Source organism: Pinus tabuliformis, chromosome 4_2 (genome assembly GCF_031772625.1).
Source record: "Pinus tabuliformis cultivar Carrire ecotype Pingquan chromosome 4_2, CPIR1, whole genome shotgun sequence".
Classification (NCBI taxonomy): Eukaryota; Viridiplantae; Streptophyta; class Pinopsida; order Pinales; family Pinaceae; genus Pinus; species Pinus tabuliformis.
This window is the reverse complement of record NC_142304.1, coordinates 643245942-643318030: the sequence shown is the minus strand read 5'-3', so window position 1 is coordinate 643318030 and position 72089 is coordinate 643245942. Positions and strand designations below refer to the sequence as shown.

Sequence of the window (72089 nt, the reverse complement as noted above, 5' to 3'; positions counted from 1 at the left end):
AGATATATTTTGTCAATAAGATCCTAGAAAAAGGATTCCATAGGGTCCATTATAGAATGAGACCCCCATTCTTCAACTCCGGGAATAGTGAAGTTCAAATCCCCATCCACAATAGGAGATCTTATCTTAAATAACCTATGGGCATCCAACTTGTTCCAAAATTCCTTTCTAGATTCATATGGCACATAAGCATTGATGATGTGAAATATTTCCATGGATCCTCTAATAAAACTCGTTAACAGAATCCCTTCAAAGAGTTTAAAATCCATAAATTCAACCAGTCGAGGATCCCACCAAGTAACCAGGCCCCCTAAGAGCCCTGAAGAAAATGTCGAGACAATAGTCAATCGAGGGCACATTTTTAAGAAATATATCTGAGCTATTTTGCCCACCATAATTTCTTCTTGCATCAAAATAATCTCAACATAGATAGTTTTGATTAATAGTTTAAGAGGATTTATCTTTGGACATTCCCCAGTCCTCAAATATTAAGGGGAAATACTTTCATGAACGAAGATTATAGACAGACACATTTTCTCCGAGGGCTCATGTGTTAGAGTCATTAAGTATAGATACATCATCAAGGTCCAACGTATCTAAGAAAATGTGGTATATATCTGAAGGATTCTTCTTCCCTGGAGGACTCAACTTAATATGTCCCCTCAGCTTCTTGTGAATTGTGATATTCATGAAAGAAATAGGGCTAATAGGAGGGAATGACAAAGATCCAATGTTGGAGTGGATCGTGAGTGACACCTATCCACGTCCTGGTTTTGACACATAAATTCATGGTCACTACCCACTGAATTAGTGGGGGAGAGGGCACCAAAAAATGACCCAAATCAAATCTTCAGGGATTTACCAGCCAGAGGGGAATTGTGTATCAGGAGGGTAACATCAAGTCCACCTCCTCCCAATAGATTCTTGGGAGCCTCAAAGGTTGGCTCAAATGTACAAGGCTCTAAAAGAGGATGATATTTGTAAAGAGTAGATATACACGTATAATCAGTTTAAACCATTGGGTTTTTAAAGGGGGGGGGCTACAGTGAAATATTTGTGCACATCTACATTTATATTTTCTAGAACAACATCATCAGAAATAGGAAGAGGCATGCAAGGGAAAGATTAATGTGTACTACTTAGAGATGTGAGAGGAGACACTGCACATAAGCAATCCTTTTCCGACTTATCCAAACAGGGAAAAACCCCACGCATTGGGTGTAATGTGTTCATAAGTCCATGTCTAGAAGAATATCACCTCAGGCATCAAGAACATTTCGCTAGAAGTTGTCTCATCTATTGGTATCCCAGGAAACAAAGCAAGATTCCCTAATAGTTGAGACATTATAAAAACTTAGAAACACCCCATCACACATCCACCTCCACTGGTAACCTACTCGAGAAATCCAATTCCAACAGGTCCCAAAAAATGTGGTTGTCCATACCATAAAGAGAACTTTCATCCAAATAAATAAATTGTCTAATTAGGTTACTAATCACAACCATGTCTTAGCACATCCATGTTTCTAGCAAGAGGGATGATAGTTTGACCCAAATGAAGCGTCAACAAGGAATCTCAATAAGTGGGTTAAAGTTGATGTGCTAATGGTGTAGATTCAGAAAACTTTGACTGCAAACCCATGGAGTGTTCATGATATTTTTTACGTCCTCCTCATGAAGAAAATGAAAGAAAAACCAATTATTCATAAACACACTAACCATAGACTTATACTATAATATCGGAAACCAAGTGGTTTCCACCCATTTCTCCATCCTATCCCCATCCATCTACGAAAATTCCCTGCATCATATAAGAGCCCTCTTTTGGAGTCCTGAATTTTTGTCCCAGTATATATCTCTTCTGAAAATCAGTTCTTTAGCCTTGATGGAATCTTTTATAGCATTTGTTTTAATTCCTCGATGCGTAGAAGCCTTTCTCACATACAACACCTATTTCTTGTAACCATTTCTTGATAGATTGATTAGAAATGAGTGAAAATGACATTTTTACCAACACAAAAAGCTATATTGAAAATAATTGCACCAATTCTTGATAGATTAGCTTGAAATGAATGACTGAAAATTACATTTTTATAGAGACAAAAAGTTATATTGAAAATAATCAGAGTAATATAATTCTGATACCTTACCATTTTTGGTTGCGATAGAGTTGAACTATATTGCTTTCTTTTTTGTCAGATAACTACCTTCAAACGTATTTCCCAATTATTATAAAAAATTATATATAACAATGATGATAAAATTCCACCAGAAAACCAAGATTAATTTGAAATTCCAGGCCTATCTAACTCAACTGTGTTGCACTTTCTATATGCTTTTTCAATGAAAACTATGGATTGATAATAGTTAAATCTGCTATTGCGTTAAATTGTTATCAATATTTCTAGAGCTATCCATCCATTAAGGCATGGGGGCAGTATATGCCACTTGTTGGATTTTGAATCCAACAGGTGGCATATAATGCCCCCCCTCAATGCATTAATGGATGGATAACTCAAGAAATATTGGTTGTCACGTTAAACAAATTAGCAGTCAAAAGAATATGAATCTAGCTTCATTTCAATGCGATAAATTATTTTCCTGAACATTGTGAATTGTTAAAGATAGCTAAGTACTCTCACATTGAGATTTGTATAAAATTAGAGAGTTAGTTAACTGAGTCAAGTTGAGTCAAGTCAAGTCTTATTTTTGGGTAAAGTCGAATTTAGTGTGTGGTTGCATGTCAAAGTTATTTTTAGCAAGTCGCTAGTCGAAAAAGTTTAAATACCCCTCATGCATTCATTGTAATCATCAAGTTTTGTGTGATCAATAGAAGAACCGCAACTCATGTTATTGTGTGCATGTTAAATTTTGTGTCTTTCCTCCTTTTCCTTTCCAACAAATTGGTATCAGAGCGAGGTTACACAAGCCAAGGGAGAGAGGATTAGCAAATATCCATGAGAGGATATTTTTCTCTTGTTTGAAGCTACAATGCACCTTACAAGTGGTTGTAAAGGCATTATAACGCGGGAGGGATCAACACCTAGCCGCGTTACAAGTCACAAACTTCTCGCACATTGTGAGAATGCGCGTTCATTTTCTATTTGGGTGCATTAATGCACTAACGCGGGGATTACATATCGTAGGGAGAATTAATACACAACATCAATACATCACAAGCCACGTCAATAAAGTGGAGATCATTATTTCTTAAAGGATCTGAAGTCAAACTTAAAAAAAAAAAAGGCTTCAATTAACTTTTTCAAGATTTCATATCACATCAAGGATTATGAGTGCTTTCACAAGGATCATTCGAGACCTTTGAAACGATATTAAAGTGTTTTAAGATAAATTTTATATAAAGTTTATTTTGAATTGAATATTTTATGTTATATAAAATTTAAAAAAAAATGAAGAAAATCTTTTAAAGGAGGGATTTTTTCTTAAGAGTACTTTTTTTAAGAAGGCCTCATCGAGCTTCCATCTCCAGTTTACACCATTTACACTGAAGGATTATTACGTGTGGGCCATTAAGATGGAGACCAGATTGAAGGCTTGTGATGTTTGGGAGTATGTCCAGTTCAGATTTCCAGAACCTAAGAATGAAGCAGAAGGACGATCCCTCACTAATGCATAGAGGGAACAATGGAAGAAAGAAAGAAAGAAAAATGTGCAAGTGTTGCATCTTATCCAGTAAGGGGTGAACCGAGTAGTGTTACAAAAATTATGATCACATCTTCTATAAAGACAACATGGAAGAATTTTATGACGAGCTATAAAGGTATGGCCACAATCAATATTCTTAAGTTGTAGAGTACTAGAAGATATTTTGAGAATTTGTAGATGAAGGAAACAAAGGACATCAATTCATTCATGAATTGGATCTTGATTGTTGTAAGTCAGTTAAAAATTGATGGTGACGATATTAAAGATCAAAGAATGGTTGGGAAGGTCCTTGGATCTTTGTCTACCAAAATTGATGTTGTGGTAGCAGCCATAAAAGAAGCAAAGGATTTGGAAATGATAACATTTGATGAGTTGATGGGATCACTTCTATGACATGAGGCAAGGATAAATAGAAATAAGGATTCCACCTTGGAGACCGCTTTTAAAATCTAGGTTTCTATTTCAAGAGACAAAGGTCGAGGCAGAGGTAGATTGAAAGGAAAAGGACGAGGCACAATACATGGTGCTCCAAGTGATGGCAGAGAAAGCATATTGGGAAAAAACACCGTGAATTTTTTCCAAAGGGAGCTACATACAGAGAAAAGTAACCACTAGAGCTAGTTCATACATACTTATGTGGACCTGTGAGGACACAGTCTATTGGTGGAAGTTGTTACTTCCTCACTTTCATTGATGATTTTAGTAGAAAGACAGGTTTACTTCCTAAGAAAAAGTCTGAAACTTTTGCGAAGTTCAAAGAATTCAAAGCCTTATCATAGAACCAAAGTAATCAATAGATCTAGGTATTGAGGTCAGATCCTGGAGGAGAATATGATTCGAAAACATTCCATGCTTACTGCAAACAACATGGAATTAGAAGGAAATTTACAACTAAATACACACCGCAACAGAATGGTGTACCAGAGAGGAAGAACAGGACAATTATGAACATGGCAAAGAGCATGCTGAAAGAAAGAGACTTTTCTAATGAATATTGGGCATAGGCGACTGCATGTGTCGTTTATGTGATAAACAGATCCCCCTCAAAGAGCGTGATGAACAAAGTACCAGAAGAATCATGGTTAGGTATGTCTTGCAGTGTATCTCATCTCATAGTGTTTGGATGTGTAGCGTATGCAAATGTGCCTAAAGAGCTAAGAGGTAAGTTGGATGATAAAAGTGAAAAAATCATATTTACTAGTTATAGTGACCAATCAAAAGCTTACAAGTTGTATAACCCTATCACCAAGAAGACCATAATCAATTGAGATGTTTTGTTCAAAGAACAAGAGTCATGGAATGGGACCGTAGAAAAAATTAATTGATGCAAGAGTGCTACTCATGGAAGAAGAGGATGTAGCAGACAAAGAACAACAAGAATCACAAGAGAGGACACCAAATAGAGTCATGCCAATAAGGACTCCAAAAATTTTTAAACAACATGGATCTTCAAGTATATCAATAGATTAGGAATCTCCCAACAATCAATCAGGTGATGAATCTAGCAATGGTAAGAGAAAAATAAGAAGTTTGAAAGATATTTATGATGATTTGGATGTTAGTTCAAATTTTGCATTGTTGTCTTTCAACCTTCTTCATTTGAAGAAGTTATCAGAGATGAAAATTGAATGTAAGCCATGGATGAACAAATTGAAGCTATTGAAAAGAATGATACTTGGGATTTGATTGATATGCCAAAAGATAAAAATCTCATTGTTGTGAAATGGGTTTATAGGACAAAGTTGAATGAGAAAGGTGAAATTGACAGATTTAAAGCAAGACTTGTAGCAAAAGGGTTCTCACAACAACCAAGAATAGATTTTGGAGAAACATTTTCTACGATAGCCAGATAGATATCGTAAGAGACGTTTTAGGCACAACAACTCAGAACAGGTGGAAAATGTAGAAAATGGATGTGAAATCAACCTTCTTGAATGGAATTCTAGGAGAAGAGATCTATGTGCAGCAGCCTCCAAGATATGAAGTTGAAGGATAAGAAGATAAATTTTACAGGTTGAAGAAAGTGCTCTATGGACTCAAACAGTCGCCTAGAGTGTGGTATAGCAGAATTGGTAGCTACATGATCAAGAATGGATTTTGTAGAAGTAACATTGAGCCTACCTTGTACACAAAGGTAAATGAGCATGGACATATTTAGATTGTTTGCTTGTATGTGGATGAAATTATTTATATTGGTGATCTTGAGTTAGATTATTTAAAAGTAGCCATGAAGAAAGAATTTGAGATGATAGATCTTGGTCTTATGAGATATTTTCTTGGCATAGAAGTTGAGCAATCTAAAAATGGAATTTTTATTTGTCAAAATAAATATGCCAAATATTGCAGAAAAGATTCAAGATGGCAAGTTGTAAACCACCAGTTGCAACAGGTACAAAATTAAGTAAGGATGATGAAGGATGAGATGTCAATCTAACTCTATTCAAAAGATTGGTTGGCAGTCTAATGTATCTCACAACTACCACACCCGATATTATGCAAGGAGTGAGTTTGATTTCTAGATTTATGGATACTCCAAAAGACCCATATTGGAGAGCAGGAAAAAGAATTCTAAGATACATAGCATATAGACTGTGGCATAATGTATGCAAACACAGAGAAGAAGGATTTGATTAGATACAGTGACAATGATTTTGAAGGCAGTTTGGGTGATAGGAAGATCACTTTTGGTTATGTGTTCCATCTTGGTTCAAGTGTGATTTCATGGGCATCTAAGAAGCAACATGTTGTGAAACTTTAGTGAGCAGAAGCAAAATATGTAGCAGTGACATCAACACTATGCCAAGTAGTATGGACAAGAAGAGTATTGGATAGACTCGAGCATAAACAACAAGAATCAACATCAATATATTGTGAAAACACCTCTCATTGCACTATCCAAGAATAGTGTGTTTGATCAAAAGAGCAAGCATATTGATACTAGATATCACTTTATTAGAGAACTTGTGAGCAATGGAGAAGTATACTTGAAGCCTTGTAAATCGAGCAATCAATTGGCTGATATATTCACTAATCCATTAGCAAAAGATGTATTTGAGTTTCATAGAGGAAACTTGGGTGTTGTAAGCCTAGCTGAGACTTAGATGAGCATACATGTTTGAGTTGTCATTAATAATGTCTTATTTTAACAGTTGTAATTAAGGGGGAGTGTTAAAGATAAATTACTCGTGCATGGACAGTGGTCTAAAATTAGAGAGTGAGTTAATTGAGTCAAGTTGAGTCAAGTCAAGTCTTATTTTTGGGTAAACTTGAATTTAGTATAATAATCAAATGTTATGTTATCAATAGAAAAGCCACAACTCATGTTATTGTGTGTGATAAAAATTTTATCTTTCCTCCTATAAATTTCCAACATGAATATGTCCATAATCTTGAACATAAAATTATCAAATCAAAGTTCAATGTCGCACTAAGCAACACCCTGCTACCTTGCTAACTGCACACTCAAATTTCAGCTAGTAAAGACCACCTTGCTACATACCATGAGCGCCACAATCATCCAATGCTAGAAGTTAAGAAGCCAATTTGGAGTGTTTATTATAATTTTGTCTTCTTGTGTAAAAGTCAGTTTACGTTAAGATCATTTATTGTTTATCATGAAAGGTATTGGGATGAGTTATGACCAGGCCTGGAATTTCAAATATCTTTTGCCTGTCAAATGAAAATTTGGAGACGGGTGTTTGTTTTCCATGCCTGTCAATTTACGTTTTCATTAAATTTATGACTGTCAATTTTTTTGGTGTTACATATTAAAAAAATTAGCAAGAATTCTTGCAGTTTGACATTCTCGTAGTGAAGAAATCTTCCATCATGGCCACCAGAACACCAAATTTCTTCCTGTTTGGCAGTTTGTGTCTCATGCTCATCGTTACAGTCTCGAGCCCAGTGTTAAGTTGCAACAGCTACATCCATCAATCTAAACTCACCAACACTATTTTAACAGTGGTAATAAAATTATCCTTTCAGTGGCGTAATTACTTTGTTCAGTTTTATTATTGCAGTTAAATTGGAATACTATTTTAACAGTGGTAATAAAATTATCCTGTCTGTGGCGTAATTACTTTGTTTGGTATTATTATTGCAGTTGGGGCGTGTGCACACTGGTCATTTGCAGCAAAACTCTATGCTGGGAATGTGGGAGCTGCTAGTTCCGATCTCTACCGGAATGGCGTTGGGTGTAGCATATTGGGTGCTTTGGCATATTTGCAGTCTGGATGGTTTGAGATGTACACAAAAACCATAGAGAGAACATTTTCGTATATTAAAAATAAAATTGTTTAAAATTTGAGTTGCTATGATCTTGTTACAGAGTTAGTAGTAATAATATTTTATAATCAATTAATTTTCAATTCAATAAAAATCCCATAATTGTGATGGCTCATATTGAATATTATTTCTTTTTTTAAATCTGCTATTTACGAAAATACTAGTCTCAAAAAAATCATATACTTCTCTAGATTGAGTCATTTAATAGGATAGTCGATCAGAGTCGAGGAAACTTATTTCTTCCAGTCACATTATCTTCTTATACAGAGTGACAGGTTGAGAGTCAGGCCTGCAGTTGGGCAGAGTTAAAGAAGAGTCTGTGTGGAATAAGAATTAATGAAAGACTATTGTTTTGTTTTCTAACACTATTACTTAATACTATTCTAAGCATACAGAAAAAACCAGCCTAGACCGCATCCAGAGTTCCACGGATTCATTCAAACCCTTTATTTATTTGAATTCCCATAATACCAGGGGGAAATACCACGAAAAAGCCACTACCCTTTCACCAATTCATGAGCAATTAGAATTTTAATCCCCTCATTAGATTCCCTCCCTTCCATTTAAAGTTTTCACCCTCATTATTTAATGTTACCCCTACGTTTTTCCCGGCTTTGTTTTTCAAAATATTTATCCCAATCACATCTAAACTTTACCCCTTCCAAAAATTACAACTATCACTAAAGACAGGTGTGCCACATGCCGGAATGCAACTTAATACTCATGAGTCAAAATATGCAATTCATGACAGATGTATTCGAGGAATTTTACAGGAAAAAACTAGTGTGCAACCATAAAAATTTAAATGAGAGTCATGAATGCGCATGCATGTTGTCAAAGATAAAGCAAAATTGCGGTTTTCAGTTTACGTCAAAGATGAAGGGCATGGTTGAAAGTATCTGTTATGAAGAAATCAAACAGGTGTATGTGGAAAGTACCAGATTATATTAAACGAGCCGGTGACTCAAATCCAGGCTTGCTCGCAAGTTCCAATCCAACACTTTCAATCCGCCAAGGAGGACAAAGTCGCATGTCCAGAACTCAGATTACACTTGATTTGTTGCAAGGCTACAATAGTTCAGTTTTGCACTAAGTTAATGAACATCAGATACAACGAAATTCCAATACAAACCCACGAGCACCAACTTAGTATTTAACATATAATAGTGACGTTCAGTGCGATTCGTGAATCTGGATCTAGAATAGGTAAACCGTAAGATTTCAATTTCCATATCTCATCATTGGAATAGGTAAACTGTAAGATTTTAATTTACACGTCTCATCATATTAAATTTGCATATCTGATGATAGCCAGAGAGTTACTTCCGTTAATGGTAAGTATTAAGGTAGTAAGCAATGGGACACTGGAAAATTTAAATAGCTTTTAAGTTCAAACTGTGTTATGCACCGGTTTCTAAGTCCTGACTCTTACGAAATAGGGTATTATATATTTTTACGTTTTACCTCTGGAATTAGACGTCGTTTTGACGGGTTGGAGAGGTATGCCCTGCGTGAGGTTTGACATGGAACATTTTTCCCCTGCTGTCAAATATGTTCTGAAATCAAAAATACGTCTTGTGGGACGTCAAATTCCAAGCCTGGATGCGACTCAAGTTACAAGTATCTCCTATCCAAAGTATATACCCTCTTTATTGTTGTACAAGATTTGATCATCCAAACATTTCAATTACCTTTCCTATAAACAATAAGTCGTCTTAACCTCAAGGAACATAATAAACACACCAGATAGGATTCTTGTTAACTTCCTGTATTGGAATTTATTTTTTATTTTTATTTTATTTTATTTATAATAAAGAAAAAAACAACAAGCCATTTACATATGACATAAAACTCATTTATCACCATGTCTAACATTATGACTAAAATACTAAAGAAGAAAACATGTGTTTTTATATATGTCTTTATGGGATTTACAAAATTGAGTATGAAAATAACTAGCACCAAGTTAATGGGTGCTTAGCTTGAGTGGTAGGATGGTGGTTTGCCATCCCATCCATTAGGGTTCAAGTCCTCGAAGACATGGCCTGTCATAGTAAGGCTAGAGGGATAAGTGTCTCGTTGGAGTTTAGGATCCCTGCTTCAGACCTTGTGGTCTCCTAATGTCTAAGTCCTAGGTTGAACTATGAGTTCGTGATATATGTGGCTTGCAGGTTGTTGCATACATCTAGGGAGGTGTTAGTGCCTTATCAAAATTTTAGGCTTTTAAGAAAATAACCAGCACCAAAAGTATATGACTAAAAATAAACAAGGGAAACATGTAGGGCAACATCTTCACGTGGAAAACTCATGTAAACAAGAATTTTATGGTCATTTCCACTTTACCATTACTATATGCATAAGAATTGATCTCCTATAGCTCATGGCTATGCCACATATTTGAGAGAGCATTTGAAATACAATTTTGTTCCCTGTATATATGAGTGAAGTTCACCCTACTAAAATGTCCTATCAACATCTTAATCTTGTTCATCCAGTTAAAAATCATTCAAGGATCGAATGAAGACCTTTCATTTACCCAATATATAGCCACTTTTGAATCCCCAAATACATCCAATGTCTCAATGGATAACCATTTTGCACAAAATAAAAAACCCCAAAGGGCAATGATCTCAGCTTGGGTGTTTGTGCCTGTATCGTTGTTCCAATAGAAATGATAAAAGTGACGATGACATATGACAATACGTGCCTAACTATCGCATGTGTTTTGATTAGCAACCTTGTCAAAGAAACCCATGATATTTGTCCCACATCTCTACAAATTCCCTCACTAAACCCAAATATCTAGAACATATCCAAATTGGATAATGAAAAGTAGGATCATTGACAACCTAAATTTGATTTAAAAAATAAATACCCTTGTGAGATGTACCTGATGAGAGATAATGGCAATGTGTGATTATCTTGGAAACCCCTTATAGGGTCGAGGCCAATCTCCCACCGCATGTTCCCAAACAACCAATGTTTGACCTCCATGAAATTATTTCATACATCTAGACAATGTTAGGAGCACGAGCCCCAAACTTAATCCACTCCTGTATTGATTGTTTTCTTATATATTTTTCCTTTATCATCTATTGCCAAATACTTGTACCAAATAAAGTGCACCAAAAACTCTTAACCGCCAAAGGTCATCCAAATTTTTCAATATTCTTTAATCCCCAACCTCCATCATCCTTCTCCATAGAATATCCTCCAATTCAAATCTTGTTTTCACATTTGAACCCAATCAAATAAAGTTTGATATGGAGTTTATCTACTTGATGATAGTTTTGGGCATCAAATAGAGGTGCATTCAATATTCTGAAATATTCTGCAAGGCTGACTGAGCTAAAATCAACCTTCCCCTAAGAGTGAGCCACTTTAATGACCAAATAGCTAGTCTTCTTTCAAAATTTTGAATCAACAAACACCAATTTCTAAAACCATAGTTGATTGGTTTCAAGTGGAAACCAATATATTTGAAGTGTCTGTCCATCTCAACCACCTCTACGACAAATATACCAATAATATTGAAATAGTAACCTGGTCAATAGACACCTCAATAAGCATTGATTTTGTTTTTCTCATAAAAAGACTTGTTGCATCGACAAATTTGGAGATGATTGAATGAATATATCTCCATTCCAATGTGGATATCTTACCAAAAAAGGAACATCATCCGCAAACATAAGGTGAGTTACGAAAATATTTTTTGAAATCTCAAAGCCCAGAAAAGATCCCCTATTATGTGCCTCCATAATCAATCTTCTTAGACCATCAATAACCAACATAAATAATAAGGGGGATAAGAATCATCCCTACTACAACCCCCTTGATGCCTTAAAGAAATCTCAAGAAACACCATTTATCAAGACCACATAGTTGAATGATGTAATATAATCCATAATCCAATCAACCATCCCAACAAAAAGCCCAATTTTGTGTAATACCATCATGAGAGAGACCCAATCCACATAGCTTTATGCTTTAATCAAGTCTAGTTTCAACATCAATGCCTCCTTTTTAACCTTAATGCAATGTGTGCATTCTTGTGTAATAACAACAACATCTTGGATTTGTTGATGCTTTAAAAAACAAATTTTTTCGAAGGTAATGACTTTAGATGGCTTATCCTTCAAACTTGTTGCAATGACCTTCAAAACCATCTTATAAACAATATTTCATAGAGAAATAGGTTTATAATCCTTGAAAAAATAAGCCTTTGAAAATTTTGGAATGAAAGTAATAAAAGAAAAATTTATAGCACTTGTGATTTTACAAGAAACCCTTGATTATTTAGCTAAGAGTAACAGATCTGGCTCCATAATATTCTTAAAATGAAGGAATAATTCCACGGTCCACCAATCTAGATCCAAGCTTTTGTCCCTAGTAAAATACTTTAGCATATATATATCACTTCAGCAAATGTGATCTGCAGCCTAATAACCTCATCATCCTTTGCATTAAACATCTATGGATATGAAGAAATGACCCCAATTAAGTGTCAATGTCCACCCCTTCCCTAAATTAAAATAGATTCCTAAAATATCTTACAACCTCCTTATGAAGATTCTGTAGTTTAAATATTTTCCTATCTGCTTCGTCCTCCAAGTCCCAGATTGTATTGTCTTTCCTTCTTTGAGAGGAAAAATTATGAAAATAAAATGTATTTTTATCCCCCCTGCAATCCAAATAATGCGACTCTTGAGCCTCCATTCATTTTCTTTCTTTTTTTAATATCAATCTCTCTCAAGCTCCCATATTCAAGACCATTTGTTCCTGAGCATCAGACAAATATCTGGGATGAGATGGGTGAGATATCAACTCTAGTTCTCAATCTATCTCTCTTAGTTCATTTTTATTCTTGCACCTTTTATCTATTTCCCATCATTTGACCACCTTCTTTAGATCCTCCAATTTCAAGAAAACAACTCCCATCTAAGAAGTCTCATTATGAAATCCATTTTTTTTCCAAATATCCCTTACGAGGTTCTCGAAGTCATGGTCTTTTAACCATGAATGATTAAATTTAAAATGGAGACCCTTCCAAATACAATCACCAAACCATTGTAAAAATATGGGAGAATGATCAAACATCATCGATGAGTTGACACAAGTATGCATCGAACCAAACTACTCCAATAAGTTCTCATGAAAAATGAATTTGTCTAATCTCTTACAATCCCATCTAGAGCAGTGTATCCATTCCTCCAAGTAGGAATAGGAGGAACTAGAAGAATATCCACTAAGTGGTTTTTCCCAATAAGCTCCTTAAAATAACCACCTAATTGATCTAATTTACATTGTGACCTCCATATCTCTTCTACAGAGACTGTAAAATTTAAGTCCTTTGCCACTATAAGAGATTCAAACTTTAGCAACCCACAATTATCCATCCTATTCCAAAAATCCAATTTAGATTCATAGGGACCATGTGAATTTAGAATGTGAAAGCTAACCTTTGACCCCCATGAAAATCCCATTAGTAATACGCTTGCAAAATATTTGAAAGTAAAAAAAATTACTATACGAGGATCAGGGAAAAATTTAAGGACAAAAAACTATCTTGAAGTTTAAAAACATTGGCGGATCTCACTAGTCCCTAATATGCAAACTATAAAATGTTTATTGATAAATTTCAAAAATTATTCAATTTTATAATCATTTTATATATTGTCTCTATATAATGTTGGTGATTTTTAAGATAAAATAATTTTATATTGTAAAATTTGGGCGAATCATTTTTAGAAAAAATGAAAATTGGTGAATCTTTTTTTTGGAAAAGTCATGGAAAACTAATCAACCTACAAATATTAGCCCCTAAAATTTTCCATAACGAAGATCCCATAAAGTAGCTAGACCCCTTGAGATACTAAGGGCATCAATCGAACATAACTGCCACCTTGGACATAATTTCAAAAAGTATTTGTAAGTCTTATCGGTAATAATCATAGTTTCCTAGATTAAAATAATAGATGGCTTATGCTCCATAATCATGTGACACATGGAATTCCATTTATGGGCATTCCCCAAGCCTTGAGTATTAGGGACATAATCTTCATGTAGGAATATTAACTAGCATATCCTTGAAACTAGGGAAAGAAAATGCTGGAAGAAGAAAGTGAAGAGAAAAATGTGCAAAATATATCAGGTAAAATATGTTTAATAGTTAATTTGTAATAATTTAGTTTTTTCTGTTTTCTATAAAATAGATAATAGAGTAAATTTCATTTTTTTAGTCACATCACCAAATGCTATTATATATGGAATAATAAACAAGGGAAAGTATTTCATGTATAGAATTAAAATTACAACATAGAAGAATCTAGGATATTGTGTCCATGCATGGTAGGGGTGAGGTTGGGTATTGTAATTATGAGAGCAGCAAAGCATGTAAGCTTGCCTCTTTTTTATTTCATAGTGAGACATAAGCAATATCCTTCATCTTTTCATAGTGTTCGAAGGAGAACGATGGTGTTATCCACATTCCTTCTAGAGCAATAGTGTGTGCCATTGTTGTGAAGGTCAAGCCTTGATGTTCAGTGTTACCAATGTCAATGGTAGATCTTGTCAAGGTCACTCCTTGAGATTTGTGTATAGTGAACGCCTTAGCCATCCATTAGGAGAATTTTGAGGTCTAAAACGGGCCTCCTAAGAAAAATGTACAACCAAAATAAACTTTATAAGAACCAATCAGAGTCAAGATGATGATGTCAACCATGGGGGATGATTCACCATTTTTAGAGTAAAAAAGTAAAATCATTAAAAAATAATAAAATAATAAAACTATTTTTTCACTCGTATTTTGAACTTATCTCCCTAAGGTTTTACTCAAATTTTGAGCGGCAGTACTCGTTGGATGAAAAATTTAATTCCTCATCCAATGAGTACCCATGTTGCATCCTTTCAGTTGATCCTGCTACATGAAAAATGAGAAATACATGAGAAGACATGATTGCAATCACATTTTTCATGTATTTCTCATTTTCATGTAGTAGGGTTCATCAAAAGCATGCAACATGGGTACTCTTTGGATGAGGAATCAAATTTTGCATCCAACCAGTATTTCCGCTCGAAATTTGAGTAAACACATATGAAGATAAGTTGAATATACGAGTTGAAAAAATAGTTTTTTCTTTTTGCCCCTAAAATTTGATGATGTAATCTAATATTATTTTATTATTTCCACTATTATTTTATAATTTCCATAGGAGACCCATTTTAGACCTCAAATGTGATGTCAAAAAAGAACAAGTTTTCCGATGGTAAAATGTGATTTCAAAGTTTGACCATCGTTGAGCTTGTTCAACCATGCTTGATTATGATCAACATATAGTTGACTAACGGTGGATATAGTTGAAAAGGGTTGTTAGTGTATAGTTGAATACAAACCATGTATAGTATTACATCCAATTTAAACTAAAGTTGTCTATGATAGACTTTCATTAACTATGGTTTTCTGTGGTTAAACATCTTTCCTATTGTTGAATGTAGTTCACCATGTTAAGCACAGTGGAAAATCACAAACCATGGCTAGACATGGTTTACTATAGTTGGTCGTGTTTAGCATAGTTGATCACGATACGCTGTTGCTGACCAACTTGAACATGTTTGAACAAGATGATGATGACTGGTCATTTTTCCCAAGGTTGACATTAGTTGACTATGGTTGAATATAGTTATATATGGTCAATATGTGGTTAAATGTAGTTATATACGGTCAAGATGTGGTTGAATGATAGTAATGTTTGACAATCATAAAAAATCGAGGAAAGAAGGATAGACATCAACCAGTCTCGTTGTCGTGTTTTACTCACTGCTTTTCTTTGCAGTGATGACTGCCGCTTCACGAGTTTGTCCTAAGAAGCGAGCAAGAGATGACCGTTGGGATGATGCGAAAAGAAACAAAAGTGGAGGGTTATTGCATGATAGTTATCGCATGGCGTTGCCAGAGAAGATCGATAATATGGATGCTACTCCTAAAGAACCTCATGCTGTGATTCAGCTCAAGGACGAGAGGCTCAACGGAGTTGTGAAATTTTCTGAAGGTGAAAGCGGATTGATCGGGCGAGCCGCTGTTGTTAATGAGAAGAGCGGTACTGAGTTGGGTTCAATGAAACACGGTGAATTAACAGACAGTTATTCTGAAGCGATCTCGGTTTCTGACACACTAGGAGACATGCATTCAGAAGGAAATTTGACATATTACGACGATGTTCTGGCAGAGCTCGGTTTCTTAGTGGATAATACCATTGGCGAACTTGGCGTCACCTTGAATTTTTTCGATGGGTATTCAACAACCAATACGTCTTCTGATACCGTGTATGGTTCTGTTGAGACTCCCGCAGTTTTCTATGGATCTCTGTGGGAAGATGACATTTGGCAGTTGAATGAAACTCCAGTATATCAAAATGGTTTTGAACAGCCGCGGCAAGAAGGATTTGGAATCAATGGATCGGAGTTTCAAGACATTTGGAACGATTTTAAATAAATTCATACAACTGTGAGTTCCACTCTGGAGGAAAGCCTGCGATTACATACTGAGAAGAAAATTTGCCTTCGTTTGTAAGAGGAAACATGATCCCGTTGAAGCTTTATTCAGTCTTTCCACCGAAGAATCATAGCTGTGAGGAGTGTCGTGTAACACGGCACTCGAAACTTTAATTTAAGAGTCGAAGGCCTCGTTCATTTTTCAAATACTAATTTTATGTTATTAAAGGTTGAACCTTCATTTTCCTTTACTTCTAGTTTTATTATTCAATGATTTCTCTGTATATATATGTTTTCTCTGTATATATATGTTTTTTATTTTTTAATAGTTAAACTGATATCAAATTAGATAATATCAAATTTTGATTCGTTGTAATATGTTCAATTGAAAATGAATACTAAAAGCAGCCACGGTTAATGTGTTTTTAATTTTATTTTTTTTAAGTTTATGGCATCAGCTAGGTTGGAATGCTGAATCCAATCAATTTTCGATTCAGCTTTCCAATTTATTTTATCTTAAATGTTTAATAGCTTTCCAATTTATTTATCTTAAATGTTTAATAATAAAATATTCTTATGCAATATATTAGGTCACAGTTATGCTAAATTTTAAAGTGAAATATAAAAATTATAAATCAATAGAAACAATTAAAAATATATATAAAAAATATCAATAGTGCAGAGCTGAGGAGTCAATATTGCATATATGCTTCTCATAATTACTCGTTCTTCCACCCTATCTTAATAATGATTTCCATATTTGCATAAAAATATTAAATTTAAAAAAATATATATATTTTATATATTAAATTAATTAAATGTTTAATTTTTTGAGTTTTTTAATTAACTTAAAAATATTTCGTTAATAATTAATAAGTAGTAAACATGAATTTTACCATGTTTAGTTAGTAAATTTAATATTAATAATTAACATAAAATAACAATAATTAAATTAACTTTATAAATTATTTTATGTATTTAAGCTTATGTGATCTATAATGAATTAAACAAAGTTTTTCAATAGAAATTACATGAGAAAATTTTTTGGCCGATGTGTTTCGAACCAACAAGTGTGGTTTATCATTAGGTCCTAATGATGAACCACACTTGTTGGTTCGAAACGCGTCAGCCAAAAAATTCTCTCATGCGATTTTTACCAAAAGACTTTGTCTAATTTATAAATTATATTAAAAATACTTATATTTTTCATTAAAAATAATAATTATCACAATTATATTTATTATAAATAATAAATGTGATTAATATAGATCGATTGGCTTATATCAATCACAAATAATTATTAAGTATATTTTGTAATTATTTTTCATTATCAAAGAATATATAAATAATAACAACTATATTATTGTATATTTATATATTTGTAATTATTATATTATTATTATTATATGATATATTAATATAATATTATGTTATTATATAATATTATATTGATATATTAATAGTTATATTTTAAACTACAATATAATTAACATATAATATAATAATAGCATTTAGATATTATTAATAATAATTATTTATCTATCACCACTATATTATGGTCAATAATTATTATATGTGTTAATATAATTGTCGGTATATATATATATATATAATTAATGTTATAAATGTAATGAATTAATATTATAAACCAAAAGACATTAATATTAAAAACCTTTTCGAAAATGTTTGTCACACTGCAATGTTGTACCATTCCAACGTCACATTAATAAACCTTATTATTAAACAAGTATAATAAAACTTAACCGTTTGAAACCCAACATTATAAACCCTAAGATTAATATTATAATCCCTAAGATTATAAAGCCCAATATTAAACCTTAATATTAAAAAAATAGTTTATAAATAATTATTAGTGAAGTTAGTTTGGTGTTAACATTAATAATTATTATTTTTAAAATCAAATATTAAACCCCAATATTAAGAACCCAACATTATAAATCCCACTATTATAAAACCAACTTTATAAATCCTAATATTAAACCCAATATTATAAAAGACTAGTAAACTGAATATTATCAACCCCAATATTAAACTTAATCCTAAATTAAAAATAGCAATATTATAAACTTAAAATTAAACTCAAATATTAAACCCTTTATTATTATTATTATTAATTAATTAATTATTGTTGTCAATTAATCATATTAATTATGTTACAATATTAATATAGCAACCATGTATATATAATTGATGTGATTGTTATTAATAATTAATTAATAAGTATTATTGAAGTTCGCTTGGTTTTAAGATGTGTAAAGATGGATTTAAGGTTAAATCCCTACCATACACCTATTTACTATTTGCTAGTATTAATAGTTATACAATAACAGCCCCACGCAAACATATCATGTTATTATATTAATATTATACCTCCAATATTATAAACCTTAATATTTAACCCTATGTTATAAGCCCTAATATTATAAACCCAATACTATGACCATAATGGGTTGACCAATATGTTTGACCATATTCATTGACCATTTATGATAATAATGGTTGACTATGATTGAACATGTTCAACTAGGTTTGACCATGGTTCACTATGGTTTACAATGGTTGATAACAATTTACCATGGTTAACCATGATTCAACATGGTTCACTATTATGGCCAACCATGACTAACCATTATTGTTGACCATGGTTGAGTTCTCATCATAGTTTGATCATGGTTGACCATGGTTGATCATGCGTGTGGTTAATGTTGATCATGGTTGTGATCTTGATTGTGACTGACCAAGAATGACATTAGATCACCTTAGCTCATTTAAGAGATTAATAAACCTAAAGGATTATAAACCCAAAAAATGAGTACTAAACACTAGGATTAATATTAAACCTTAAGAATATAAACCCTAATATATTATTATACATATTAGAGATTAATATTATAAGCTCGAGGAATTAATGAACCTAAGGGATTATTGATATTTTAAACTTAAAGGATTAATAAATCTAAGGGATAAAAAATCATAGGATTAATATTATGACCATAATGGGTTCACGAGTATGTTTGACCATATTCATTTACTATTTATGACCATAATGTTTGACTATGAATAAGCATGTTCAACCATAATTATTATGTTTCACACTGATTAATAATGGTTAAAAATGGTTGGCCATGGTTGACCATAGTTTACCATAGTTACTATTGTCTCTTAAGAAACCAATTTCTTGGATGTGTAGAAATTGTGCTTAAGACATTAATTTTTATTATTCATGTCACTTATTTGTATGATGTATCCTCAAGTGAAGGGCCTAAAGGACCTGAATTTTAACCCTTAAGATTTAGCTAATATGAAAGTCTCAGAATGCCATATGATGCCGAATATAAATGTTGTGTGAAGAATTGCTTTGAGAAGTTAAAAAATAATATGCTATCTTTCACAGAAACTATTATCTGTAACTTAGAAGAAATATAGAAGTAGGAAATTTAAGTATAAGAGCGCTCTTTAAAGAATTTTAACTTCATTCACATAAGTAAAGAAAGACATGTAGCTTCATTACCATACTTAAAGGAAGGAAGACACATAATGACACATAACACAGAAATTAAAAAATCATACCCAACAATGTGTGGAAAACTTCTGATTCTTTCATTAATCATCAATTTATCAAGAATACAATAGCATAGTCTCCAGGTTCTCCGTAATTCAGACCTTTTTCTTATAATTTTGCCTCTTTTTATACATCATGGGATAATTGGTAACTACCAAAACTCTCAAACTGCTTAACTACCTCCTAACTGTCTAAAGTAAAAGTTGTTACAGAATATTACATTGGAAGGTAAAAAACTTGTAATTAATGCAACTAATTAATGGAGTGGCAGATGAGGTGATGTGGTACAGTGAATGAGGTGGACGAAAGTGAATGAGGGTGGCAGATGATGTGGAGGAGATGAGATGGAGTGGAGCGATGGGGGTGGTCTGCTGTGGGGGTAGGGATTTCACAGGAGGTTCATCGAGCTTGAACCCCCGCAGCAATCTTAGGTCGTAGATCTCGGTCAAGCACCTTGTCATCATGCTCAAATGTGGGGGTTGAGCCTGAGTTATGACTCGTACTCGTTGTACCCCCATAGAGCACTTTACCCACTTCTCGAGTCCATGCTTGCTCATATCTTGTGATACCACTCGAACATTAACATATGGGTCGGGGCCCCACCTTATATCATATTTGAAATCCATCAATAATATAAAACAAATCACTACTTTCGAACTTTCACATTCTCTTTTAATTTTGTTTCTAGAACATAACATTTGATTTTTTATTTTTTGTGATAAAAGTGAAAATGAAATTTAAATGACGATGGATGCTACAATAGTTACCATAATGGTTGACCACGGTTGATTATCGTTGTGTATAATGTTGATCATGGTTGTGATATATATATGTACCACTCCAATGTTGCATTATTATTATTATTATTAGTCTACTTTATTAATATTAGTATCATTATTATTAAACAATTTTAAATCTTGATTGTGACTTATCAAGGATGACATTAGCTGAACTTGGCTAACCTAAGGGATTAATATTATAGAACCAAGGGATTAATAAACCCAAGAGATTATTAGGATTATAAACCCAACGGATTATTAGTATTATAAACTTGAGGGAATAATATTATAAACCAAGGTGTTTAACAAACCCAAGGGATTTATAAACCTAGGCATTTATTAATATTATAAACTCAATGGATTAATAAACCCAAGAATTTATTAATATTATAAACCCAATGGATTAATAAACCCATGGGAATAATATTAAACCCTAGGGTTTAAATTATAAGCCTAAGGGATTATAATCCCTAGGATCAATATTATAAACCCAGTGCATTAAAAAACCTAATGATCCGGATTTAAACAGGAACGCAACAAATTACAGAGATAACCATATACACAAAGATGCAGCGGAAATAATACTTCATTTCATTAATGGAAAATACTGAAATATGCTTACAAACAGAAATGGCAATAAACTAGCTAGGGCGATGGTAGCTTATCTCTGAGAAGAGATGTGATGGCTACATGCCTCTGAACTGTTCCGAACTGTATTACAATGAGGCTCGAAGGCCTATTTATTGTTGAGAAACAATGGAAAACCCTTCACATCCCGAAACCTAACCCTAGAAGATGAAACGCCAAATTGTGGGCCCCGTTTGGGTAAATTGGTACATCAATTTCCCGGGGTCGTAACTTTGGCATACGATCTTCGTTTGACGCGTACAATAGCTCGTTAGAAAGATCTATCCGAGCACTACCACTTTGGGAAGGGCAACATTGGTCTATAGACCCATGTTGCCCCCAGATTCCCAAAAAAACATCGTTTAGGGCCTCAAAACGGCTCCGGAAGTTCAGGACCCGAAAAACTGCTAAAAATAGTAAGTTGTGCTACAATTAAGGAAACTGAAAATGCTGAAAGAGACAGTTGTGGGGGTCCAAATGGGTTGGTGGGTGGCCACCAACATCCACCTGGATCATTCCTCCCCCCTTAGGAAGCAATGGTCCCCATTGCGTTGAGTTCCTCCATCTGCTGAACTTGTCCTGCAATCTCTGATGTGTCCAGTGATGGTGGGAAGCATGGTCGACGATGGTCCACATTGAACATTTGGTGCAGGCGAAGGAATGGAGGAATTATGTGCTCCAAAGCATTGTTCCCCATAGCCTTGGTACTGCTATAAGGACCATGTCGGTGTGGTCTGAGCTTCTGATGGGTTCTGGTAAGGCGTTCTTTCTGTCGATGCAACCAGACTTTGTTGCCCACCTGAAACTTATGTGGTACCCCTGTGGGTGAGGAGAAGTTGTTCCTGTGTTCTGTCATGACCGTATCCTTTTGCTGCTGCTGCTGCATGGAGGAACCCTTTGCAGGGGTCATGGGTGTAGCAACGATCTTCCCCTTATTTTTGGAGTGAACCAGACAGATGAATTTCCTGGTCTGTGATATGAGCTTGCTGCCTTTCTTGGTAGTAATCAAAGATGTGGCGGTAGGTGGGGCTACCTCCGGTATCCTGTATAATGAATTATTCAAAGAAATAATGACAGCACGAGGCCTTGACTCATACACAGCATGTCGCCTCCATAAGTATGGCTGGCCTAGTAATACATCGCAAACATCCAGAGGTGTAACATCACACAATACCTCGTCTGTGAAGGGCTTGATGCTGTAGGGAAGGCGGCACTGTTGGCGAACTTTGAGATCTCGTCCTTCATGAAGCCACCCGATACTGTATGGCTGTGGGTGCGGTGTAGTCTGTAGGCCCAACCGCTTCACGACCTCTGCTGAAATCAGGTTCTTTTGGCTACCACTGTCGACAATGAATCGCAGCGGTGAACCCTTCACCCACATCTGTGAGTGGAAAAGACGCTCCCCCTCCTCTGGATCTTCGGGCTCATTTTTCTTGATCTTGGCGGTGGCAACGGTGGCACTGGGATCCGCATCAATGATCTGCTTCCCTTTGCCATTCCCCTTGTCGGGTTCTGGCTCAGGATCGGAACATGCATCTGATTCGGAAGCCTTCAATTCGGCCACCAGCGACTGCTTGGTTCGGCACTCACTTGTGTTATGAGTGGGACTCTTGTGGAACTCACACCACTTCCCTGTGTCCTTCTTCGGCTTCGTGGTGTTGTTCTTTTCTTGTGGCTTCGACGGGTTGTCTTGGGTCACCCCGCCTTGGCTTTGTCCTTTGGGCTTCGGATTTGCAGATCCAAAGTCTCGCTTCTTCTGTTTGAACTTTTGCTCGATTTTGACAGCGTATCGGTATGCTGTGCCAAGTGAGGAGATGTTCAAGAACACCATCTCTTCCTGGATGTACTTGTGCAGGCAGCCACGGTATTTGAGCACCAGATGCAGCTCAGAATCTTTGATACCCAACTGTGTGCGAAGGGTATGAAAAATGTTTGTGAACTCCGGCACATCTTGGTCTCGTCCCTGCCGCAGTGTGGTCCATTTGATGTATTTGTCCTCATAGCTTCCGACAGGGTAATACTGCTCCTTGATGGCATCCCGGAAGTCATTCCAAGTGGGTGCAGCTGAAAACAGTGAGCCTGTACTTTCATCCTTCTGCTCGCAGTAGGTTTCCCACCAGTCTTTGACGTGGGGGGCTGCTTTGAGAAGAGCGAAAACAATCTTTTCCCGACTTGAAAATTCATGAACAGAAAAATACCCATCTAGCAGATTTAACCATTTATCTACGGCATCTGCGTCTATTTGACCCTCAAAGATGGGGATTTCAAAATTCACTTGTACCTTAAACGGTGTGGCGTTTCCAGAGTCGCTGTTGGAAGCCGATGCGTCGCCTCTGGGTAGCCGCTGAAGGATCTGCGCAAAGCTATCCATCATCGCGTTCCTTTGCCGCTCGAGCGCTTCTTCGAGCAAGATTTTGATAGGATCTCCTGCCCCCTCGTCTTTCTTCTCATCCGCCATGGGAGGCCGTCGGGATTTGCGAGGCTGGTCTTGCAAAGGTTCGACCAGTTCAAGCCCTAACTCCTTATATCCCGACCTTGTTGGGGACATGCAAAGAAAAACAGAGAAAAAGCAGACCGCTCTGATACCACTGATCCGGATTTAAATGGGAACGCAATAGATTACAGAGATAACCATAAATACAGAGATGCAATAACCATTAACACATAGATGCAGCGGAAATAATGATTCATTTCATTAAAGGAAAATACTGAATACAACCAGAAATGGAAATAAACCAGCTAGGGCGATGGTAGCTTATCTCTGAGAAGAGATGTGATGGCTACATGCCTCTGAACTGTTCCGAACTGTATTACAATGAGGCTCGAAGGCCTATTTATTGTTGAGAAACAATGGAAAACCCTTCACATCCCGAAACCTAACCCTAGAAGATGAAACGCCAAATTGTGGGCCCCGTTTGGGTAAATTGGTACATCAATTTCCCGGGGTCGTAACTTTGGCATACGATCTTCGTTTGACGCGTACAATAGCTCGTTAGAAAGATCTATCCGAGCACTACCACTTTGGGAAGGGCAACATCGGTCTATAGACCCATGTTGCCCCCAGATTCCCAAAAAAACATCGTTTAGGGCCTCAAAACGGCTCCGGAAGTTCAGGACCCGAAAAACTGCTAAAAATAGTAAGTTGTGCTACAATTAAGGAAACTGAAAATGCTGAAAGAGACAGTTGTGGGGGTCCAAATGGGTTGGTGGGTGGCCACCAACATCCACCTGGATCACCTAAGATTAATATTATAAACCCTACAATTAGAAACCTTAAGATTATAAACCATAAACCCAATAATATAAATAAGAATATTAAACCCTAATTTATTCAACGTCACAATGTGACATTAAATAAATTGCAATGTAATGTATCATTGTGAAAATGATTATCACAAATCTTGTCACATTGCAATGATGCTTGTCACATTACAACGTTGGATAGATTTTCATACCATTCTAATGTCATAATATTTAATCTAAGGGATTATTGTTTATTAATCCTAAGATATTATTGATATTTTGAACCAAATGAATTGATAAACCTAGGGAACTAATAATATTATAAACCTAAAGGAGAATAAACCCATGGGAATAATATTGAACCCTAAGATTTATATTATAAACCCAAGGGATTAAAAATCCTAGGGATTTTATATCCTAAGATTAATATATTAAGCCTAAGATTAATATTATAAAACCTAATATATTATTATACATATTAGGGATCAATATCATAAACCCAAGGATTTAATGTTACAAATCCAAGGGATAATAAACCCAAGCAACAATAAATCACAGGTAATAATATTATACCCTAGGATTTATAATATAAACCCAATGGATTATAAACCCACTAGATTAATATTATAAACCCTACGATTATAAACCTTAAGATTATAAACCCTAAACCCAATATCATAAGCGAGAATACTAAACCCTAAATTATTCAATGTCATAATGTAGCATTGAATAAATTACATGTAATGTATGAATAAGACAATGATGTCACACTGCTTGTTGCATTGCAACAATTCTTGTCACACTATGATGTTAGATAGATTTATGTACCTTTTCAATGTCAGAATATTAATCCCAAGTGATTATTGATTATTAAACCTAAGGGATTATCGATATTTTAAACTGAGGGATTAATAATATTATAAAATGAAGGGATTAATAAACCTAAGGGATTAATATTATAAACCCAAGGGATAATAAACCCAAGGGGATAATATTAAACCTTGGGATTATATTATAGATCAAAGAGATTATAAACCCTAGGACTAATATTATAAACCCAATGGAATAAACCCTAATCCGTAAACCCAATATTATTAATGAGAATATTAAACCTTAATTTATTCAATGTTGCAACTTGATATTGAATAAATATCTGACAATGATTGTCACACTATTTGTCACATTGTGATGATGCTTGTGACATTGCAATGTTGGATAGATTTTCATATTATTCCAACATCACAATATTAAACCTAAGGGATTATTGATTATTAAACCTAAGGAATTATTAATATTTTAAAACCAAAGGATTAATAAACCCAAGAGACTGATAATATTATAAACTTAGAGGATTAATATTACACACCCAAGGGATGATGAGCTAATATGAATAATATTAAACCATATGATCAATATTATAAATCCAAAGGATTAAAAACCTTAGGATTATTATGATAAACCCTGTGATTATAAACCTTAATATTATACACCCTAAACCCAATATTATAAACCAGAATATTCAACCCTCATTTATTTAATGTCACAATGTGACATTGAAGAACTTGCAATGTAATGTGTCATTGTGACAATGATTGTCACAGTGCTTGTCGCATTGTGATGATGCTTGTCACACTGTGACATTGGATAGATTTTTGCACCATTACAATGTCACAATATTAAACCCAAGGGATTATAGATTATAAAACCTAAGATATTACTAATATTTTAAACCAACATATTAATAAACCCAATGAACTAATAATATTATAAACTCACGGGATTAATAAACCCAAAGGATTGATATTATAAACCCAATGAACTAATAATATTATAAACTCAATGAACTAATAATATTATAAACTCACGGGAAAAATAAACCCAAAGGATTGATATTATAAACCCAAAAAATAATGAACCACGGAAAATTTTAAGGATGGAAATTTATTTTAAAGTTTAGAAACCATAGCAAATCTTGCTAGTCTCTAATATGAAAACTATAAAAAAAATTGGTGATATCTTTGTAAAAATATTTAAATTTATTATGTTTTTAGATGAGCTTTCTATATAATTTTGGGGATATTGACTGTAAAATAATTTTATATAATAAAAATTGGGCAATTTATTTTTAGAAAAAAATGAAATTAGCGAATCTTTTTTTCGAAAAACCATGGAAATTTAGCCCACCTACAAATATTAGCCCCTAAAATTTTCCATGTAATGAGCCCATAGGAATAATATTAAACTTAGGATTTATATGATAAACCCAAGAGAATGTAAACCATAGGATTATATTATAAACCCAAAGGATTAAAACCCTACGATTAATATTATAAACCCTACAATTATAAACCTTAAGATTATAAATCGTAAACCAAATGGATTAATATTATAGACCCAAAGGATAAGGAAACCATGAGAATAATATTAAAGAATAAGATTTATATTATAAATCTAAGGGATTATAAAACCTAGGATTAATATTATAAACGCAAGGGATTAAAAACCCTAGAATTAGTATTATAAATTGTACCATTATAAACATTAAGATTATAAACCCTAAACCCAATATTATAAACCAAAATAAACCCTAATCCCTAAATCTAATATTATAAATGAGAATATTAAACCCTAATTCAATAATATTGCAATTCGATATTGAATAAATTGTTGACAATGATTGTCACATTATTTGTCACATTGTGACAATTCTTATCACACTACAACATTGGATAGATTTCCATACCATATAGATTTCCATGCCATTCCATCATCACCATATTAAACCTAAAGGATTATTGATTATTAAACCGAAGGGATTACTTATATTTTAAACCCAATGGATTAATAAATCCAAGGGACTAATAATATTTTAAACTCAAGGGATTAATAGACCCAAGAAATTAATATTATAAACCTAATGGATAATGAAGCCATGGAAATAATATTAAACCCTACGATAAATATTATGAACCTAAGAGATTATAAATCCTAGGATCAATAGTATAAACTCAAGGGATTAAAAACCCTAGAATTAATATTATAAACCTTAAGACTATGAATGACTATGACCATTATTATTATTATTATTATATTTTTAATATTTAATATTAATACAGTATACTTATATTTAATATAATAATGTATTAAATATTTATTAATATTAGTATACGAACATATATATATATATATATATATATATATATATAGATATATATATATATATAACTTAATATACTAATAATATTAGTATATTATTATCTAATATAGTATATCTGTTAATATTCATAATAATATTTAGTTAATATTGATAGTCATATTAACATTAACGTTATTATTTATTAACAGTTGTTAATATTAATTTCAATATTAATATGAAACTTTATTATTAACCTTATTAAAATTTTAATAATATTATTACTAATAATTTTAATAACTATTATTATTATATGACTATCAATGATTATGTCTAACAATTGTTTGATTATGACTCACCATAGCTGTCCACGTTCACCATGTTTTAACATTGCTAATTATGTTTCCACTATGGTTAACAATTATATAGTTATGGTTGACCATTGTTTAAGTATGGTTGACCATGATATTAAAAACCCTAGAATTATTATGATAAATTCTATGATTATAATCCTTAATATTATACGACTTAAACCCAACATTATAACAGAATATTAAACCGTCGTTTATTCAATGTCACAATGCGACATTGAAGAACTTGCAATGTGATGTGTCAATGTGACACTAATTGTCATAGTGCTTGTAGCATTGTGACGATGCTTGTCACACTGCGACATTGGATGGATTTTTGTACCATTCCAATGTCACAATATTAAACCCAAGGGATTATAGATTATAAAACCGAAGATATTAATGATATTTTAAACCCAACATATTAATAAACCTAGAGGACTAATAATATTATAAACCCACGAGATTAATAAACCTAAAGGATTGATATCATAAACCCAAAGAATAATGAACTCATGGAATAATATTAAATCTAGGATTTATATTATAAACCCAAGAAATTATAAACTACAGGATTAATATTATAAACCCTACAAATACAAACCTTAATATTATAAACTGTAAACCAAAGGGTTTAATATTATAGACCCAAAGGATAATGAAACCATGTGAATAATATTAAACCATAGGATTTATATTATAAACCCAAGGGATTATAAACCCTAGGATTAATAATATAAACCCAAGGGATTAAAAACTCTAGAATTAGTATTATAAATCATACCATTATAAAAATTAAGATTACAAACCCTAAAACCAATATTATAAACAAGAACAAACCCTAATCCCTAAATCTTATATTATAGATGAGAATATTAAACCCTAATTTAAGAATGTCACAATGCAACATTGAATAAATTGTTGATGATGATTGCCACACTATTTGTCACATTGTAACAATTATTGTCACATTGCGACATTGGATAGATTTCCATACCATTCCATCGCCACAATATTAAACCTAAAGGATTATTGATTATTAAAACTAACGGATTATTTTAAACCCAAGGGATTAATAAATCAAAGGGACTAATAATATTATAAATTTAAGGGACTAATAAACTCAAGTATTAATATTATAAACCTTAAGACTATAAATACCCATGACTATTATATATATTTAATATTAATACAATATACTAATATTTAATATAATAATATATTAAATATTTATTAATTATTATATTAAATATTTATTACTATTAATATACTAATATATAAATCATTTATTATTAGATACTAATATAAAATATTAATAAAGTAATACATATATAACTATTATACATTAATTACTATATTCTTATTTAATATAACAAGATTAATATTTATAATAATATTTAATTAACTTTAATGTTAATATTAACTTTAATGTTATTATTATTATTAATCTTCATAACTATTATGATATATTAATATTAATATTAATATTAAGATTAATAATATTTAATTAATATTAATAATTTGTTAATATTAATATGTGTTAATATCAACCTGGAATTTTATTATTAACTTTAGTTAATAATAATATTAGTAATAATTTTAATAATTATTATTATTATTATACGATTATGAATAATTATGTGTAATAATTATTTGATTATGATTAATCATAGTTGACTATACTTGTCCATGTTTACCATGTTTAAACATTGTTAATTATGTTTTCACTATGGTTAAAAATTGTATGGTTATGGTTGACCATTGTTGACCTACATTTCCCATCGTTGAACATGACTTCCCAGTGTTTCACATATTCTACAATGGTTGGCCATACATTTCTATAATAGATTATGGTTGTGCATTTTGACAAGGGTTGATTGCATTCAATCATAAATATCCTTGATTAATCATGTTAAAGCATTCTAACTTTTAATATTTTTATTATTAACATTAGTAGCTTTATTATTATTATTATAATAATAGAAAAATTCAATATTAGTCCACGGGGTTTTGGATAGACGGTGATTGGGTGCTTTGTTAAGACACTCCTTGATGTGAATTCACTAATTCAATTCCCATTCTTGGATAGACGGTGATCAGGTGCTCTGTTAAGGCACTCCTTCATGTGAATTCACTGGTTCAATTCCCCATCCCAATCAGAGTGACATATTAAACATAATAAAAATATAGTCTTGCCAAGCTTACAAAACAAAATATTCAATATTAATTTTAAACATTAAACTTTAATATTAATATTAAATTTTATTAAATTAACCTCAGATAAATCTTATTATTATTATTAATTAATATTAATATTAATCATTAAACTTTAATTTTAATATTTATATTAATATTAATATTAATATTATTAGTATTAGTATTAATCATTATTAAAATTTAGTAATAATATTATTAAATTTACATACATTTATTATCACATGATAAGATTTTAACATGTGAAAGAACCAATTATGTTGATTTATGTTTTTGAAATTGTTGACTCCCATCTCAGCTAACGAAACATCCAAATAATTAAATGTATCCAATCTCGAGCTACCTTTCATGATCCAATCAACCTTTCAAACGAAACATCCAAATAATTAAATGTATCCAATCTTGAGCTACCTTTCATGATCCAATCAACCTTTCAAAACTAAAGACATATCAAAATAGATTATCACTCCAATTTAATATTGGGTTTTCTTTAATATTAGGTTTAATCGTAAGGCTTAATAATCGAGTTTGGTCAAGTATATTAGATTTTTATTAGTCATAATAATAACAATAAAGACAATATTATGCTTCAAAATGTTCACCAACCAAATCTTGGTTTTAGAAAACCTAAATATGCAAGATTTCTTAGATTTTTTGAATGTCATTTTTTTTATTGAAATAGAACAAGAGGGCATTTCATAACCCAACTGCCACGTTGTTGATTGGATTTTTTAATTCAAGCGCATGTGACTTTTTGGATTTTATTTTTAATGCTCATAACACGAATTCCAAAGGTGCATGTACCATGTTGCTAACAATGACAAATGATGTAGCACCACTTTATTTCCCATTAAATGATACGTGGCAGGTGGTATAGTAAACTTTAATTGTAATTTTGTAAATCTGAAATTGTTCAGTTTTTTTAGTTTTGTTCATTTCTCCATATTTTTTTAGGTCATGTTAATTTTAATAATTGGTAATTAACAAATGGCATAGTAAATATTTAATCGTATTTTGAAAATTAATTTAAGTATGGTTTAAACATGTGCTTTAGATATGAAATAAAATTAGTGGTTTGAATTTCATCCATTGATGTAGTGGTTGATGTAGTGGTGATGATGAGAATATATTAGCATCTTTTAATTTACATCACTGGATTAAAAAATTATTTTACAAAATGATTAAAATTTTCAATTCCATTTAAAGTTTAACAATACATATTATATTAAAATATTTATATTTATTATTGTATTAAAAATGTAAACAAATAAAAAAAATAGTGACGTTATTCCTTTAGGTCATGTTAATTTTAATAATTGGTAATTAACAAATGGCATAGTAAATATTTAATCGTATTTTGTAAAAAATTAATTTAAGTATGGTTTAAATATGTGCTTTAGATATGAAATAAAATTAGTAGTTTGAATTTCATCCATTAATGTAGTGGTCATGATGAAAATATATTAGCATCTTTCAATTTACATCACTGAATTAAAAAATTAATTTACAAAATGATTAAAGTTTTCAATTCCATTTAAAATTTAACCATACATATTATATTAAAATATTTATATTTATTATTGTATTAAAAATATAAACAAATAAAAAAAATAGTGGCCTTATTCCTTTACAATTATGGAGTACGTGATTCTGAAATCTCCCACCTCTACTATAAAATAGAATATAAGATTGTGTATTGCCGATTACTTGAAATCACGAGTTTTCATTTTTGGATATTTCTCCAGGTTTTATTCGTAGAACCTCTTCGGGAATATATCGAAATTAGTTTTTGTTGGTGATCCAAAATAACGGTTGAAAAAAACAAAAAAATCGGACTGTTATACCATTCAAGGTTGTGAAATTCGATAATAAAATATAATATTATATTTTAATTTGAAATGTTGTTGGTTTGAGTTCAAACTTAAAGGCATGCAACTGATAAAGAATGCCGAGGTGGAAATACATACATAGAGAATGGATTGAAAATTAAGAATGGATCTAATAACTTTTTTTCTCAGAATTAGTTAAATAAGTTATATAGAAGATAAGGAAACATACAACAATAACTGACTGAAGAAAGTTCCAAGTTCCAATTAAATTTAAGTAAATCAAAACCTATTTATGACACTTACCAGAGTGAGATTAATTCTCTGAACACTCCCTCTTAATCTTAACTGTTACAATTATTGACACTTACAATGTCCAAGTGCTCTCTTTGAAATTCAAATACATTTTTTCCCAATGGTTTTGTAAAAATATCTGCAAGTTGATCTAATGATCCACAAAAATTAAATAAGATACTCATGAATGAAATTGAAATGTGGGTCAATATGCTTTTTCTTTTTTATGAAAGACATGATTTTGGACAAAGAAATAACATAGTTGTTATCATAGAAAATAGGACTTGCATTTTTTGAACATTTGAAAGATCCTTCAATATTCTTCTCATCCACACTAGAAGACATGATTTTGGACAAAGAAATGACATAGTTGTTATCATAGAAAATAAGACTTGCATTTTTTGAACATTTGAAAGATCCTTCAATATTCTTCTCATCCACACTAGTTGACAAGTTGTTAAACTTGTAGCTACATACTTTGCCTTTTCAGAAGATATTGAAATAATGAATTGTTTCTTAGATGCCCATGATATCATACTGGTTCCCAGGTGAAAAACATACCCTGAGATGCTTTTGTGATCATCGAAATTGCCTGCATAATGGTTGTATATATAGCTTGAAAGAGAGCAATCTTCAGAGTATGCATAGAACGAGCCATAGTCTACTATTCCTGCAACATATCTTAAGATACTTTTTTCAACCTTCCAATGGGAAATATTAGGTGATTCCATTAACCTGTAAACAAAACTAGTTGCAAACATGATATCAGGTCTAGTTTCAGTGAGATACAGGAGACTACCAACTAGACTTTTATACAATGTGGAATCAACTCGTGGTGTTACATCTTGTTTTCTTAGCTTAGTGCCTGGAGCAATTGGAGTATCAACTCGTTTGCACTTATCATTCTGAAATTTTGGAGGATGTTAGTGGCATATTTTTGTTGACAAGCAAAAATGGCATGAGTAAATTGTTGAATTTCAATACCTAAGTACTTCATGAACCATAGATAAGTCATATCAAATCATTCTGAAATTTTGGAGGATGTTAGTGGCATATTTTTGTTGACAAGCAAAAATGGCATGAGTAAATTGTTGAATTTCAATACCTAAGTACTTCATGAACCATAGATCAGTCATATCAAATTTTGTTTGCATGTCAGTTTTGAATTCTTCTAACATCATATTACCTGTATGAAACAAATCATTAGCATAAAGGCAAACAAACAATAAAAATTGTACATTCATGCATTTTGGTATATATAGTTGGCTCGTGGCTGCTTCTGAAAAACCACTTTTGATGAAGTAAGTGTTGATTTGACTGTACCAAACTCGGGGAGCTTGTTTCACCGCTGTATAAGGCTTTTTTCAACCTATACACCTTATGCACTTATCCTAGAACTTCAAAACCAGGAGGTTTCTAGCCATAAACCTCTTCATGCAATATACCATTTAAGAAAGAAGATTTTATATCAAGTTGAAAAACTTCATATTTGTAATATACCATTTAAGAAAGAAGATTTTACATAAGTTGAAAAACTTTCTACTTGTGTTAGTTATTATGGCCAAAATAGTTCTAGTTGTGTCTAACCTTGCCATGCTAGCAAAGGTTTCACCATAGTCGACACCAAATTATTATGAGAATCCTTTGAAAACCAACCTGCCCTTATGTTTTTCAATTTCTCTTTCTTCATTCAGTTTGGTCTTGTATACCCACTTAACACCCGTGCTGGTTTTGTCTCTTGAGAGATCAACTAGTTCAGAAGTCTAATTCTTCTATGTGACCATGATTTCCTAATGCATTGCATAAACCCAATGTTTACTGCCTCTTCAAAATGGGTTGGACGACAAGAAAGATTCAAAATGGGTTGGACGAACAAGAAAGAAAGACAAACAAATTCTATTTATCAAAGTCATGGTCCTGCTCATATATTGCTGATATATTTTTCTGATGCTTCTAGTTTTTTATTCTCTTATGAAGATGGGAGATGTATCATTTTCAGAATGATTTGAGTCTTTCTGAACTTGCAATTTTGGCTGTTGTGGTGGATGAATTGGCTGATTTAAAGTTTGTTCAAGATTTATTTTCAAAAAATTTAACATCTCTACTTAAAAAAACTTCTTTGTAAATGGATTGTAGAGTGTATAGGTTTTTGGCTATTCACGGTAGCTTAAAAAATACATATTTCACTTCTATCTTCTTTACTTAAAAAACAGAAAAAACCATTAAAAACCCTTCGAATTCGTAGAAAAACGTGTTTACAAATGACAATGGTGTTGTGAAGGGATGATAAACACAGTGCAAAACATTTTTCCAAATTCCAACCCTGAATGGCATAATATATATCGTTTCAACATCGAGGCAGACACTCACATGAGCGCCGTATATTCATTGCAAAAGCAAGTGAACTGCACTTCGTAAACAAACAATGCTCAATAAGGCCCGATGCCAATGAGCGCGCGGCTGGTGCCATGTTTTTGTATCTATAGCTAAGTATAATGTGCGTCTATAAAAACGGGATTTCTTTCTGGTAGTTTGTTGTGATGTTTCAGAAAATGCTCAGACAGTATCTGTGCATGATATGTGTCTAGACACGCGCTTTTCTTTCTGCCATGTGCTGTAGTTTTTCAGTAAATTGCTCGATACTTGTTGCAAAGCTCTCGTCCTTATTCTACGGTCAATAAAACCTCCCTCCAAATACCCACCGTGACATTCTAGCTCTAGTAGTTCCCTCACATATCGTTTTTGACTGGCCTTGGTCTTTCCCTGCTACGTTGCATATTTTTCAAGTCTGCACTGGGTGAGCTTAAGTTGATTGCAGATTCTTGGAATATTTGAGAATTTGATAGATAGACATGGGCGGGGTCAAAAAATTGACAGCGCCCATGTCCTTTAGATTCCTGAATATTCCAAGAATCTACAATCAACTTAAAAATGGCAAAATTGACTGTGCCTATGTCCGTCGAATTCCTAAATATTCTGAGAATCTGCAATCTACTTAAAAATGACCAAACTCTCAAACCGACAAAATTTCAAATTTCAAATATGATATTATGTTCTACAACCTTGAAAGGTATGAGTGTTTGGTTTATTCTATTTTACTTTTGTGTTAAACTAGCTCATGGACATTTTAAATCCCGAGCAAAACCTAACTTTGATGTTTTACCGAAAGGGTTCCCGGAATAAAATCCGTAGCAGTCTCCGACAATGATAACTGGCCATTTCGTGTGTGAGGCAATACGCGGAGTCCTATATTCTAACGTTATACAATAGATCTATAAGTGGAGTTGACAGATTTCAGAATCACGTATTGCATAATTGTAAAGAGATAACGCTAAACATTCTGATTTTTTAATCATTTTTAAATTATTATTTTATAAAATAATAAACAAAAATATTCTTTATAAAATAATAAATAAAAATATTCTTAATTTATTATAATTTGTAAGGTTATTTTTTATGAGAAATATAAATTTTTTTGAGACTTTGATTTATCATTGTAACTCTAAAATTATTAGCAATGTTGATTAAAAAAAAAATTCATTTTTTATTAATTATAAAAAAATAGTAAAAAATAAAGTAGAAATAACCAAACATTAAATTTATAACATTTTGTAAAAAATAATTTTACAAATTTCATTCTTCTAGGGAAATATAAAAATCTTTGAATAACACAAGCTTATTCGAGTTAAAAGAACGAAAATTCGAAACTAGCCTTGGACATGGTTGATATCATTTTTGACAAAATGTTTACACATGGAAGTTTGCGAAGATATATAAATGGTTAAATAATATAAAATAAATTTACTTAAGATGAGCTCGAGGTTGACATTCGATTTTAAATCGTGTGTATCATAATTATTGGTATAAATTTATTTTAAATATGGATTTAACCTGAGTTTAGAGGAATTCAATGACGCTATTTTATTTAAATATTTTGTATATTTAATTTTTTTGAATTTTTTATTTTATTTTTAAAAACAAATACAAAATTTTAATTTTGATAAGGTAGTGAACTATAAAATCAACCTATCAGTTCAATAAATAAATAACTCTAAATAAAACATCAGAAGTATCATGTTTTGAACAAATTTACTCCGTGATATATAGTCAAAGGGCTTTAACAGTGTAACTCACAGCTGTCTGGTTTTATCTAAGATCATTCCAAACGTCATGAAACTTCGCTCTACTAATTGCAAATACTTCTTAGCGGGGTGGTTCAACAGTTTCATTCAACTGCCAAATATCATCCTCCCACAGAGACCCATAGGAATCTGCGGGAGTCTCAGCATAACCATACACGGGATCCCAATACATATTGGCCGTCGAATCCCAATCGAAAAGGTTCAAGGTAACGTCAAGTTCGCCAGCCGAATTGTACAAAAAGAAACCGAGCTCTGCCAGAACATCCACGTAATTTCCTTCTGAATGCATATCTGCTAGTGTATCACAAACCGAGATCACCTCAGAATAACTGTCAGTTAATTCACCGCGTTGCGTTGAACCCAACTCAGTACCGCCCTTCTCATCAATAACAGCGGCTAGCCCGATCAATCCTCGTTCATCTTCAGCAGATTTCATAACCTCGTTCATCCTCTCGTCCTTGAGCTGAATTACAGCATGAGGTTCTTTAGGATTAGCATCCATATTATCGATCTTCTCCAGCAAGGCCATAAGATAACTATCATGTGCCAACCGTCCACTTTTGATTTTTTTCTCGTCTGCCAAAGCTATTCCACCATTCCAATTCTCATCTCTTGCTCTCTTATTATGACAAACTTGCGAAGAGGCAGCCATCACTGCAAAGAAAAGCAGTGATTAAAACACGACAGACAAACCTGCAGGCTGCTTATATCTATCCTTCTTCCTTGATGGTTGGAACGCCCATTGATTGATGACAATATATAGAGGTAGATGCCCGTTGATCGATGACAAGATAGCTCCGTAACCAAAGCGACATCTTTTCCTTCGCTTCAGCCAATCAAAAAGTTTTCGTAAAACTTACGTAAAGCCACCCCGCGCGACAGCTTGCCGAGGTAGACAGGCAATTTGCCCGACAACATTTAATATTTGCGACTCGGCCGCTCTGACGCGATTCATAATACATCATATGCACAGTAGATACCCTATTTATTATTGCACTATTCGGCACAGAATGTTTCGTATCGAACATTCTGATCATCTAGTCATCTCCAATGTCTTCCCTGATAAACAATAAAGCATCTTAATTAATATTTATTGGAGAACACAAATAAGCCATGTGGTTAAATAGTGCAACAATAAATAGGTTATGTACCGCGGATGAGATCTATTCAGAAACGCCTCAGAGCAGCTGAAGCTTAATAATAAATGTGCTCGGGGAGCTTGGTTGCCTACCTCGGAATCAGGAAGTGATTTCGGTTGTGAACAATCTTTACGTAAGTCGTACGAAAACCTTTTAATTGAACGAAGCCAAGGACAAGCGTATACAAACAAAAAATACTTTAAGCTACATCGGATGTTTGGTAGCTTTCACATCATGTGAGAGACGTGGAACCATGGCCTTCCATCAACGGGCATGTACCTCTATATATTGTCATCTATGCGTGGGCGTTCCAACCACCAAAAATGGAGGAAAGAAAGATACATACAAACAAGTGTCAGTTTTTCTCTGTGATGGCTGCTTTTTAGGGGAGAGATGTCTAATGTTATGCAGCATCAGTGATTGATATAGTATTGATTCCACCAAACCAAATAGTATTTTAATACTTAAGAATACAAATCATATTGACCCAACTAGAAAACAAATAAAACCATAAATCCTTCCAAAACAGTATATTCCAGAATTACAAAGTCGCAGTCACTTCAACCCTCACTCATGAGTAAATATCCATACCTGAACATAATAAAAGTGAATGTATGTCAGCCATAATTGCCGTGTTGTTCAACATTTAAACCCCATGTGTTCAATAAATGACACCCAACTCAATAACATTTAAACCCACTTTGTTCAATAAATGACACCCAGCCCAATTACTTCAATAAATGACACCTAAGCCATTCTATTTCATTAAAACAGATCAAAGCACTTGGATCAACAAATAACAAATTCCCAACCATTGGATCACATCAAATTTGTAAGACAATTCAACTGAAAACCAAATAAATTGTATATTAAATGGTCTCAAAGAATTATGTACATGTTGTACATATAAATACATATAGGAAACAATTGAATTAGTTCCCGGGAGTTCTTGGACTCCAATAATTACCCAAATTGACCCAAAGTTAATCCCGAGGATTAATTATCTAACAGTGCCCCCTTAATCCGAAGGGAAATACCAAAGTCCAAGAACGAAAGCTCAAAATGCAAAAATGCATCTCAGCCAAAAGATGAATGTCTCTCAAGAAATGGTTTTTAAGAATAACCACAAACCAAGATGGGAAAACTCAAGGTCTCAACCAACACCAACTCTGGAACTTTCATAGTGATTCTCTAAACAACAAAAAATGTGGTTTTAAGGTGACCAAAAACTCTATAACTATCATAACAGTGCCTCGAACAATTCCAAACATGAAAGTCCTTAATCAAATCAATCAACTCAAATTTGACACAGGCTCACTTGACCTCTCGAACTTGAACATGTAGCAGACCATCAACCATTCCCCCCTTGTCGGATACAAGGTGAGAAGTAGTGTTCATTACTGCAAGGCTGCCCATCACTCTGCAACATATTCTTCAATATATCTTGTAAATCTTCTTCGTTGTTTTGGTCCAATCCCAAGAAACAATCCATCCGAAATTTACCTTCTCTCTTGCAATAGATTTCTTTCTGGAACATCTATTCGTATGATAATTTCGCTTTCCGCAATTCTCACACGAGTGAAGATGAAAACACCTATCTTTCATGGGTACAACTCTATTACACTATTGGCATCTATCAACTTGTTTTGGAATAACACCGTCCAGAAAGTCAGTGCTTCAGAATTGTATTGGTTTATCAAAATATTGTATGTGAAAAGATACATCTGGAATATCCTCTTTGTAACCCAAACTAGTTCTTTGTTTATTATGTCTAATCTCTTCCCATGGCCTTATTAAAGGTTTGAGAATATTAGGCTTCTCATAAGAACTTTCAGTTGCATTTCCTTTTGTAGATCTTTGTAAAGGTTGTTGAAGTGGTTGTAGTGGTTGCTCATTTTGAAAAACAGGCTCTTCAAGAGCAATTTTTGGTCCTACAGAAACATTACTCTGATGATCAGGCTCAAATGCACTATTATTCTGTACAAGAATGGGTTCAAAATTATTCTTTTGCAGTACTTCTCGCTGAAACTGGGATTCTAGTTCCAAAAATTCAATTTTGCTTTTCGCATTTTGCAAATATAGTTGGATGTCAAAGAGTGTGTCTTTGCTGACTTGGACACTGTTATAAACACTCGATGGCATTAAAGTGCGTAATAACTGCAACAAATCATCGACTTTGGCCATGTTATTCAATGATTAAATTTGAAAAAGGGGTGTCGACTACCTCCAAAAATGCACCTAATACAAACAAATTTATGATAATTGGGTGTCAGTTTGAACCAAAAATGCACCCGTTTACAACATTATTTCAACAAGATTTTTTTTATTACATTGCTACAAACAAAATGTCGCCTTTTTGTGACAACTTCTAGAAAAAAAATATTTCAAAATTGTCTCTACAAAGTTTTGAACTTAATACCTTCAATAGACCAAATAAATTTACTAACCACAATTCCCTTTTCTTTTCTTGTTTTCATAATCATATGTTAACCAAATTAAACTTTCATGCTCAATAAAAACCAGATAGTAATTTTGAAATTACAAGCTTCCTTTTCGGTTGTGGTTATTCAACTTCAAGTGGGTATTGACATTGAAGCTATCTTATATTCTTACCGGATTCATTTCTCCATCAAAGAATTTGCAAACAAATTGAAACCTCCTCAAGCGTGCTACACAAAATATGACTTCAAAAATAAAAAATCGACTTTTACCACTTTCTGAGCAACGATGCATGAAAATCGTTATGAGCTACGATGGATGTTGTTCTCAATCACACATTTTATGGATTTCCTGCACATCATGCACACTGATAAGTTTTATTCGATTTCTGTAGCAATATATGCAGTCAAGCCAGTCAATGACCAGTCGACTAAGCCACCATTTCTTAGTTCGATGACAACGTTGGACTCTCTTCATTGTACAGTTATCTCAGCGGCCATAAATATAGGAAACTTCACCATATGCATATGCCTTCATATTCATGTTCTTTTATATAAAATGAATTAATAATAAAGATTATACATTGAATTCTGAATCAATAATTCATGGCTATTATCATAGGGAATGAAGCTTCTCCATCAACTACGTAAGGTTTGTATTAAAAGCCTCTATGTTCTAATCTTACAACACCAGTTCTCAATCACATACTTCTCTAGGAAACTGCAACAGATTCTTCCTCCTTCAACATAGACTCCACTTTTAATTCAAAGATGCACGGGCTCTCCACAAGAACGTTCTCAGTCATCTAGGTCTAAATCCAAAACCGTCGTATGTTTTTCAGTTTGCAAATGGAATTTTTGCCTTAAACAAAATACAACGGTTCTTTACAATTGTAATTTTCGTATAAAAACTTCATTTGTTCTTCTCATCATTCGAAATTCAATCTAAGGAATAAAAAATTTGACTTTTGGATACACAATGATTACAAAATTATTTTCGTACCCTTCTGGGTTTATTTTAGTATCAATTAGTCCCTGCCTGGACAATACCAATGTTCAAAAAATACCAAAGCTGATTGCGGCCTCTGTTTTAATTAATCTTATCTTAACACAATATTCATGGACTTCAAGACTTCAATTTACAAATTACTGATTCAACATTCAATTCCAACTTCACAATTCAGATTTCATGCTAACAAGAAGAGCTTCAACATAGCAGTGAATAAAAATATTCTCAACACTCGCAAGCATCGAAAGGGAAGATAACATACAAACCTTTTAAACTAATGTACAATGCCTTACTGGGAGAAAAGGAACACGTTCTGATAGCATAAAAATAAAGATGCAGCACTGAAAAACAAATGACATCATCTGGAATTCTATTTCTCTCTTCCCTTACTTGGTATGTTATTTAATTTCAATCCAAACTTCAAAACTTTTTTTAAGGCATGAATGATACAGTTCTCATCATATATCACGACTAGTTGTAGAATTGTCGATTCTTGTAATCCATTCCTTGACGTCCAATAACCGGTGTGGGCTACAACGTGATTCCCTTGCGTTTGATATCCAAACACTGCAACACAGGTCGTGCCAATGCACTTTCCCCAAATGTGCCACTGTGCAAACCATTTCTTTTATTGGGTTGTGTGCTCGTTCAATATATTTAAGAGTTAACCTAGTGTTACCGTAAGAAAATCAAGGAAAGGTATAAAACCAATTGCCAAACTTGAGAACGCTCTAAAAGTAAAAAGCACTTATGAGGCAATATCATGATGAAGTGAGGACTGCAACAACTATCAATCCAATGTGTATCTCTTTCTCGATCTCTCTCATTCCCTTATCAGGGAACCAATCCATAAACCTTTCCCCAACTACAAATATGGACCGATGACTATGGTCTTCCAAGCGCACTTCTATCTCAATTAGACATATATTCTCTCTGGCCATAAAACTAGTGGCGCATCTTAATCAACAGGCGAATGAACAACCCGCTCTGATGCTATTGTAAGACAATTCAACTGAAAACCAAATAAACTATATATTAAATCATCTCAAAGAATTATGTACATGTTGTACATATAAATACATATAGGAAACAATTGAATTAGTTCCCGGGAGTTCTTGGACTCCGATAACTACCCAAACTGACCCAAGGTTAATCCTGAGGATTAGCTATCTAACAAAATTAAATCCATATCACATACTAAAAATAAAGCCATTGCAATCCATGTCCATCCTTACCACCAATTAAATTCAAGTGAAAAAAACTATAAAAGAAGTTCAACCACTGCTGAAGTTGCATGTTATGCTTTCAAACTATTCACCAGCCTTGGAGACAAAACATCACAGAACATTTGACAATATATCTAGTTTAGTTATTTCAATTACAACACATTTTTCTTACAGTTCTATTTTCATTTCTCACAGTTTTTTATTTCAGATCTTACCATTTCATTTTCATGAAAATATATATTTTTCTATTTTTCTATATTGTGAAAAAGAACAGAGCCTATGAGAAATTAATCTTGTGCTGAATATTTGAATGAAATGTTATTTTTTTCCTCAAAAATTCCTGAAGTATTACAATTAGATTGAACTTGGTCAATTAATGTGCTCATCATTTTCTTCAATACGTTCTCAGGTTGGTTATGGTAACTCAGACCATTACTATTGGTAGAAGCTAGAATATATGAAAACACCAAGACAAACCTACAATATTGACACTAGCAATCCTAGATCAAATCTTGCAGGAGAAACTTCTACGCTAAGGCAATTAGTCATACCTCACACAAAAGATTTTATTTATAATCTAAGCAACTAAGGTATCTAACGAAAGTCTTTTCCTCATGTATATCTGCACTCCTTCAATCTTTGTCTTCGAACAACTCATCTTTGCAAGCCATTTATCAGTTAATTGAAAATCATATATCCCCATCACATATTTGCAATAATCCACAATACCCATAGGATCTCTATCATCCACTTGTGCACTAAAAGCATCCTCATTATAAGAAGCACTCGAGCCTCTCACTCTGACATCACACTTTTGGTGAAGACACTTGGTTGCCATAACTGAATCCTATGGATAGAAGCTCCCTTGGTAACTATAGGCTCTATTGAAAGTGAGATCGAGAGCTAGTCACTGTTACACCCATTGATGAGGATCCAATATAAAATCCAGACGCCAAAGAATTAGAAACATGTTGTTGATCAAAGCACTCTTATAACTGGTAACTAGAACTTCCTTGTAAACAAACCTATCACAGCTAGAGACCTGAGAAAATTCATTCAATTACATGGAAAGCATGATGCAATGTTCTTACCTTTCTACCTTATTGATAGCCTTTGGGGACCCACTAAAACCCCACATTATTTTCATGAAAAAGTTTAAGAATGCCCCTAAATGAATAGGAACAACCCGTAAGGGACTGATAAAAAAAATAGCCTAATCTTCTGAAAAGAAGTCCTGCTTTGGCTTCATTTCTTCAAAAATCATAAGCATTCCCAGGACCAAGCTCCTTCAGACATTAAATCAAATGCTAGGCATGAAAGCCGAAATCCTAATCAAGGAGTTAGTAATAGCAAAGAGTCTCTCTGTGTATTTTGTGAACCCGCAAAGAGTCTTCTTGCATATCGAAGAATAGACCTAGAATAGACCTAGAAGGCATTATGCAAGTCCATTTCGTGAGACAGTGGGGGCCATGAAGGGATTCAATTGCAATAACAAACAAGAGTCTAAACAAATTAATTCAAACACCAGTAACTATCGGATCTTCTCATAGTACCAGAAGAAGGTGGCAACCGACAATAGTTTTCTAGGTACAAATACAGTCATGGTATTTTAAGTGTAAAGACAAGTTATCAAAACACCAATCACTGATAATTTTGAAGACATACAAAAATATGATTTTGTATATTTGATTTTTCAAGGATGCTAACATAGTAGAAGTTTCTTATTACTCATAAGTTCTTTTCAACTTGAAAGCAACATAAGGCAAACACTACTTGAACTACATGATCCTCCAACAGTACAACTCCCAAATACATCCTACCAAACACATGACCCCACTCCCATCAATGAATGGTTGCGAATACCAAATGTTGACCTCATCTTAGAGTTCATTAATTTGTAGGCAAACAACCAATATCTTCAATATGTTCTCAGATTGGCTATGGTAACTCAGACCATTGCTGTTGGCAGAGGCTAGAATATATGAAAACACCAAGACAAGCCTACAATATTAACACTAGCAATCCTAGATCAAATCTTGCAGGAGAAACTTCTACTACAATGGAAGTTTCTTATTACTCAAAAGTTCTTTTCAACTTGAAAGAAACATAAGGAAAACCATACTTGAACTACATGATTGACAATGTAAGTCGACCTGGTGAGACAACAAGGTCCATGAATGAATTCAATTGTGATAACAAACAGGAGTCTAAACAAATTAATTCAAACAACAGTAACTACTAGATCTTCTCACAGTAACAGAAGAAGGTGGAAACCGACAATAGTTTTCCAAGTACAAATATAATCATGGTATTATAAGTGTAAAGACAAGTTATCAAAACAACAATCACTGATAATTTTGAATACATAAAACAAAATGATTATGTATATTTAATTTTTCAAGGATACTAACATAGTATAAGTTTCTTATTACTCAAAAGTTCTTTTCAACTTGACAGCAACACAAGGCAAACACTACTTTAACTACATGATCCTCCAACAGTACAACTCTCAAATACATCCTACCAAACACATGAACCCACTCCCATCAGTGCATCCTTGATAATACCAAATGTTGAACTCATCTTAGAGTTCCTTACTTTGTAGGCAAACAACCAATCCCTCCAATATATTCTCAGGCTGGTTATGGTGACTCAAACCATTGTTGTTGGCAGAGGCTAGAATATATGAAAACACCAAGACAAGCCGCAATATTGACACTAGCAATCCTTGATCAAATATTGCAGGAGAAACTTCTACTACAATGGAAGTTTCTTATTACTCAAAGGTTCTTTCCAACTTGAAAGCAACATATTAAGGAAAACCCTACTTGAACTACATGATTGACAATGCAAGTCCACTTGGTGAGACAACGGGGGCCATGAATGAATTCAATTGTGATAACAAACAGGAGTCTAAACAAATTAATTCAAACAACAGTAACTACCAGGTCTTCTCATAGCACCAGAAGAAGGCGGAAACCGACAGTGGTTTTCCAAGTACAAATACAGTCATGGTATTTTAAGTGTAAAGACAAGTTATAAAAACAACAATCACTGATAATTTTGAAGACATACAACACAATGATTATGTATATTTGATTTTTCAAGGATACTAACATAGTAGAAGTTTCTTATTACTCAAAATCTCTTTTCAACTTGAAAGCAACATAAGGCAAACCCTACTTGAACCACATGATCGACAATGCAATTCCACTTGGTGAGACAGTATGGGCCATGAATGAATTCAATTGCGATAACAAACATGAGTCTAAAAAAATTAATTCAAACAACAGTAAATACCAGATCTTCTCATAGTACCATAAGAAGGCGGAAATCGACAGTGGTTTTCCAAGTACAAATACAGTCATGGTATTTTAAGTGTAAATACAAGTTATCAAAACAACAATCACTAATAATTTTGAAGACATACACCAAAATGATTATGCGGTTTTGATTTTTCAAGGATACTAACATACATGTTGATAATTTTTTGTAATAAAGCAGAAGTATTTTTGCCTTGTATGAAAGAATAATTTACAAATATTCTTAATTAAATGCATGCAATAATTTTGCAGGTTGTTGCATCTATGGAATGATTTAGTTATGTTTCTCATACAAGGAGAAGTGGCAAGAGAGTGACAAGGGGTGCCCAGCTATGATGCCCATCATCAAATGAGGACAGGATAGGTGATGTCAATTTCAAAAATGCCCCAAGGAACGTTGTTGAGGATGACCATGTGACTGAAGCTAATGTTCTCACACCATCACCCACAGAACCACCATCAACAACAGTCCAAGTAGCGCTATAATAGGATGGAAAAAAGAAGAAATGTTAGTTGAAATTGACGACATAGAGTTTAATGGATACTTAGTTCGTGCATCTGCAAAAGAACATGGTATTTCTACCTCATCAATACATTATTGAATAAATGGATTGACTCATACAAAACATAGAGGGCCTCTTATAGTTATGACTGACGAGGAGGAGGCTGAGGTGGTTGAGTGGTGTAAAGAGAAGGCCCAATTGGGACATGGGCTAGAGTTGATACAACACAAATCCATAGTTTCTCAAATCTGTTAAGGGAGGCCAAACTGATTCAAATATGGGTTTCCTGGTAAATCATGGTGGTTTAGGTTTGAGAAAAGGCATCCAGAACTTGTATTGCGTACTCCTGAGGGCCTTGACAGAGACAAAGCATTAAATTTACACCCTACGATTATGCAGAAGTTCTATGACACTCTTTCTAGTGCTTGCGATAAACATTCTTATGGAGCAGACCATACATGGAACTGTGATGAAACAAGTTTATAGGCAGGGAGGAATTGTGGCATGCAAGTAATTGCCAAGAGAGGGACTCGAAATGTGCCAAAGATTTTGCCTAAGAGTAGGGAGTGGATAACTATTTTATGTTGTGTAAATGCAATTGGTACTTGAATCCCAGGATTTTATCTATTCAAAGGTAAAAATCAACTGAAAAACTATATACAGAACCATGAACCAAGTGCATGCATGGTTGCACATCCCCATGCATGGATGACTAAAGAACTATTTTTAAGTTGGCTTTTTCACTTTCCTGCATCGATACCAAGTGGCGCCTCACCTAATAACAGTTCATATTAGATGGCCGTGGGTGCCACATGGATGTATAAACAATTGAGGAAGCAAACAATTTAGGCATTGACCTGTTGACATTGCCCACTCACACCACTCACAGACTGCAACCCCTTGATGTTAGTGTGTTTTTCCATTTCAAGAGCTATTTCAGGTTAGAGCATGTTGTATGGATGGCAAAGAATCCAGGGGTTGAGGTGAAAAGGTTCGAGCTAGCATAGATTGCAAGTAAAGCTTTTAAAAGGGCTCTGACACCATCAAATATCAAGGTTGGCTTTATGAGGACAGGGATCTAGCCATTGAATTATGATGCGCTTATGCATGATACTGGTTGTAACCAGGCATTTCAAGTGGATGGTCGGGAAGAAGGGCATGTCCAAATAGGTGTTTAAATGTAACCAATGGATGACCAAGATGATGTGGTTGTAGCTGGTAATATGATTTATGATCAGGAGCTCAAGTCCAAGTCATGGAAAAAGCTCAAAATTGAAAGTGTTCAAAATTACTTGTAGCCTGAAACAGGACAAGCCTCATCGAAACGATCCCAACACCGTGAATGGTTCAAAAATCTGACATCGTATGTGAAAGTTATTTAAGTTTGAAGTTTACAAAAATCAGTTTGACTTGGGTTGACTTTGATTTTGAAAATAAAAAATAAAAAAGAATATTTTGAGGAATATTCCATGGAATATTCGTGGAATATTCCATTCTGGCTGGCCAATCAATGAGTGCCATGTGGCCTGCATGGAGGCCGCCACGTGGCCCCTAGAATACAAAGTTTGTTTTGGAAAAATTATTTGGAGCTCGTAGGATTCGACCCCAGGTCGGGTGGCCGCCAGTCCACAGGCCCAACCGACCCACCTGCACATTGGAACTTAACCTTTAATAGGTGTGGTTTACCTTTAAGGTTTATCAAAGGTTTGTTTAGGCGCAAAAGGGGCCAACCCCTATCCATAAGACCCTGGCGCAAAACCATGGGCTTAAAACTTGGCAGATAGACAGTTAACCTTGATGGTTAGGGGACCATGTGGTCACATGCGGCTTAAGCACACAACATTTATGGCCCATTTTGCGGTTAGTTTGGCAGAGACCACCAATTTTGGCGCGTTTGCCATTTTTGGTGAAGTTAGCTGTAGTTCCTCCACATTTGGTGGAGTTCTTTTAGGGCAAACTGGGAGAAAACTTCAGTTAGACATAACTTTGACATGGGAGAACCTTTTTGGATGAATAAGTTTTTGATTTCGTATATTCTCATCATTTTCGAGCCTTTGGTACAGGTTTCAGTGCCATCAGAGCTCATCTTCAGGTGTTTTTTCAGCGAATAAGCTTGGAGAGCCATTAGGGCCTAGGAGGTGTTGGAGCTGTATTGGGCTATGTTTAGCCATTGGAGGTGAACCAAAAGTCATTCTTGACTGTTTTCTGTGTTCTAAACTCATTTTCATAGCTTATTTTGCCTGTTTAGGCTTTCTTCTCACTGTATAACCATTTTGAGCGTCTAATTCAAGCAAGGACATGCCCATTTGGGAGCCTTGAACCCAGTAGATGTAGCCCAGGAGGGGTGAACTGCTTCATCAGTTACTGTGTTATATGTGGTGAAATTTTATTGCTATGTTTTTCAGGTCTAATATGTTAAACAGGAAAATGAAATAACCCTCGTTCACACTAAAGGCTTAGAAAATTAATCAAAAACACTTTGTTTCATTTGCAAGACATCTATAACAGTTTGCACATTTAATTTAATGGAAATGGATACCTTGCACACATTTTCAAGTACTTCCATTTTCAGATCAAATGGTATCGAAGCTGGTTGTTGTTATTTCTATGGTTTATGAAAAGCAATATAAACTATAGACAGAGTCTGAATCAAGCCAGGAAGCCTTCGAACCACTTTTGTTATACAATTGTATAGTAAATAAAAGCTACTTCAATCCTTCTCTAGTTTAGTTTATATTTTGAGCATTTGTTTGTGCAAAAAGGTGTTAAAATAGTCAATCTCTGTTTTATTGTTTGCAAACTAGTTGATTGTCTGAGTTTGCTTGAGTGCAAGGATAGCTGATGTTAGCTAAGTCTTGAAATGGGTTGAAGACTAATTTCCTTACTCCAATTTATCTCAAGATTATCTTTGGAAAACACAAACTCGGGAGCAGTTGGAATATTCCATTTGATTTGTGTTTTATGGCTGCTTGAATAAGAGTGTAGCCGGAAAGACAATTGGTCAAAGGCTTGTCATTTGTTTGAAAGCTTTGAGAACATTGTTTTGAAGTTCCTTTTGTTAACTGACCATTTACATGATGTCAACTTCTTCCACAAGTGAAGTTTCCTCCTTCACGAAATTCTTCAATGATGACATGAAGAATGAGTTGATTAAGGTGAAGGACATGGTGTAGATTCTCATTCAGGATCAAAGAGAAAGTTTTTAGATTCATGCACAATTTTTGGCTATGCAGGAAGAGAAGGAAAAAATTCTCCAAAGACTACATGACATGGAGAAACAACTCCTTCAAGCTGAAGAAGCTTTGTCCCAGAAAATACCTCATCCTCAGGAGGTAAATTGTTCAAACTTGTCTTCAGTTTCCTCAACTGAAAATTGTGTTGGTTCTTTTGAAAAGCATACAAGAGGTATAGGGTCCAAACTAATGTTTAAGATGGGCTATCAAGAAGGAAAAGGTTTGGGCAAGCATGCACAAGGCATCATGGTTGAACCTATTTCGATGGTGGAGCGTTCCAAGAATGTTGGTCTTGGATATGAGCCGTTTTATGGCAAAGAATCCAAATCCTTGAATAGATGTGATGCAAATTCAAAGAGAACCTTTATCTCAAGTTCTCAATTGCATAATGTCATAATGGCAATCATCCTTACCATTGTTTTAAGCCATCATTGTAGCAAATAGAGGGCAAACATGTCACTTATGGTGAGCATGCAAATGTAAACAGTTTTCAAGACATGTACAGTGATGAAAGTCTGAAAAGGAAAGTTGTCTTCTCTATTAGTTCATCGTCTCTAGAAGACAAAAGGGATGGACATTCCATGCAGAAAAAGAGGTATAATTATTCACATGATCAATTTGATTATGTTTCAGCAAAGAATGATTATTTTTCTTGTTCAAATGAAAGAAAGTTTTGTTACACATTTTGTGGTGGATTTAGCCATGTTGCTTCAAGATGCTGGTTGAAAAAGAAAGCCCACAGGAAGCAGAAGAGGCAAAGAGAAATTTCTCAGAAGTTCTTAAGAGTTGCACATTTTTCCGAAAGAAGGCACATGATGTCTCTCATTGTTGGACCTTGCATCCAACAAGTCGTCCAAAGCACATGTAGCTTGAGGACAAAAAGATTGGCGCAAGTGGATCCATGGATAACATTAGCGATGTGAAAGATGCACATGAAGAACTGCTGCTGCAACAAAAGACGCCATGGGGTTTGATTTTCATACTCATTTTGTACATGCATACCAATCATGTATTTCAGTTGAAAAGTTGAAGCAAGATTGCATGTAAAAGCAGTTTCAGTTTGAAGGAATTTTTATGTTGTTGCAAAATTTCGCCATGGAGGTGTAAAAGATGAGTATGATACTCACTTATACTGCAAAAATGTCTTTTTAGTTCAGTGCTTTGTCACCCGCATGTTTTTTGGGATGATCTACTTGTTGGTATTTGAAAAGAAGAGTTGAAGTTGCACATGTACATAGAGGTTGTATGTGTAATTAGCAAATTGTATATAGTTCATTGTACATGATACGTACACATGTGTTTGTAAAGATGTATCTTGTTGGTTATCAACTTGTGTCGATTGTGTCACACATGTTTGACGACTTGTGTCGATTGTGTGCACACTTTTTACATTGATGGTTGTGTCAATTGTATAGCACATTTCAGGTCAACTTGTTGTTGATGTTGTATGTTGCACAAGGTGCCTTTGGTGTTGATTGGTGCAAAGAACGAAGTGTCGGTGCAAAGCGGTGCGAGATTCCATGAGATGGAAAAGCATGCAAGCAAAGAGGGCACAATTTTCAACAAGTGTCATTGTTGTTTTCAGAATGTCAGATTTGTATGGCAAGAAAACTTGGTCAGGATTCGACGCAAGTACATGGCTTATTCAACAAAATTTGCCATGAGGACAGTTGGCAAGTCAGGAAAATTTTTGGAGGCTACATAAAAGAGGATTTTGTTATTCTCTCATTTACTGTTTAGTTCAGTTTTATCACTTCAGAGAGCTTTTGGGGTCCAAAAGCTTTTCATTTGGGAGGTGTGATCAGGAGCTCAAGTCTAAGTCATGGAAAAAGCTCAAAATTGAAAGTGTTCAAAATTGCTTGCAACCTGAACGATAGGATAGGCCTCATCGATACGATCCCAGTGCCGTGAATGGTTCAAAAATATGACACCATATGTGAAAGTTATTCAAGTTTGAAGTTCACAAAAATCAGTTTGACTTGGGTTGACTTTGATTTTGAAAAAAAATTAAAAAAGAATATTCTGAGGAATATTACTTGGAATATTCCATGGAATATTCCCAAAAATATTTGTTGGAATATTCCATTCTGGCTGGCCAATCAATGAGCGCCACATGGCCTGCCTGGAGAACACCACGTGGCCCCTAGAACACAAAGTTTGTTTCGGCAAAATTATTTGGAGCTCGCAAGATTCGACCCTGGGTCAGGTGGCCACCAACCCATAGGCCCGACTGGCCCGCCTACACATTGGAACTTAACCTTTAATAGGTGCGGTTTACCTTTAAGGTTTATCAAAGGTTCGTTTGGGTGCAAAAGGGGCCAGCCCCTATCCATAAGACCCTGGCACAGAACCACAGGCTTAAAACTTGGCGGATAGACGGTTAACCCCGACGGTTAGGGGACCACGTGGTCACATGCAGCTTAAGCACCCAACAGTTACGGCTCATTTTGCTGTTAGTTTGGCAGAGACCACCAATTTTGGCGCATTTTCCATTTTTGGCGAAGTTAACTACAGTTCCTCCACATTTGGTGGAGTTTTTTCAGGGCAAACTGGGAGAAAACTTCAATTAGCCATAACTTTGGCATGGGAGAACCTTTTTGGACAATTTTTTTTTGATTTCGTATCTTCTCATCATTCTGCAGCCATTGGTACAGGTTTTAGAGCCATCAGAGCTCATCTTTAGGTGTTTTTCAGCGAAGAAGCTTGGAGAGCCATCAGGGCCTAGGAGGTGTTGGAGCTATATTGGGCTATGTTTAGCCATTGGAGGTGAACCAAAAATCATTCTTGATTGTTTTCTGTGTTCAAAACTCATTTTCATAGCTTATTTTTCCTGTTTAGGCTTTCTTTTCACTGTATAACCATTTTGAGCATCTAATTCAAGCAAGGACATGCCCATTTCAGAGCGTTGGACCCAGCAGATGTAGCCCAGGAGGAGTGAACTGCTTCATCAGTTGTTGTGTTATATGTGGTGAATTTTTCTTGCTGTGATTTTTAGATCTGATATGTTAAATAGGAAAATGAAATAACCCTCATTCACACTAAAGGCTAAGAAAATTAACCAAAAACACTTTGTTTCATTTGCAAGACATCTGTAACAGTTTGCACATTTAATTTAATGGAAATGGATACCTTGCACACATTTTCAAGTATTTCCATTTTCAAATCAATTTACCTCTCTCAAGGACACTTATATGATGAAGATGATTAAACTGTATGTGAAACACTGTATAATCTGTGAACAAATTTTCAGTAACATGGAGATCGTTCGACCAACTCAATAACATGAAAATCATGTTGTTGATATTGTTAATGACATTGTTGAACATGCAGTTGACAATGATCAATTGACATTGCCAAGCCAAGTAACCCTACCGTCATGGCTGGTAGAAGCAATGATTAATATGAATGAACATAGTTTCTCAACAACCAATGAACAAAGCATGAGCATGCCCTCACAACCCGCAGAATTGAGCAGTGAAATTGTTCATTTTTTTGTGGACAACAGATCAACGGAAGAAGATGAAGCACATAATGAGGCATCAACTGAAGATAATGAAAAGGTTCAATATGTTGTCTCAGATACTGAAATGGAAGTACCAAGCAATGACATGCAGGTGGGAGGGGTGGAGAAGATACTTGGCCAGTTCCTAAAGCTACCAGTAGAGAGAGTATCAATGAAAAAAATTAAGGTACACCGGGTAGTCTTCATTTGGACTGAAGTTCACAGTTACTCACCTCAGAAGACTATATAAACCTGTTAGTTGAGTCTGGAAAAAAAAAATATTTGAAATGTAGGAATTAAAACAGATAAAGAAAGATCTAGTCAAGGAGAAGAAGGCAGCAAGGATTGTTGCAGCAGAACGTTGAGCAGATGAAAGACTTGAAAGAGATAAATCAAGGCAAATTAAGGACCAACAAAAACAAATGGCAAGACGGGAAAAGGAATAAAGAAAGACGCAAAAAATGCTTGAAAAGGAACAAGGGATGATCAATATGGTTGACAATGATGCAAGCATAGCTGATGAAACGAGGATTATTTCAAAATCATTGGAAAATATTACAGATAATACACCATTATTCCAAGACCTCATAAACATTCAAGTGCCTCACTATCAAATTGAGGGTTTACCCACTTGCCTTATTCTTACAAGAGGAGGTGTCAATTCTATGTATGCTCATTACACACCTCCACTTAATGCAAGGGTTAGCAGTGCAAATGTGACGTAACAATGTAAACTTTGAAACGGGAACTGATACTGTTAGCCATTTTGTAGAGATAGCAAAAAAGTGACCTGATTTTGAAAAGGGGTGATGCAGAACACACATGTTTTTTTTTAGAGCATAGTTTTTGGCACTATAATTTTTTTTTATGTACATTGCATTTTAGAATGGTAGTGATTTTGATGTTGATTTAAAAAAGTGGTAATTCTACACCATGCCCTTTTTTTAAGAGGCTTTTTTTATTTTTATTTATTTATTTTTTTTTTGTTCTACTTTTAATTTTATAATGTATGAAATGTAAATAATTATTTTGTAAATTTAATAACTTTGGAAGTGGTCTTCTTCTACATATTTTCTTGTTTTTATTTATTTTTTTTTTTTTTTGTAGTGAGGTTTTTATTGTTTTGCATATTTAAAGAAGGTTGATATTTTGCATTTTTGATATTCTAAATATTTATACATCGTCAATTAAATTTTCAAAAAAAACTAAAAACTAGTAAAATTAATATTAAAAAAAAAAAAAAAAAAAAAAAAAAAAAAACCAAAAAAATATGAAAATTATTTTTAAAAAAAACCAAAAAAATATTAAAATATAAAAAAAAATAAATAAATAAATTAACATTTAAAATTTTTTTTATTAAAAAAAATTATTATTATTAAAAAACTTTTAAATTTTTTTTAAACGAATTAAAATTTTTAATTTAAAATTTAAAAATTTAAAATTTCCTTATGGATTTAAACCAAAAAAATAAATAAATAAATAAATAATTTAAAAAATCATGATTATATTATTTTTTTTAAACATTTTTTTTAATAAAAAAAATTATAGGCTTAAAATTTTTTAATTTAAAATATTAAAATAATTATTATTTAAAAAAATATATACGTTTCAATTTTTTAATTTTTATTTATTATTTAAAAAAAACGTGGTTTATTTTTTTAAATAATAAATAAAAATTAAAAAGTTGCATATGTATAATTTTTTTTTAGTAATAATTATATATTTTAACATTTTAAATTAAAAAATTTTAAACGTATAACTTTTTTTTAAATAACAATAATATATTTTAAAATTTATAATTAAAGTAAAAGTTTTGAAATTAAAAATTAAAAAGTTTAATTCGTTTAAGAAAAATTTAATTTTTTTTTTAATGATTTTTTTTTTTAAATAAGGAAAAATTTGTTTTAAAAAAAAATTAATAATAATAATTTTTTTTAATAAAAAAAAATTGTTTAAAAAGAAAATTTAAATGTTAAAATTTTTTTGGTTTTTTATATTTTAATATTTTTTTGCTTTTTTTAAATAATTTTAATATTTTATTTATTTATTTATTTATTTTTGAGTTAATTTCTGTTTTTGAATATTAATTTTACTAGTTTTTTAATTTTTTCCCCTAGATTTTCCTCATGTTTTTTTTTCAATTTCTCTATTTTATATATATATATATATATATATATATATATATTCCCAAATTCTTTTATGGTTTATGACATAATTTTTTTTAACAATTTTTATTTTTCATTTTTGTCTTTTTTTTATATATATTTTTATATTTGTTTTTTTTTATTAATCAACATTTTAATCTTAAATTTAGTAGTTTTTAATTTTTTTTTGGTTAATTTTCTTATTTTTTTAAAATCTAGTTTGTTTTTAATTTCTTAATTTTTTCTTAATTTTTTTCTTTTATTTTTCTATTTTTACCTACTTAATTTTTAGTTTATTTTAAATGTTATTTTTTTTTTCCATATTTTTGTTTTTTTCTTTTTGCCAATATTTTCTATGGTTTAGAAGATATATATAAACTTGGAGGAAGTGTATTCTTACAAGTACCTAGGAATTGATATCCATCACAAGCTCAACTGGTACCATAACATTGAGAAGAGGATTAATGGGGGGTGGAAAGCTTATTTTGGTCTTGAAAATAATTGTAAAACAACAAACCTCGTAATGTGGGATAAAAAGAAATTCCTCTTTGAAACTTTAGTCACTCCTGTTATCTTATATGGCTGTGAGGTTTGGGGTTGCAGCATCTCCAGAGAATCATAGAGAAAGATTGAGCAAATCCAGAAGCGTTTTATAACTTATAACCTGAAAATTAAAAGTAATACACCCTATCCTATTCTCCTTATAGAAGCAGGTCTTTCCCCTATTGAGAGCCTAGCTATGCTTAGGTTTCTGTTGTACAAGCACAAACTCAATAACATAGACAATCATAGACTTCCTAAGCTAGCTTTAAATTCCAGCCAAAACCACCTAAGGCTCAATCAAGGGTGGCATAAAGACACAAGGCCTGGTTAAACTATTGGGAGATCAACGAGAATGATGCATTGCAAAACATAAATAACATTAAAGATATTGTTACTTCTAAGTTCAAAGAAAAATTGTGGTGTGAGAAAGATTTAGTGGCTAAAAGAAAATTAAGTTATTATAAGAAGGTCATCAACCCCACCCTAGAAGACCAAAAGTATCTCTCCATTTTAACTAGCTCAAAGAAGAAAATTAATATAGCAAAGATTAGAACGAATTCTCATGAGCTCCATAGTGAAACAGGTCGTTGGGCAGTTCCTAAAACGCCATGGATGGAAAGGATCTGCCATATATGTGAGAATAGGAGCATCGAGGATGAAAAACACTTCCTCTTAGAGTGCCCTGCGTACAACCACATTAGATCTCAGTTTCACAATCTTTGTTACAATACTGACCTTCCTAGCCTTTTACAATGTCAAAATTATAGTGAGCTCGGGAGGCTTCTCTCCAAGCTTTTTGAGCATAGGAATAAAATCTTAAATCAAAATAAATAATTTGTTTATTTAGGTCCGATAGATCATTGTTTGGTCTCAACGGACGTTAACCACCACCACCATCATCATCATCATATATATATTTATTTATTTTTTTCCATTTTTTTTCAATATTTTTTTTACTATTTATTTTTTTATAATGTTTATTTTTTTATTCTTATCATCAATTTTCTTTTTCTTTTTTTTTAAATTTTTATGATTAATTTTTTTTATTTTTTTATTTTTATTTATTTATTTATTTTTATTTATTTTTATTTGACTTTTTTATTTTCGTTTTTATTTTTATTTTATGTTTTGTTTTTAGTATATATTTTAATTTATGTTTTGTTATTTTTTATTTTATTTTTTTTGTGTTTTTTCAATGTTTTAATTTTTATTTTATTTTATGTTTTCATTATTTCTTTTAAATTTTAATGTTTTTCGGGGTCATGATAAAATATTTTATGCCATTATTTCGAAATGTTGAAATTTTACTTTTGAAAAAAAATGTTTTCCCAACGTTAACACTTTTTGTTTTGAGGGTGTCTCTTGGACAATTTTTGCGCAAAAATTTGGTTTTCACCGCCATTTTTAAAACATGTTGAAAATTTACCGAAGAAAAAAAAAGGGTGTTATTCCAGCATCAACGCTTTTCGTTTTTAACACTGGTTTTGATGTTTTTTTGAGGTTTTTTGGCCAGAGTTCCCATTTCAAAGTTTACATTGTTAGGCGTGGGTACTCAATTCCTCCATGGTTGGAAGGTGAAAATTGGACTCAATCATATGGCATCGATCAACCATTTCCTAATCAACCCGTTTTAGATATGCCAACCTACCTGGCTCAAGAAGGTAGCTCGACGAGTTTTGGCACTCAAGATTCTCAGGGCCATAAAGAATAGGGGTGTCATATGTTTTTGGTTGTAACCACATTATGATGTGGATTTTGGATGGATTGTATCTTTTTCTTGTCACAGAAAGATTTTGGCTTACAACCTAGGTTGTTTTATTTCATATTGTTTGCGACATTGTAACCAAAATCTATTTTAGAAGGAACATCTATAGTCTATTATAATGTAGAAATCTTACTTGAGAATGCAAATGGGATTTTCTGTTATGCCTCTACACACCAAATGATTTACAAAACATTTATAATGGAGTTGTAAATATGATGAAAAATGAGTGAATAATTAAATCTTGAACAAGTCACTTATTTTAATACGAAAATTCCATAAAACAGTGAACTAGATTTCTATGAGCACCAATTTACCTTTTTAAATCAATGCACTTCCAATTAAAACATAATACAAATGGGCAATGCACTATAGGCATTGAATTTCCCTTATAAACCAACATTCAATACATCAAAAAATATGGTGACAGAGCAATAAAGAAGCTCCTCAATATGGCAATTTTCAAAAGGACAACTTAGATCCATCTGATATCAACTCAGTAAAACAACATACTAAATTTGACCAGAACCAAAACCATTTCCAATATGACATAAAATCTAGATTTCTCCACAAACACGATGCCACAAAGGAATGAAACAACAATACACAAGTGAAACCTCTAAATTTGAAATCTCAGCGATGTGAAATCTCTACATATTATCACCAACTCACGTATTGTAACAATGTATTATGCCTAGCACTACAATTATAGATAACATCATGCCCAAAAATAAATACACAATGACAACTTTTTTAGTTTACATTTCATCAGATTGTAGCAATACTTCATGATGAAACAACACATAATGCACATAATAGCTCCAATTAAAACATACTGCAAATGGCTAATGCACTCTCGACATTGAATTTCCCTTATAACCCAATTTATCTTGAATCCAAACACAATGCAAAGCTGCTCTTACAAATCAATTTACCTCCAATTCTACCAACTATGGACATTGAATGACTCTTATAAATGAATATACAATACAAATGGGGTGGTAAGCCAGCCCACTATGAGCATCAGTTTACCTTTTTAAATCAATGCACTTCCAATTAAAACACAATACAAATGGGAAACGCACTCTAGGCATTAAATTTCCCTTATAAACCAACATTTAATACATCAACAAATATGGAGACAAAGCAATAAAGAAGTTGCTCAAGATGGAAATTTTCAAAACGACAACTTAGATCCATCTGATATCAACTTGATAAGACAACAAACTAAATCTGAACAAAACCAAAACCATTTCCAAAATGACATAAAATCCTGATTTCTCCACAAACACGATGCCACAAAGGAATGAAACAACAATACACAAGTGAAACCTATGAATGTGAAATCTCTGCAATATGAAAACTCTACATATTATCACAGACTCACACCTTGTAACAATGTATTATGCCTAGCGCTACAATTACATATAACATCATGGCCAACCATAAATACACAATGACAATATTTTTAGTTTACATTTCATCAGATTGTAGTAATACTTCATGATGAAACAACACATAACGCACAAAATACCTCCAATTAAAACATAATACAAATGCGTAATGCACTCTTGACATTGAATTCCCCTTATAACCCAATTTACTTCGAATCCAAACACAATGCAAAGTTACTCTTACAAATCAATTTGCCTCCAATTCTACCAACTATGGACATTGAACAACTCTTATAAATGGATATACAATGCAAATGGGCTAGTAGGCCAACCCACTATGAGCATTAGTTTACCTTTTTAAACCAATGCACTTCCAATTAAAACACAATACAAATGGGCAATGCACTTTGGGCATTGAATTTCCCTTATAAACCAACGTTCAATACATCAACAAATATGGAGACAGTGCAATAAAGAAGCTCCTCAAGATGGAAATTTACCAAAGGACAACTTAGATCCATCTGATATAATCTCAATAAGACTACAGACTAAATCTGACCAGAACCAAAACCATTTCCAAAATGACATAAAATCCAGATTTCTCCACAAAAAAGATGCACAAAGGAAGGAAACAACATTACACAAGTGAAACCTCTAAATGTGAAATATCTGCATACTATCATAGACTCACACCTTGTAACAATGTATTATGCCTAGCGCTACAATTACATATAACATCATGCCCAACCATAAATACACAATGACAACACTTTTAGTTTACATTTCATCAGATTGTGGCAATACTTCATGATGAAACAACACATAATATTTAAAGCAATTAACTGTGTCGCTGAATTATCTTGCAGCAATGAAGGCGATGAATGCACAATTTAATTAATGGAGCTCTCTGTGCACACTTGTATTTAATCACTTTGTGATGCTATCATTTTTCATTTTCTTTAATTAAAAAATTACAGTCGATTATGCCAGGATTTCATGAGTGGTAGATTAGTATTTTTACGACTTCACATGCTTTGGTAAAATGCATAAAGGCACAACTTAAGTAGCGGAGGTTTTTAGCTTCTAGACAATCGAGGAAATAGTTAGAGAGTATTCATTTACTGGAAATTATTGAGAAGCGAAAGCTACAAAGCCCTCTAAGGAATACGAGAAAATTGACAACGACGAATACCTCAGCTATGGAGCTTTTTGATAGCAATACACTAAAAATTTAACACTCAAGAATCTACATAAAACATAAAGAGTCATGTATCAAAATTCAAAGACTGTCATCAAATTGAAGGGAAAAGATGAAAATAGAGGGATTCTACACCTATGAAACAAATGTTACTGTCAGTCCACACAACCAAAAAAACAAGTAGAAATATGTACTTACCTATGGGGAAAATGGGGTAAATTAACTGTATAAACCTTGGAGCAAGAACACAAAAAAAAGATAAAGGGAGGTAGAATAAACATATGGCTAAGCATGGGCACCAACCCGTGAGCTCATATGGGAAAAGAGCTTGAAACCCTGGCAGAGATAGGGTTGGCAGCAGAACCTGCAAAACCCTCCAATGTAACAGGAAAAACAATTAGAAATGTGTCCTTACCTATGGGAAAAATGGGGTAAATTAACTCTATAAACCCTGGAGCAAGAACGCAAAAAAAATAAAGGGAGGTAGAATAAACATATGGCTAAGCATGGGCACCAACATGTGAGCTTATATGGGAAAAGAGATTGAAACCTTGGCAAAGATAGGGTTGGCAACAAAACATACAAAACCCTCCAATGCAACATGAGACTGACCGAAAGAGCAGCCCGGTGGAGTGGTGAAATCAAAACGAAGGAAAGGTGAAATGCCACTATGTAGACTTCAATTAGTTATAGAACAGTATAAATTAGTTATCTATTATATGTAATTACACAACGTGGCTGAAACTCCCAGTAGAAACAAGTGTTCAAAAACACAACAGTGCGGCAAGAGAAACAATAACAAAAATCCCAACAGCAAGTTCAGGTGTTGAAAAAACCCAGAATTTCAGGTGTTGAAAAACACAGTGGTAGTGGCTGGTAGGAAAATCCTATTGATAGACGTAGAAGCCATGCCCAAATGTCCTCCATGTCCAAACATCCTCTAGACCTCACCAGACCTGCAACCAGAACTTGTGAAACATGAAAAAATTAGCAAATGGCAAAAATATACAAACTCAATTAAAAAAAAAAACACCATAAACACCCATGTATTTGTAAATTTACCTTCAACCTTGAATTGGCTAGAATTTGGTACTGGCTCCTTCCCAAACAACAGGTTGCGAGAATGAAACAACAAGCAAGGTATCTGTAAACCCTCGACGGTGCAGAACGAACAATAGCAATGGAATATGTTAACCCCCAACCCCGCAGAGCATTTAACAATAGTAGCAGAGTCAAACCCTCCTTGAAACAGGTAAAGCAACAAAACCCTAAACCCTGAACAACACTGGAAGGCAGAATGAAACAACCACAGCATAAACCCTATTTTGTTACTATAAGCAAACTCGTCGTGTTAGCAGGTCAAGAATGGTGGAAAAGGCACACAGGTATTGTAGTCGTCTCGTGCCATCGTCGACAAAGCATATCGCCCACACACCAAACCCGAACTAAACAACACAGGGCAGAATAAACATAATAGAAAACAGCCCGAAAGAAACCCTAAATAGCGATGATATGAGTAATTTAAATGCGACCACCCACCACAACATGTGGTAGGCTCATTCGGGCAGGTGTCATACACCGGGGGCAGCTGTCCACGTGCCCAAAGATGAGGTGGAGGGGAGGGCACACAAGTAATGGCGTCCCTCCTCTAACAAGTTTTTAATAAGAAGCGAGCAAGAGATGAGTGTTGGAATGATGCTAAAAGAGTCAAAGGTGGATGGTTGTTGCATGATAGTTATCCCTTGATGTTGCTAGATAAAATTGATAATATGGATGCTACTCCTAAAAAAAACCCTATGCTCTGATTCAACTCAAGGACGAGAGGCTAAACGAAGTCGTAAAATTTTCTGAAGATGAAGGTGAATTGATCGGCCGAGGAGGATGAAAAAGGGTAGTACTAAGTTGGGTTCAATGAATCATGGTGAATAACAGATAATTATTCTGAAGCGATCTCAGTTTATGATACATTAGGATATGATGTTGGATCGTGTCTTACCTACAACAAGATTAATGGTTGGAGTGTGCAACCAACATCAAATCATTTTAAGTTTCACTTGTTATTTTCAATTCATAGAACCTCCAACAAAGTTCTAACATATATTTTTATATTTTTCTTAATTGCAAAAACTGAGTACGTACTTTCATAGATAATCATATATCTAATTCTTCTTCTATCATTATTAAAATTTAGATGAGTTGGAATTTTGTTGGAAAATGTAATTCCTACTTGTCTCAGTGTAAATGAGTCTGTTCCTATTCTATAGGAGTGGTTATATCTATATGTCCCTAGTTTGGTGTGTGGTTGAGATATTCTCTCAACCAATTGATTGTGTGTACAAGATAGTTTCTCTATCTTGAGACAACACTTCTTGTATATATGTAATATCATAATTGATCAATGAAGATAGTTTGCATTATCAAATTCCATATTGGTATCAGAGTCCATAAGAGCTTGGGGCCTTGGCCCCTCATGGGTCGAGGGAAACAAAACAATATATCTATATTGTTTTAGTTTGTGTGTCCAATTTCTTTTCTGGCTACTACATGGATGGAGAGATGCAACCATGTGGAGGAAACTCATTGTTGGAATATGTGAGGTGAGGAGTTGCAAAGCATCGAGGATGCAACCACTAGGAATTTTTTAACATTTGACCTGTTTTGAGGGTTGGAGCTGAGGAAGAGAAGTGGTTGTGGCCAATGTTTGTGACAGAGGCGATGTGAATGTGCGAAGGTTCTGTTGATAGTTGTGTGGAGGCTCTACAGAACATATGTTGAGAGCCACGGCGTTGATTCATTTTCCTGCATGAATCTTTGAAAGTTGAGACCAACGTTCATGAATTGCACCTATGATGAACCCGATATCGGGGTATTGTTTAGTGTTAGAGTCTACGGCTGGGTTTTGTGACCTGGATCATCCGACAATGATGAGTTGAACACAGCGTGCTAAGTACTGCTTTTGAAGACTTCGAGTCAGGTTATAGATTGATGGGTCTATCAAGTTTCTGTTCTAAGTGAACTAGATTGGAGCTCGTGTCCAACGAAATGGAGATTGTTTTGAACAAATGCATTGAGCGCTAGGAGCTTCAAGAGCCGGAGTCTCAGTTGAGCACCCTTGATATGTGTCTCTTGAATTTGTGTGTGGATCATAGGTGTTAAGTGATCTTATGGGAGATGTGATTCATGTTGAATTGAGATTGTGAGATGCGACTGGTGCGGAGTTTGACAAAGTGTGGAGAGTGTTTCCATTGTCTTAGAAATATTATGTTGATTGTGTTGCTACAAAGCAGTAGAGTTCTTGAAGTTGTTGCTAGAGTGTGGGCAGAGGTGTATTCCAACAACAGTGTCGGTGCTCACGCTCATCCTTTGACTGAGTGTATTGTAGTTGATGTTGTTTGATTGAGGCCAATTTATGATGGGACAAACCAATTGAGGCTGATTTTTTTCTTGAGGAGGCCGATTGTGAAGGCTGAATCACTGCTCAGAGGCTGTGTGAATCTATGTGCCTGGTGCGGCAGAGTGTGTATGTTTCAACTTTGTGGGTTCTATTTGTTATATTACCGGATTTTTTCATTGGGTCGGAGAGACACCACCGCTACATGGATCGATTGGTAGACGTGGAACAACGAATCGTGGTAGACGAGGTCTTCCTATAGTGGATCAACGTGAGGGCTGCTGGTGGTGTCTTCATGGAGGAGGCCGAGTAGGCGTGGTTGCAGTGGTAGCATTCATGTTCACTTGGCATTGCGGTTGAAGTGGTAGGTTGGTTGTAGATTCTCATTTTTTAATCTAAGTGGAGGTTCTCGCTTGGTATTGGTGTGGATTAGAAGTGGCAGTATGAGCTCATTGATTTGCGTGGTGTCGAAGTGGCAGCTCGTTAACTGTGCATTGAGAAATATTCTATTACTTGTTGTTGTGTAATGAAGGTAACATCTATGTTAAAGGGTCTCATACCCATGGATGTGTATTTCATTGGTGATTCTCTGAAGAAAGAGAAATGCTTTCCCAATACCATGGCAAACATGATTGGCATACTAGTTGGTGTCGCCATTGTAACATTGACGCGGACCTTGAGAGCACAGAAGGTACAAAAGGCAGGCGACTTCGAATCGAATTGGAAACAAAGATATTCATTGTATCATTATGAGAAGTATTGATTGGTGATTGGTAGCTAGATCGATAGCTGTAGCCGAGGACAAATGTTCTTCGAATCCATGATAACTTATGAATAAAAAGGAAACTTTTGGCCACACGAAAAAGAAGACCTTTCCATGTTGGATAAAAAAAGACAATTTATAAGGAATTATGATATTTTAATGGGAATATTTTATTCGATGTGGTTTTCTTCTAGGTGTGGTCATAAATTAAGTATACAACCTCTTTAATGGTTATGGTAAAGAATCACTTATTTTATGAAGTGATTGGTTCATGTGTTCGCCTCCTAATGCATTTATGATAAGTTTTTTGGATTACTGAAGATAATTTTATTGAGTTTAGCCAGCTCAATATGCAATGATTTTTGTTAGAATTGGATACTCTAGCAAATGAGATTTATGTGAATATTGAAATCCAAGACAATTATTGAGCAATGATATTGAAGATGTCAAAGACAATGTTGTTGAAGATATGAATAATTTTGAAGGAGGAGGTAAAGGAAAAGCAATAGCGATTAAAGAATGATGGACTACCAGTTAAAGTTTGTGTGATTTTTTGGAATAGACTCATGATCATCGTGTATTATGAGTCACATATTGTAATTAGAAAAAATCTACATGTCATATACTCTTTTGTAATGGTTAGTTGTGGTCTTTAAATGTTTTATGTACTTTCTGTAAGACCTAAAGAGGCATGCATGTCCCTTTGTTATGTGTTTCCTCTGTTAGAGAGTTTTAGCACCCTAGAAGAGTGTGTCATGTGGGATGGATACACTTGGGTAGGCTGTATTGGTTTTAGACTCCATGAGGTGAAATTTTATATTTAGGGGGAGTTCATCGAGAGGTTGGATGAACCATGAATGTGAAGGACTTCCTAGTAGACTCATGATTGCAATGGTTGGGAACCCATGCATTCTAGTATATGGTTGTTCCTTTATATGGAAACTGCATGAACAAGGTATAAGGTGTAATTACCAGACTGGACCAGATGTAGATATTGCAAATTCAAATCGAGACAAGTCGTCACGAAGGGGGAGTGTTGGAAAATGTAATTCCTACTTGTCTCAATTGTGAATTTCTATGTAAAGGAGTCTATTCCTATTCTATAGGAGTGGTTATATCTATATGTCCCTAATTTGGCGTGTGATTGAGATATTCTCTCAACCAGTTGATTATGTGTCCAATATAGTTTCTCTATCTTGAGACAACACTTCTTGTATATATTTAATATCATAATTGATCAATGAAGATAGCTCACAGTATCAAATTCTATCTAATTTCCCAAAAAGGAATCCAAGCTCCTTATTTTTCTCCAAAAAGTTTTAGCTTTCTTCATATTTTTTTCCTCCTACAAATCTAATCTATTTTCTAAACTTAATAAAAAGAACTACTTCCATCTATATCCACAAAAGTGGATGAAATTTCTTATTTTTTCTAACATCATTCATATCCAAACTTTCATCTTTAAATTAACACACAACTAATTTACTAATAAAATAAAGGAATCTAATTCCTTTTGCATTTCAATTGTTTTTTTCGAATTGCAAGAGTAAGATGCTCCTACATAACACTCTCAGGGAAAGAAATTGTCCACGATCTCCTGAAAATTTATGCAATTCTTGGACATATCTACAACAATCATGCAAGTAGTGTTATCCAATGGTTGACTTATCCACTTCACCAAATACTGAAATTACTCTTTTCCTCTAGTTTTCTTCACCACTTTTCAATCTAATAGACCTTTAATTTCCTTTGGAATTGCTTTGGGCAGTTGTTGTTTCCATTCAATAATCTAATCTACTTCACTGAAAGACTCCTCCCATGAAAGTTTTCATGTTCCCTGGAAGGAATACAAATCAGAAACATTAAAAATTGGGGAAATACCAACATTGCTTGGAAGCTCCACTTCATAAGAATTTGAGGAAAAGTCCCTTCAAAATTTTACAAGGTCCGATCTTCTTAAGTTTTAGCTTGTTGTAAGTTCCTTTATGAAATATTTCTTTCCTCAAATGTACCATCACTAAATCACTAAATGTTGTAGAGGTTGCTTAACTCATTCTTGCAAATCTTGTATGCTCACTACAAATTTTTAACCTTTTGCACTTCTTATATCTCATTTTCCCAAATTCCTCAATTCGTATATTCCCCTTAGATGCATTCCATACAAGATCTAGAAGTGACTCATACCTGTACTTATGTTTTGTGTATCATTGTATGTAAATTCAGCCTGAGCAAGAACTTGATCCCACTGTTTGGGAATTTCACTTACCAAGCTTCTTAGGATGTTTTCCAAGCTCCTATTCACAATTTTTTTTACCCATCAGTGTGTGGGTGATAGGCTAAGATGAAATTAACGTTAGTACCAAAATTCTTTCATAATGTTCTCCAAAAATGATCGACAAACCTTGTGTCTTGATCAGATAGAATACTTCTAGGCAATTCATGCAAACTTACCTCCTCTTTAAAGAACAAATTGGCAACATTGGTTGCATCATTAGTTTTGTTACAAGGTATAAATTGTGCCATGTTACATAATTTATTAACCACAACATAAATAGAGTCATTATTTCTTTGAGTCATTGGAAATCCCAATATAAATTCCATGCTCACTGAATCCCATGGCCTAGTAGGAATCAATCATGGCTGATATAAACTTGTATTATGACTTCTTCCCTTCGCATTCTGGAAAATCCTACATTTTGCAACAAACTTTTCCACATCATCTTGCATGTCTGGCCAAAACTAAAAAGCATTCAATTGAAAAAGGGTTGTATCTTGCCCAAAATGTTCTAATAATTCTTTGTTGTGCTTTTCCCTAATAAGATTTTCTCTCATAGAACATTTGGGTATGCAATCTGCTATCTTTAAATAATAGTCCTTCCTACAACATAAAGGTCAACCATGGAGTTCTATCACCACTCACTTGATTTTTACAAGAAGCATATGCATCTTTAAAATCAACATCTTCCTTATACATCTCTTTCATTCCCTCAAATCCTAAAGTGTTGATTTGAAACTCATGTAAAATCAAATTTATTCTTCTTAATGCATCAACAACCTTATTTGATCTAACACCTGTATGCTTGATGAAAAATGTGAAATTTTGCAAGAAATTCACTCATTTAGCATCTATGATTCAATTTGGCCTGATTGTTTATAAAATGTAGAGCATGTTTATCAGTATAAAGAATAAATTTTTTGGGCATAAGATAATGCCTCCATATTTTTAAAGCTTGAACTATAGCATATAACTCTTTATCATAAGAGGAATACTTTTTCCTTGCTTCATTTAATCAGTTATCCTTTGCTTCAATATTTTAAAATTTCTATTAGTTGTTATAGTCCATTTAAATGGCTTATTATTCTCCTTTATTGTGTTAACAATGGGTGCCCACAAACTATTTAAATTCTTTGAAAACTTTCGGTAGAAACTTGGAAGACCTTGAAAGCTTCTTACCTCAAACACATTCCTTGGAATAGGCAAATTAGTGATTGTCTTAACTTTATCTGGATCCATCTTCAATCCTTTTTCCGAAATCACAAATCCCATGTATACCAACTCATTCTTCATGAAGCTACATTTCTTTAAATTTATCAACAACTTCTCTTGCTACAGGGTGCTCAAAACTAATTTGAGATGCTTGAGATGCTCTTCTTTTGTTTGGATATACACTAAAATGTCATATACATAAGCAATAACAAATTTACCTGTAAATTCTTTCAAGACTTCATTTAAACATTTTAGGTGCATTGGTAAGTCCAAAAGGAATTACCGACCACTCATGTAACCCATTGTTTGTTTTAAAATTTGTTTTCCATTCATCCCCCTCTCTAATTCTAATTTGGTGATATCCACTCTTTAGATCAATTTTAGAAAAATACTTAGCACCACTCAAACAAACAATCAAATATTCAATGTGAGGAAGTGGAAATATGTACCAGATTGTAATGTTATTGATGGTCATTGAATCAATACACATTCTCCATCTGCCATCTTTCATTGGGTTGAGCACGGTGGGAACAATGCATAGACTTAAGCTCTCCATTATTAATCCTTTGTCCAACAACTCCTACACATGTTTGTTTATCTCTTCATTTTCTTGTGGAGTCATGCGGTATGCTCCTTCATTCGGAAGACTTGCCCCCATAATTAGATCTATATGATGACTAATTCTTCAAAAATGAGGCAATTTACTTGGAAAGTCATTAACAATTATATGTGCAAACTCATCCAACATAACTTTGACTTCTTAAGGAAAATCATTTAAACTTGTGCTAGTAAGAATTACCTTGGGCTTACTAATAAAAGAAAAACAAATTTCTTCTTTCTTTTTGAGCTCTTGCAACAGTTCATTCCCATCCATAAGTAGCACACTAGGACAAACTTCCTCTTTCAGATCCTTATCATCCTAAGGCAATAACATATATTTATGCCCATTTTTCTCAAGAGTGTAGGTGGTCCCACTACCATCATGAATGGCTTTCCTATCATACTGCCATGGTCTTCCCAACAACACATGGCACACATCCATTGGCATTATGTCACATAATATCTCATCCTTGTAGTTACTAATCTGGAACTCCAATTTACACAGCTTATTCACCAATATTTGATGGCCGTTTTGCAGTAAAGAACCTTGTAAGGTGTGGGATGTGTTATTCTCTATAGCCCCAACTTCTCTACCATTTCTGTGGGGACCAAGTTATCTGTGCTACCACTGTCAATCAACACTTTGCAACGCTTGCCTCCTGAATTTCATGTGGTTCTAAATAAGCTTTTTCTTTGTGCTGGTTCCTTAACTTCCTTTTCAGACTTAATCAAGATTCTCTTCATCAATAATGATTCTCCTACCTCTGGTGTTTCTTCATGGATAATACAGCTACATTTTCTTCTTGCGCTTCCCTTATATTTGTTGCTCTTTGTCTTGCAGGATTATTTTTTGGAAAATCCCATGACATATGTCCCAATTTCCCACATTTGTAACAATGAACTTGGTAGCCTCTTCCTCGGCCACGTCCTCTTGAAAAAGGCCTTCTTTCTCTTGATTCACCTCCCCTTGTTGGTTGACCCTTTGAACTACCTTCACCTTCCTTTGGATACTAAGTTTTCTCTCGGTAGTTGGTTTTTCCTCTTCCCCTTACAAGACTCCTCCCTCTATTCCTTTGGCTTTTCTTTCTAGCCAATTTTTGCTTTGCTTTCAAGGCAAATTGGTAAGAAACTTCTACAGTTCTGTGTGGAAATAGATTAAACTCATATTGAATCTCGAACTGCAACCCATTGATATATCTAGAAACCTTTTCAGGTGTTTCTTCGATGTATCTTGCTCTAATATTCACCTTGTAAAATTCTTCAGTATACTCTTTAACAATCAATGACCTTTGTTTCAAATTTTGCATTTTCCTTAATAAATACAATTGGTAATCTTTGGGAAAAAAATTAGCTTTCAGCTTCGCCACCTTCTGCTACAACTTTTGATCCTTGCTTTTTTCTTTCTTCTCCTTCCTTCTTGGACTCCATCCCACCAAAGAGTTGTGTGTCCTTTCAATTTAGTAACAATAAAAATAAGTTGTTTGTCTTCAGCTACCTCCTCATACTCAAAATGTTTATCTAAAGCATTGATCCAATCTATTAATTCTTTTGGTTCTAAGCTACCACTGTAGGCAAGTATTTTTGTCTTAGGCCTTAAAATAGCCTCAATCATTGACCTCATTGTTATCGAGAAATCTAGTGTCTATGTAGAGCTGCTAGTCCCACTAAGATGGGTAGCTATCTTAGAAACAAACAGATTAAAGTTACTTTCATTTTCCTTTATGAGAAGTAGATGAGAGGATCAAATAATACCAACCTCGATTTTTTGCTCGGTTCCTTGCTTGTTGCTTCTCCTCACCGACAGGTATTTGCTGCTTCCCCCTTGACCACTCCGCTTCAAAGAGTACCTGTAAAGTCAAAGCAGCATAATACCTTCAAAGTGCAGAGATCTACAATCATAAGCAATATAGGACCAGATATATATTGACCACACAAATGCATATACTATCAGACACACAAGAATGTGGAGGAAAACTTGAATATCTTTATTGATGTGAAGATTAGAAGAGAGGATTACAACCCATTGATCTGACCCAGCGTCATCCTCCCGGCATGAAATCCCTTCTTCACCTCATGAAAAGCTTAGATCACCCAACACTATGATATTCCACCAGGAAACCAACAACACTTCCTTACAAGATACAAAATTCCAGCCTCTCGATCTCTCGGATGAGGGATCCATATATAGATGATTGTAGGGAGGTGAGTCAGCTTCTGGGATTTTAATTAGTGTCTTTTCTCTGATAGTTCTTGATTCCACTTGGACATTGATGATCTCTTACTCATCCCTGGGCGAATTCAGAGAGGCAAGTGTCACAGGAGAAGTTTCTGGAAGATTCCATGATCATCCACCTTGCAAACTGTCTTTGCCATTTGTCCATTATCACCCATCGCACCCTACAAAAGGGCTTTCCAGTATTCATCGCACCTTTTACACTGGGTAGGTGAGATGCATCGCACCCTTAGCACTGAGCAACCTGTATGGTCCAGTTCTGACCAGTTCTGAGCAATTTTCTGTGGAGAACTTCTGGGAGATGATGTAATCAGTTGACCTTGTTTCTTTAGGGCATGAAACAACACTTTTAGGGACTCAGAAGCCCTTGGTTTATGGACATATATGATCAGGGTTGCAGTGCCAAAAAATGTCTATAACAGTTGCCCCCTAAAGCATGAGGTCGTTAATATTTTGATGTCGGGTGAAATGCTTTATCATGAGGATCCGAGGTTTTTCGAACTGGAAGGAGACCTGTAATAAGATACAATACAATACATTACCTTCATAATATTTTCATGATCTAGCTAAGGTGGGCATTCCCATGCTCAGCTTTATAAATTCATTTTCATGTACATAGGACAGACAACCGTCTGTGTGGCAGACTGATGATTCTGATAGAGCCATCATCCTTTGATTCAGATGATCATCTGTGTAGCAATGATGTACATTTGATGTCTTTATTTTCCTGAATATATCGCAACCCGGATGGATGAAACTAGATCCGAGGTCTTCAAACTCGTCCAATCTTCGCCCGAAGTACAAGTCGATCCATGTGAAAAAATGTTCTGAAGTCGAACATGGAAAGACATCGCCTGATTACCAGCCAATGATGTAAGCTGTTAACAGGCGCGAGAGGAATCACCGATAATGATGATGACCCTCAAGGTATGATAGTACAATTTGCGTGGTGTGAAAATGGGACTTGGTGTCGAACACCACGCAAAATCTCTCGGTCGAAGGCCATTGATGTAAACCTGTCGCCGAAAGTGAGAAACTTGCCATTGAGGCATGCAAGCTTCAAAGTACTGAAAGGGGTGTTCCTAGGTTGACTTCTTGGATAATGAGCTGATGTCGACAAGAAGTGACCCGTCGTAGGAGGGCCTTAATGAATCCCACATCTATGACACTGAATAGAGCAAATGACTTTTGGAGGTAAAAATGATCTAATGGTACAGGGTTCAGGGTGGCGGTAATGAAAGAATGAAGCGTAAAGGTATTGCAGCGGATGAGACACAAGATGGGTTGGTGAATTCTCTGATCAACTTCTCTTGAACATATCGGCGACACTGAAATGGATTGGTAGCGTTAACCCCAAAGATGGATGGTACAGTGGACCAATGGTAATTTTACTGGTGAACGGAATAACCCAACCCGACTCAATCATGGTGACGGAGTGAAAGTGTCATGTTCAAGAGCGACTCGCTACCAATAAAGTTTCTTCAAGTTTTCTTCCCAATTTTTCCCCAGTCATTGCTGACCAGTACCTCTTTAATTTTATCAAGCTTGAGGAGGATAACATATGCTTGTT

General features: G+C 33.9%; 2 protein-coding genes across 2 annotated transcripts; one reads left to right on the top strand and one right to left on the bottom strand.

Moving 5' to 3' along the window:
• Positions 1–15784: 15784 nt before the first annotated feature.
• LOC149171007 (uncharacterized) lies at positions 15785–16441 on the top strand. Its single transcript, XM_089427407.1, has one exon. The coding sequence runs from the start codon at positions 15785–15787 to the stop codon at positions 16439–16441; it is 657 nt and encodes a 218-aa protein (XP_089283533.1).
• Positions 16442–36568: 20127 nt separating this feature from the next.
• Positions 36569–37353, bottom strand: LOC149171006 (uncharacterized). The gene has a single exon (XM_089427406.1). The coding sequence runs from the start codon at positions 37281–37283 to the stop codon at positions 36693–36695; it is 591 nt and encodes a 196-aa protein (XP_089283532.1). The 5' UTR covers positions 37284–37353; the 3' UTR covers positions 36569–36692.
• Positions 37354–72089: the final 34736 nt, after the last annotated feature.

What these genes read in the sequence shown, in the direction of transcription:
- LOC149171007 (XM_089427407.1), top strand. Translation starts at nt 15,785, where the DNA reads ATGACTGCCGCTTCACGAGTTTGTCCTAAGAAGCGAGCAAGAGATGAC.
- LOC149171006 (XM_089427406.1), bottom strand. Translation starts at nt 37,283, where the DNA reads ATGGCTGCCTCTTCGCAAGTTTGTCATAATAAGAGAGCAAGAGATGAG.